At 48.0% G+C, this 71,810-nt stretch overlaps 1 long non-coding RNA gene across 1 annotated transcript; it reads right to left on the bottom strand.

Annotated features, from left to right (window-relative positions):
• Positions 1–16,155: 16,155 nt before the first annotated feature.
• LOC131384367 (uncharacterized) lies at positions 16,156–55,307 on the bottom strand. The gene is made up of 4 exons (XR_009215155.1): positions 55,230–55,307; positions 54,972–55,047; positions 45,575–45,659; positions 16,156–16,349 (listed from the first exon to the last, which is right to left on the bottom strand). It is a non-coding gene; the product is annotated as an uncharacterized LOC131384367 (long non-coding RNA).
• Positions 55,308–71,810: the final 16,503 nt, after the last annotated feature.

The raw sequence follows: 71,810 nt of genomic DNA, 5'->3' as shown, positions 1-71,810 counted from the left end.
AGCCTCCCATTCTCTTAGCAAGGCTCAGCTGCTTATTTAAAGATTACCCAAAGCTTTTGACCAGCTCAGACATCTCAGGACTCTGAATCTCATAACCACAGGGGTCCTGGGAGGCAAGTGCCAATCCAATGAGCCTTAGAGGCTACTATTTAGAGTCAGATATGAGACAGTGTCCAGGATGAATATGAGACCCTGGGAAATTACTTAACCTCCCTGAACCTCAGTTTCCCTATTTCCATCTGAGTTAGTAATAGTAACTGCCTCCTATGGTTGTTGGTGAGACAATGAATGAAAGGTGCTTAGCATATATGAGCAGCCTCTGGTCCTTATGAAAGAGAAACCCAGAGTCCCCTGTCTCCAAGTCAGCCCTCAGATGTCCCTAACCCCCCAGCCTCTGACCTTCTCCCTCCTCCCAATTTCAGCCGCGGCCAGGCCATTCCTGTCTAATCTTTTCCAAATGTCACTCTTTTTTTTTTCTTTTTTATGCTTTGTGTCTTTATCTAGGTGACATTTTTCTTTCCTTCCACAGGGATTGTTATAAGAACAGGAGTGAAAATAACAACAGAGTCTCTGGCCAGGCCCCTCCTAAACAGTGGGAGGATATTTTGGCCTAGAGACAGCCACAGAGAGTCCCAAGGGGGTGGGGATCAGGGGAGGGATTGAGCTAAGGGAATGCTGGGGCAATTCTACAGCTAGGTCAAAGGGCAGGCCTCCCTCTCCAGAAAGAACTCCACTGACATAATCTCAAGTATGATGAGTCAATAAAATCCAGCTCTGGAATTCTTGGCAAAGCTGAAGCCTTCCCTGTCCACATGAGACTGTGCTGGGTGGCTCACTTTGGTCAGTCCTGATCATCTCCCATCTGGGTGGAGAGACCAAGAGGCAGAGCTGGCAGTGACAGACCCCCCACAGCCAGGTTTTCCCAGGGCTCCAGGCCCCTCAGCCTTGCGTGGCTGTGCTTGGTGAACTCACTCGTCTTCACAGGGGTGTGAGGACTGTCTTCATCTCAGAATCCTCCACGGAGGCCGGTACCTGTGAGACATCAATTAGAGCCTCAGTGAGGGTTGAATCAAGTGACAGAAAACCCTGCTGTCTGGAAAAAAGGAAGAGGAGGACCTTCTGAGAGGAGATATGAGTCACTGGCAGAAGACTCCATTCACAAACATGACTCCCCATTGTCTGCCCCACACACAGTGCCCTCTCCCATTCTCCAGGAACTGGCCATCCTCAACCATGGGTCCCAGCTAAAACCCCGGGGCTTAGCTCACTGGACCAAAGAGCATCTGACTGAAGCTTGCCAGTCAGATTATTTTCTCCTAAGAATGTGAACTTTTAACCTGAGAGACATAGCAGGTGAGAGGCATAAATGGTGACCCTTGGAAGGAAGGTCCATGGGCACAGGGCAAAACCACCTTTACAAAAAGTGCATCAGCGAGAGAAATCTAACCTGTCTCCAACCTCACAAGCTAACTGCCTTTGTTAACTTTAAAACAGAGATGATAACAATCCCTTCCCAAAACTAACCCCCTCCTTGCTTGATGACCAAAACTGCCTTTGTAAGGCTGGGTATGGCGGCTCACGCCTGTAATCCCAGCACTTTGGGAGGCCGAGGCAGGTGGATTACTTGAGGTCAGGAGTTCCAGACTAGCCTGGCCGACATGGTGAAACCCTGTCTCTGCTAAAAATACAAAAATTAGCTGGACATGGTGGTGCATGCCTGTAATTCTAGCTACTCCAGAGGCTGAGGCAGAAGAATCACTTGAACCCAGGAGGCAGAAGTTGCAGTGAGCCAAGATAGTGCCACTGCACTCTAGCCTGGGCAACAGAGCAAAACGTCATCTCAAAAAACAAAACAAAACAAAACTGCCTTTCTAAGACTAATGAAAGTCCACAAGATTAGGATCATAGGATAGGCCTGAATTCTGCTAAGATGCAGGTGTAGTTAAATGATAACCAGCCATTGTTCCCTAGCTTGAATTTCTGTAATCATTTACTGCTCCAGAGATCACAATATTTGTAAATTCCCCAATTGCTCTGATAGATGACATCACTATTGTAAAAATGAAAGATTGGTCTTTGAGATATTTTTCAGACCTTTGCATTCTGGTAACAGACTGACTTCACCTGGACCCATAACTCATACCAAGGAACTAATTCAACTGCTTCTGTGACCTCCACCCAGGAACTGACTCAACACAAGAAGACAGCTTCAACCCTCTGTAATTTCATCTCTGGCCCAACCAATCAGCATCCCCCATTCCCTAGCCCCTTGACTGCCAAACTATCTTTGAAAAACCCTAACTTTTGAGCTTTTGAGTAATAAAAGATTTGAGTAATCTTATTTGAGTAATAAACTCCCATCCTTCCACTTAACTAGCCCTGTGATTATTAAACTCTTTCTGTACTGCGGTACTGCTGTCTCAGTGGATTGGTTTAATCTGTACAGTGGGCAAAGAAGGACCCATCAGGCGATTACAAGAGCACCATGGTTTCCAGAGCTGCTTCTGTTGCTCTTCCTCCCAAGGCCTATGTTGTTAGCTAAAAGCCATAGTCTCTCCCTGATACAGTTTGAATATATGTCCCTGCCAAATCTCATGTTGAACTGTAATTCCCAGTGTTGAAGGTGGGGTCTGGTGAGAGGTATTTGGGTCATGGGGGCAGATTGCTGATGGCCTGGTATTGTCCTTGTGATAGTGAGTGAGTTCTCATTATATCTGGTTGTTTAAATGTGTGGCACACCCTACAATCCACTCTCTCTCTTGCTCCTGCTTTTGCCCTATGACGTGCCTACTTCTGCTTTGCTTTCTGCCATGAAGGAAAGCTCCCTGAGGCCTCCCCAGAAGCTGAACAGATGCTGGGGCTATGCTTGTACAGCCAGAAGAACCACAAGTCAACCAAACCTCTCTTCTTTATAAATTACGCAGCCTCAGGTATTTATTTATAGCAACACAAAGAATGGCCTAATACACTCTCCAGTTCATCCCCTCTTGTGGCTTGAGCTGGCTAAAGTTTATCTGTGTTGCTTTCAAGCAAAACAGCCTTAACTTTCATTCCCATATACCCGTCAGGGGCCAGCCTGTAGCCCAGTGTGATACAGATGTGCCCCTGTCATCCAGATGTGAAAACAGGGTGGTAGCTAGAGGTAATTAGGGTCCCATGAACCACGGGCTGTGTGCTTCTTTCTACAATCTCAGGGAGCTTGAAAGAAGGGACATTCCAGCCATGGGCCTTCTGGAGGAAGTGAGCTCAGAGGAAAGAGCCCTGGATTGGAAGTTGGGAAGCCCAAGTCCTAGGCTTAATTCAACCCCTGACTTGCTGTGCGACCTGGATTCTTCTCACTGCATATCTGGGCCTCTTGTTCTTTTATCCTTTCTAACTATCCTCTCCAGTTGGTTCTTTGGCACCTCTTTTCCTGCCCCAGTCTTCCCTTCAAACTTGTCCCCCTCTTCCCTTCCATTCTGCCCCAGTGTGCACACACATATGCACACACACATGCCCACTCACAAATTCTGAGTTGGAAAAACCAGCCTTCACTGAGAATTTGGAATCATAGAATCATAGGCTCTTCTCTGAGGGTTGGGGTTTTAAAGTACACTGCATATGTGATTTGGAAAACTGCAAACTGAGAAACTTACTTAAAGTGGGATCAGGTTGGCAGCACTCAGGAGTGTTAACGTTAATCCTCTTTGGAGGTGACACTTTTTTTTTTTTTTTTTTTTTTTTTTTTTTTAGACAGAGTGGCTCTGTAGCCCAGGCTGGAGTGCACTGGCATGATCTCAGCTCACTGCAACCTCCTTCTCCCAGGCTCAAGCAATCCTTCTGCCTCAGCCTCCCAAGTAGCTGGGACTACAGGCATGTGCCACCACTCCTGGCTAATTTTTTTTGTATTTCTGGTAGAGATGGGGTTTCACCATATTACCCAGGCTGGTCTCAAAGTCCTGACCTCAAGTGATCCACCCACCTCGGCCTCCTAAAGTGCTGGGATTATAGGCATGAGCCACCATGCCCAGCCCTGAAGCTGACACTTTTAAGTCATACTTCACAGGATTCTCACAGAGAGGAAAGCCTAGGTGAATACGAGCTCACAACCTACAATTACAAGGTACATGATAAAATAAACCACCTTGAGTGAAAAATCAGCAGATAAAACAAACAGCAGAATTAGACCTTCAGAAGACCTCAGCTATTGAAATTATAAAATTCAGACTATAGAACAAATATGGTTAAATTAAAGAAAAATACTTGAAAATATAAAAAGCTCTTGCCAAACACTATCCTGCTTCAGCCTCATAAAAACTCTTTGGGGTTTGCAGGTGAAATTGCATTTGCTCCATTTTTTCAATGAGGAGATACTCAGAGCAGAAGTGAGGAGACCTACTCAGGACCACACAATTAGTAACTGGCAGGACATGAAATCTAGGTCTCCCACCTGCAAAACCAATGCAGGCTTCTTGTTTTATCTTCCACCTGTTTTTCAAATGCATGCTCAAGGGCCATTTGGGCCGAAGACGGCTTAGCACGGGTAAAGTGGTCATGGGCTAGTGCAGGCAAAGAAGGCAGGAATGTACACCGTTGTCTTTATCTATAACCCAGTCTGGTGTGTCCTGACCCATGGAACTTTGAAACTCCATCCTGTTTATCCTAGGGATTCTGTACTCAGTGAGAGAAGAGGTAAAACAGTGAGAGTGAGGGGTGTGTTGAGGGAAAGAAAGGAGGAGGGGAAAGAAGAGTGAGGGAGAGATGGTAAATAGTGGAGAAATGCTCCTAAAAAGGCATTATCACAAGAAGGGACTGGCAGGGGGAAAATAGAAACTTTTGCGTTGACATAGTTTTCAAAGCTACAGAGACTGCTGGTAATCCATCAAATTATATATTCTCTTTCTTCCTCAGTAATAAAGTTGGATTTGAGCACATGCGAACCTGGCTAAGAACCACATTAGCCAGCCTCCGTGGCAGTTAGATGTGATCACAGCCCTAAGTTCTCATCAATAGAATGTGAGCAAAGAGGGTGCTCACTTCCAGTCTGGAACCCTGGCCTGAATGTTCATGTTTCCCCAGAATTGTGTTGATACCTGATCCCCAATACAACAGTATTAAGAGTTGGGGACTTTGGAAGACGATTAGGTGATGAGGGCTCCACCTTTTATAAGGAATTAGTGCCCTTATAAAAGAGGCCCAAGGGAGCTTGTTCTCTTCTTCCACCATTCCACTATGCAAAGCCAGCGAGAAGGTGCCATCTATGAGGCGGAGAGTGAGACCTTACCAGGCACCGAATCTGCTGCCACCTTGATCTTGAACTTCCCAGCTTCCAGAACTGTGAGCAATAAATTTCTGTTGTTTATAAGCTACCCAGTCTAAGGTATTTTTGTACAGCAGCATGAATGGACTAAGATAAGCCCTAAGATAGTGGGTATGCCTCCATGGACACCTAAACTAGGGGTCAACAGAGCCACACCACAGAAGGAATCTGGCTCCCTGTACTTCTGTGTGAGCGAAGTCACCCACTGACTTGAAATATCCACCTGGTTAGAGGAAAGAGAATTCAACTTCTGTCTTCTGAGTTTTTGTTAGGGGGTTTGTGACAACAGCCTGGCTTACGCTAATACGCCAAGGAAAATCCCCAGCTGATTACTGACAGGGAGTCAGATGCGAAACTCTACAACACGCTGGCATGAACCAAAATCCATGCAGGATAAGGGATCTGTCAAAGGTGATGTAATAGAAGTGTCATTGTCACCTGTGTTACGCTGCTGCAGGGGTCACAGTTTTTCCTAATTTGGTTTTTTCCTTTTTATTTTTTCATGAGACAGTTTTCACTCTGTCACCCAGGCTGGAGTGCAGTGGCACAATCACGGCTTACTGCAGCCTGGAACTCCCAGGCTCAAGCAATTCTCCCACTTCAACCTCCTGAGCAGCTGGGACCACAGGTGCATGCCACCACATCTGGCTAATTTTTAAATTTTGTTGTAGAGATGGGGTCTCACTATACTGCCCAGGCTGGTCTTGAACTCCTGGGTTCAAGTGATCCTCTTGCCTCCGCCTCCTAAAGGGCTGGGATTACAGGTGTGAGCCACCATGTCTGGCTGGTTTTTTCTTTTTTAAATACTATTTCAACACATATAGAACGTGGACTTTTATTTCATGACTTACATCACGGCTTTCATGTACTTCTGGCCATTCTCGCATTTCTAACCGTCGTGACGTGTTGTATTTTTCCCTCTGAGGCACTTGGAAGGCAAGTGTTTTTACTGCGGGCTCCACCGCTACACGGACGACGGAGGGCAGCACTGGGGCAGGAAGAGCCCAGCTGGGCCAGCCTGGTGGTGAGGAGTGTTTTGCTTTCCCAGCTGCTTCCATCTCTGGGCTGTCTCCCCCTGCAGGACGGTGGCCTCAGTCTGGGTCCCAGAGAGACTCTCCAAAGCCACTTTCCTTCTAAAGATGAGCTGTGTGTGAAGTACCAGAAGAGTAGATTGTCAGCCCCACCCCATGATGACCTGCTGAGCAGAAGGCACAGGAGTGGCCCCCCTGGGGAGGCCTGAGTGCTTCATACAAATCATGCCAACTCCATCTGGGGGAAAAGACTTTGGAGGGTCTCACCCCGTCCCCACTGTGGTGCTGGGGACAGTGTCAAGGGCCTTATAGCCCTTTCACAAAAGCAAAGCAAGTCAGAGCCAGAGGGGCCTTCAGATACTCCTCAATCCAACCAACCTTCTCCATCTACAGAATGGAAATTGAGGCCAAGAGCGGGGAAGGAACTTCTAGATAGAGCTGAAGTCTCAGGTCCCCAGCAAGAACATTTTCTGCTAAAGCCGGCCAGCTCCCTACAGAGTTGTATAGGCAGCTTCATTTCCACAGCCCACTTTGTATTAAAAAAGCTAACCACAAACAACATTCCATTCGCTCTAACTGAAAATAAACACAGGCCCTCAAGATGCTGGCCCCTGAGCTCATTAAAAGCAAGGTTTCCTGACTCTCTGGAAGGAAGATGACCTCCACACCCTGGTGGGATGCTGAATATGCCCTGTGGTACACAGGAGGAGACCCAGACTAGGTGACAGACCTATGGCTAGAAGCCAATGACCTGGATTCTGGTGGTAAATAAAATGTATGGGAGGGCCTTGATATGGACTAAGCTCCTGCACTAGGCGCTAATAGATCAACCCAAAATGGAGTCACACATGCTAAGGTTACATGACTTATGAGATCTGACCTTCCAAGAAATCAGGAGATAGTAGCCAAATCCCCAAACGGGCCAGTTTTAGTTGGATGAAGAAGAGAGTCTCCTCTGCATTAACTCTTACGAGGAAAGTAACCTGAAGTAACCTAATGTTAACCAATCTTCTTTTTTGTACTATGCTGTTTTCTTGTTCCTGCTCAAGTTACCATACAAAAACCAACTGTCCTTAGCCAGGTGCAGTGGCTTATGCCTGTAATCCCGGCACGTTGAGAAGCCAAGGCAGGAAGATTGCTTGAAGCCAGGAGTTTGAGACTAGCTTGGGTAATGTAGTGAGACCCTGTCTCTACAAAAGAAAAAAATTTTTAAATTGGCTGGGCATGGTGATGTGTGCCTATAGTCTCAGCTACTCAGGAGGCTGAGGTGGGAGGATCACTTGAGCCCAGGAGTTCGAGGCTGCTGTAGTGAGCCATAATTGTGCCACTGCATTTCATCCTGGGTGACAGAGTGAGGCCCTGTCTCAAAACAAAGCAAAACAACAACAACAAAAAATCTCAACCAACTGTTCTGCAATGGGGTGGAGCACCTTTCTATACATTTCCTAGATGGAATACTGCCTGACTCATAAATCCCTAATAAAAGCCAATTAGATGACAGTGTCATGGCCCTTATTATTAAACTTATTAAACTCAACTTGTTGAAATTTTGTTCTTCGACACAGGTCACATCTATAACTTCGTGCGGCTGTGGGACCCTCGGGTGCCGTTTCTGAGCTTTGATATTTCAGGGAGAAATTTCAGAGGGAATTGGATGTGGTGATATTCCATGATTCTAATTGCAGAGGAAGGAAACCTTTTTAGGCCAGTAGGCAGGCAAGCAGGATCCCGTTTCCCGGTCAGCCCAGCCCAGAAGGGAGCAGAGAGAAGAGCCAGCTTGAGCAGGGGCACAGGGAAGAGGTCATCCCAACCACGCTGTACAGGGGCTCTGAAGCCGGGCACTGCAGCAGGGAAAAACTGTGGCACAGGGTCCGTTTGCGATGCACGTGGGCCTGCTGGTTCTGGGAGTGTCTTCCCACAGGTGTGTCTTCCTGGTGTGAGAAGTCATTTGCCAGGGGCTCTAGTTGGAAGCGAGTGAAGCTCTTGACAGAGAACCCGCAGGCCCATTTTTGCCCGTGCACTCATCATCCACCCTTTCTTGCAACCCTGACAAGGCTGAATGTGGCCCAAACTCGGGCTCCTGCAGGCCTAGCTTCCTTCCATGGTGCCAGCACCTCCCCCACCGTGGGCATCCCCTGATTGTGCCCACTGTTCCCAGGGCTGAGCTCCCTGCCACTTTCTTTGGTCTGGAGAATTACAGCTCCTAATGAAACACAGCTACAACACCCCTGTGCCAGGATATGCTTCTGTTGTAGCCCAGGATGTAAAACTACTTCATACACTCTCAAAATTAGCTTCCGACTCCTTTCCATGACTAAATGCACGGCAGTCTATTCAAAACCCCACACTGTGGTTTCCTGGGAGGTAGGGACCATTTGTAACCAGAAGGAACATGAGACTGCACCTCTGGTGGCCAGCCTGAGAAGACAGTTGGAGTTTCTGGCTTTCATTCCATTTCTGTCTGTCTTCCACTCAGCCAGGGCAGCTTGCTCACTGAAGTCCTATGCGCATGACTCAGAGGCGGACCGCCTCCCTCTAACCACATCTTCCATCAGTTCCAGGCCACTCCCAGCCTGCCTAGGCTCAAGCCTTCCAGCTGGCCTCCACCTCCTCTCCCACCCACTATTTTCCAATCTCCACAAGGAACCCTCCCTGCAGCCTTGATTTCTGATGCTTCATCTCACTCTGTCTCTTCTCCCCCAGAGAGTGTCTTCAGTCCTTTCTGCCAGGAAGCCTCTTCTTCCTTGCTTCAAAATTCTCTTCCACCTCTCCTTTTCCTCTTGCTTCTTCTTCCCCTCTCTGCCTTTTCCACCCCTTCTTCCTCCAGGAAGTCCTCCTTGATTAAGCAGGAGAGAAAGGAGAACATTCCTGAGCCACCTGTAACTGTGCAGCATCACATCATCCTTTCTGCTGGACTCTGCATACCAGGACCAGGGGAGGCAGGTGGCATCCCCTGCTCACCCACACCAGCTCTACCAGTTCTTCCTTTTTGGAATTAGTAAAGCCCATTCTAAAGTTTATAGAGAAAAATAACCAAGCAAGAATAGGCATATTCTAAAAAAGAATAGTGAGGGGGCCCAGACCTACCAGATATTTAAAACAGTATAAAGCAATGGCAATTAAAACAACATGAGTAGATAGATCAATGGAACAGAAAAAAAAAGTATAGAATGAAACCAGAAAGAAACACCAATCTGGTATGTGGTAAAGATTGTGTTTCAAATCACTGGGGATACGATGGATTATGTATTTTAAAAATTGAACAACTCAGTAGTTATCTGGAAAACAAAGTTGCACTAAAAAAAGCCTCTCTTTACCCAAAAACTAGAGCAAATGCAATCTCATTTGCATGCCCCAAAGAATTTTTATGGGGCTGAATTTCATAACTAATTGGCATTAAAGAAAAAATACTTGAAAACATACAAAGCACTTGCCCAAACATTGTACCTTATCTAAATCTCAGATGCTTTAAAGTCTTAAATATATAAATGAGTCATAAAAATACTACCAAGAGATTTTAAAAATTAAATGGAGATAGAAAGACCTTTAAAAAATAGGGTGCAAAACCTAGAAGGCATAAAGAAAAAGTTGACAAATTTGACTATATAAAAGTCATATTTCCTCCAGGGGAAAAATATCATAAGCAAACAACAAACTGGCATCTCTTAGAACAGGGAAAAGGTTTAGTTTTTTTTTTTATATATACAAAGATTCCTCCAGAGCCATAAGAACAGTTCACAGTGGGGTATGGTAGCTCATGCCTGTAATCTCAGCACTTTGGGAGGCCAAGGTGGGTGGATTGCTTGAGTCCAGGAGTCTGAGACCAGCCTGGGCAACATGGCAAAACCCTGTCTCTACAAAAAATACAAAAATTAGCCAGGCTTGATGGCACTGCCTGTAGTCCCAGCTACTCAGGAGGCTGAGGTGGGAGGATTGCTTGAGCCTGGGAGGAGGAGGTTGCAGTGAGCTGAGATCATGCCACTGCACTCCGGCCTGGGCAATAGAGTGAGACCCTGTCTTAAAAAAAAAAAAAAAAAAGGAAAAACCTCACAAGAAGCAAAGAAGAAGAAGAAAGAAGAAGAAAGAAGAAAGAAGAAAGAAGGAAGAAGAAGAAGAAGACGAAGAAGAAGAAGAGGAAGGCGGAGGAGGAGGAGGAGGAGAAGGAAGAGGAGAATGAGGAGGAGGAGGAGAAGGAGAAGAGTTCACAAAGAAGAACTAGTGGTTTTTAAACAGATGAAAAACGTTCAACCTCACTCATAAAAGAAATGCAAATTATGCTACAAGGGGATAGTGTTTTTTCACCTGTCAAATCAGCAAAGTAACATACTCTCGTACATGGCTGGTGAGAGTGTAAATTAGTACAATCTCTGAAGAAGGTAAGTTGGCTCTATCAGAATTAAAAATGTATATGCCCTCTGACCCAGAAATTCTCCTCCTAGTTATTTATCCCACAGATTAAATGTAAAAGGGTGTATATGCAGGGCTGTTGTATTGAAGCATCTCTTGAAAAACAAGATAAATGGCTAAGGGAGGAATTGACTAAATGAATTATCTGTAAAATGGAAAACAAGCAACTGTTTAAAAACTGTGGCTACTAGGCTAGGCGGAGTGGCTCACGCCTGTAATCCCAGCACTTTGGGAGGCCGAGGTGGACAGATCGCTTGAGCTCAGGAGTTTGAGATCAACCTGAGCAACATGGCAAAAACCCATCTCTACAAAAAAAAAAAATACAAAAATTAGCTGGGTGTGGTGGCTCATGCCTGTAGTCCCAGCTACTCAGGAAACTGAAGCAGGAGGATCGTGTGAGCCCAGGAGGTGGAGATTGCAGTGAGCCGAGATTGCGCCATTGCACTCCAGCCTGGGCAACAGGGTGAGACCCTGTCTCTAAATAAATAAATAAATAAATAAATAAATAAATAAATAAAAACTGTTGCAACTCTCTCTGTGTGCTGAAAGATCTTCAGGATAAGTAAAGTGAAAAAATCAAGGAGCCAAAAAAAAAAAAAAAACCCACAAAGCACATGCGTGGTGTATAACTGTGTTACCTGTTCCAGGAAAATAAAAGTAATTTTCACACATATGCATTTATCGACACAGGCTGTCTCTGAAAGGATCTGTGAGAAAGTGGAACGGTGGCTAATGTGGGGTGGGGCTGTGTGTCTGGAAAGAAAAGGACACTTTCCACAGGATACCCTTTTGTAGGTTTTAGATTTTGTTCTAACCAATGAAATCATCTAAAAGCAACAAAACCCAGTTCTTCCTGCAGTCTCCCTGAGCTTTCCCAGCATGGTGGATCCCCGTTTCTTGTTGATTCTTTGCTGCTGGCCTCATTTCAAAGCCCACTCTGATGATCCATCCCCACCACTCTCAAAAAAAAAAAAAAAACGGCTGGGCGCAGTAGCCTATAATTCCAGCACTTTGGGAGGCCGAGGCGGGCGGATCACTTGAGGTCAGGAGTTTGAGACCAGCCTGGCCAACATGGTAAAACCCCATCTCTACTAAAAATACAAAAATTAGCTGGGCGTGGTGGCTCATGCCTATAGTCTCAGCTACTTGGGAGGCTGAGGCAGGAGAATCGCTTGAACCTGGGAAGCTGAGGTTGCAGTGAGCCGAGATCAGGCCACTGCTCTCCAGCCTGGGCGACAGAGTGACACTCCTTCTAAAAAAAAACAAACAAAACAAACAAACAAACGAAAAAGCATGCATTTCCCATGGGGGGAGTTCCTGGAACCCCCTGGGCTTCACCACTGCCCTCTGGAAGAGACCCCCTCCAACATCCCCTGGCAGGTAGATGAAGCCACAGCCACTGAAACAAATGAGACAGCTAAGCTGCCCCCTCCTCCCACCCCACCCCCCAGCAACTTCCATACATCCGGCTGTTTCAAAGAGTGGACAAGACCAAGGCCAGGACAATCCCTCAGATCAGATTCCTTGGTGGGTGTGTGTGTGTGTGTGTGTGTGTGTGTGCATGGATGTGTGTGTGTGTATATGCTCACACCAGTGTGTGTGGAGGCAGGTCTGGGGGCAAAAGGAGAAGGAAATCCACCCACATCAGCATGCATTTTCCCAGCTGAGAAGTGCCACATCACTAGTAGAAAACGGGAACAGGTCCCATGAAGCTTATGATTGTCCCGAGGCAGCTGGCAAGATTCCTGTTTGGCTTGGAAAGTCATTCCACCTTCCCATGGGCATTCCCTAATCCCTTGCTGGGACCACCTAGCTCAGGCTGGGATGCAGGGTGGCACTCACGGGAGGGGAGCACACAAAGGCAAGCCACATGGTCCTCACTTGGAAGAGCAGCCTACAGGAACTGCGGCGGAGGCGCGGCTGAGAGACCAGGCTGATGGTTCCCAAACATTAAAAATACAGGTTCCCAGGCCCCATCCCATCCACTGAAGCAGAGCCTCCAGAAAGTGGGGTCAAGGATTCAGCATTTTAAATATTTTTCCAGATAATGCTGATGTAGCCTCTCCAAGAGGTGCTGTCTGGGGTCTTGAACCAGGGCAAGCCACTTATGGGCAGGTAGGGAAACTGAGTCCCATAGAGAAGAAGTGATTCACCAAGGTCACCCAGAGAACTAGAAAAGAGCTGGCAGAGTGTCACCCACAGTCAAGCGTGTGCTCCAGGACGGCCGAACACAGACCAAAGGCCCCACAGAAGTGCCCAGGATTGATGGGCTGGTGTTTCAGCAGAGTAGGAGGCAGCCTGGGTGGTGTTGGGGTGACTGAGGGACCCCCAACTCCAAAACCTTAAGGGGAGAAGAAAGAAGAGTTCACATTTCTTGAGCATCTACTATGTGTCACATATACATTGCTGCACAATAGTGCTGTGTTGCTTTGCACCCAGCGTTCACATAATCCTTACCACAGGTAGGCATCATTCATACCCATTGTACAGACAAGGGAACTGAGGGTGAGTAATGCCAAGCGGTTTTTGCAAAGGCCTAAAGTCAGTGAAGTGCAGAGCAGGTCATCAACCCTGAGGGGTTTGGCTCTGATCCCAGTCTTTTCACAGCTTCACTGCTTTCCCCAAGGCCTCACTCCACACTCTGCCACTCACTTGAGGCAGTAGGCACGAGACGGTGATATAGGTTGAATGTTTGTTCTCTCCAAATCTCATATTGAAATGCAATCCCCAGTGTTGGAGGTGGGGCCTGCTGAGAGGTGTTTGGGTCATGGGAGTGGATCCCTCATGAATGTCTTGGTGCTGTCCTTGTGATGGTGACTGAGTTCTCTCAAGATCTGGTTGTTTAAAAGTGTGTGGCATCTCCTCTGCCCCTTATCCCTGCTCTGGCTATGTAATATGCCAGCTGCCCCTTTGCCTTCTGTCATGATTGGAAGCTTCCTGAGGCCTCCCAGAAGCTGAGCAAATGCCGGCACCATCCTTCCTATACAGTCCGTGGAACCATGAGCTGATTAAGCCTCTTTTCTCTATAGATTAACCAGCCCCAGGTATTTCGTTTTTTACTTTTTTTCCCATTTCTTTTTCTTTTTTTAAACTTTGTTGTTTGGGGTTTTTTGTTTGTTTTTTCTTTTTCAGGTATTTCTTTATGGAAATGCAAGAATGTCCTAACACAGGGCTCCATGGGTGGACATCCAGGCAGGCATTTATCTCTTCATTTGTAGAGTGTCTTCCTATGGTCATGAGCACACAAAGCTGGGCTCAATGCCTCTTATTTGCCATGTGACATTGGGCAAGTTACTTAACTTCCCCAGTCTGTGTTTCCTCACTTGTAACAGGGGATAAGATCAGCTATTCCACAGGGTCACTGAGAGAAGTCATCTTATCAAAATACAATGATGTCTAATATTTATTGGGTTCTTCATATGCGCCAGTCACTGCACCAATCACTCTACAAGCACTTCTTCCTTTAGTCCCCATGACAGCCCCGCCAGCTGGTGCTGTGACAGCCCTGGTTTACTAATGAGTTTCCTAACTGAGACTTAGAGAGATTAGGTCATGTGTTTAGGGTCACACAGCCAGAGCCCAGACCCAAACTCAGAACTGGTATGCTTTTTTAAAAAATTTATATTTCTAATAGATAAATAAAGGGTGTATGCATTTACTTCATAAAACATGTTGTTCGAAATATGTATACAATGTGGAATGGCTAAATTGAGCTAATCAGCATATGCATTACTTTACATACTTATCCTTTTTTGTGGTAAGAACACTCAAAATCTACTTTCAGCAATTTTCAAGAATACAATACATGGTTATTAACTATAATCACCGAGCAGTACAATACATCTCTTGAATTTATTCCTCGTATCTACAGAAATTTTGTATTCTTTGACAAATATCTCCCCAACCTCTCTGCACCTGGCCCCTGCCCCTGGCCAGTCCCTGGTAACCACTATTCGACTCTCTACTTCTATGAGTTTAGCTTTTTTTGATTCCACATATAAGTGTGATCATGCAGTATTTTCTTTCCATGCCTGGTTTATTTCACTTAACATAACGTTTATCCATGTTGTTGCCAATGACAGGATTTCCTTCTTTTAAAAGGCTGTATAATGTTCCAGTGTGTTTATAAGGCACATTTTCTTTATCCATTCATTCACGGATAGGCCCTTGGGTTGATTCCATATCTTGGCTATTGTGAACAATGCTGCAATAAATATGGTAGTGTAAATATCTCTGCCATACTAATTTGATTTCCTTTGGATATACCCAGTAGTGGGGTTGCTGGGTAATATGAGAGTTCTATTTTTAACTTTTTGAGGAACCTCCATACCGTTTTACATAATGGCTGTACTAATTTACATTCCCACCAACAGGTTACCTGGCTTCCCTTTTCTCCACACCCTCTCCAGCACTTATCTTTCATCTTTTTGATCACAGCCATTCTAACAGGTGTGAGGTGATCGCTCACAGAGGTTTTCATTTGCATTTGCCTGATGATTAGTGATGCTGAGTGCATTTTTGCGTGTACCTTTTGGCCATTTGTACATCTTCTATTTTTTTTTTTAACTGGGTGTCCCTCTATCACCCAGGCTGGAGTGCAGTGTTGCTAACAGAGCTCACTGCAGCCTTGATCTCCTGGGTTCAAGCAATCTTCCCACCTCAGACTTCCAAGTAGCTGGGACCACAGTCGAATACCACCAGGTCTGGCTTTTTTTTTTTTTTTTTCCAGAGATGGGGTCTCATCATGTTGCCCAGACTGGTCTCAAACTCTGAGCTCAAGCAATCCTCCAGCCTTGGCCTCCCAAAATGCTGGGATTACAAGCACGAGCTGCCACGCCTTGCCCGTCTTCTTTTCAGAACTGGTGCTCTTCACCACCACACTTAGAACTGCCTTTAAGTGCCTCACTGAGTGCTCAGCCAGTCCTAACTGTTACTCATATTACTATCCTGCCACTGTCCTCAGAGCAGAGAGCAAAGTCTGAGGCAAGAGGATACAGTCATGGGCTCAGAAGTAAGGAGTACATGTCCTGGCCCCAGGAGACTGAAGCAGGAGGTCACTGTGGCCTAGTTATTGGCATGAAAAATACAAGATTGGTGCTTGGAAAAAAAATAAAAAAATAAAAGTGTGGTCCCTGCTTTCACCAAATACTCTTCCTGCCTTGTTTTGTCCTGATTTGGTGGGATTCTATTTCCAATTCCACTGTGAAGAGTAATCAAGTGGCTTAGGTGAAAGCCTGGCCACATTTTAACCACCAGGTGTGGACAGGCTGGCTCAGCCTGTCTCAGGTAATACAAGCAAGTGTGAAACTGGCAGAAGTCTGAGAAATCCAGGCTGTCCCTAACTGCTGCACACTCATTACTTCAATTAAGGTGCAGGGCTGTAGGTTGAAGGAGCACATGACACGGTGGAAGCAGGCGAGTAAACAGGATCTTTAATTAATTTGCGATTTGGTCCTCTGTTACTGATATCAGCTGTTGGGTGTTTAGCTTGTGATGAATGCACTTCCGGAGAGGAGCTTTGTCCTAAAGGAGACTCCTGAGTGGAGTGGAGGTCTTGGGAAGGCTGTTTGGAGAAGCTGTGCCTTGCATGTGGCCATGGAAGACAGGAGGGGCTGGCAGAGAAGAAAGGAAGGAGAAAATTATTTCAGCACTGACTGTGCTCCAGGTGCATTCTCGTTTAGGACTCTGGGTCTCCCCTGAGATAGGTATGATGCTCCTCATTTTGCAGAGGAAGGAACTAAGGCTGAGCGTCATCTCCAAATTTGGCCCAAGGTCACAGGGCAGAATAAACAGCAGAGACAAAATTAAAAAGATGTGATTGTTGAGTATATCCCATGTCTGCCATGTGCATTACTATTCCTGTGCTTGCCTTAATACTTCAGAAAACTGTGCAGCAGAGATGTGTTTATTTTACAGAAGAAGGAACTTCAACTGCCAGATCCAGGCAGTTGAAGTGGCTGGGAAGTAATCTATCTCACAACAAAATTCACTCTCTTTCCGCAGTCCCTATGAGTCTCAGATTGCAAGGAATCCATGAATCTGTGGGGTAAGCAGCAGTGAGGGAATAAACACTACCCCTTTTATGTTCATATACTGCTTTTCAAAAATTTGTAAACTGTTGTTCTGTTGGATAAAATATACATTAAAGCATAATCAATTTTAAAGGGTAACTGATTCATAGTTGCTTTTTCTCACTGTGCTCCTCCCCACACCTAGTCCCAATCAATGGCTACAAAAATATAACCACTGAACCTTAGGGGGCAGAGACAACATTTGATGCTATAAATGGGCTTTCACAATGGAAAAAGTTGGAGAGCTTGTTCTGCTCTCCTTGCGGGAAGCATGTCTGGCAAGGAAGCAGGTACCCTTCAAAGGGCATGAATTTGACAACAAAGTGCCTGGATAAGAGGCCAGGAGATGCTTTTCCAACAGGGCATGGAGGTGGCGGGGAGGGGAGGGTGTGCTGACTTTTCTGTGATGATGCCTTATGACAAACAACTCTACATCTCAGTGTCTTACACCAATGAGCTCATGAGCCTGCAGGTTGGCTGTGGTGACTGCTCCTGGCTCTGCCCCACGGGTGTCTCATCCCAGATCCAGGTGTGAGGAACAGTGACTTCCCTGGGGCACAGCCTCTCCTCAGAGTGCAGGACTGGAGCCCAAGAGCCCCAGCTTTCCACACGAACTCACTCAAGGCCTCTGCTTGGAGGAGCCCTTAGTCATGTGCCTGCCCTCCACATTCCATCAGCCCAAGCCGAGGTCTGTAGGATCAGGCAGTCCACTCAAGCTGCCCGGTGAGGAGGGGACAGTAAATATTTGCTAAACAATAACATAGTTGAGCACAGAGGGTGATCCTGCCTACAGCCCCCTGGGCAGAAAGGCCTGGAGGACCAGCTGCTCTAAAGGGGCAGGTCCCAAGAGGCAGAATTTAAAGACTACAATAGTCTTAGACTTCGACACCCCTGGCCATTGCCCAACAGGCATCTAGCATAAACGCCCTTTGGGATCCTTTGCGGAATGCGATTCTGCACCCACTCTGCCCAGGGCACATCCCTTTTGAGTTATGGTGGCTTCTGGCTTAAAGCCTCAGGACAGTTGACCCAGCCCCAGTTGTAAAACATTCCTTTCCCCTAATTCAAATATTTTCACCCTTTAGAAAACTTGTTAATATTGGATTTTAAGAAGCATTATAAAATATCACTCTCTGCTCTGGCTAAAGCAGTGTTTCATCAATTATTGATTTCTGCTGGTGGGAGATGAGGGTTCTCTTTCTTGAACAGTAGCCACTGCCCTGGCTGGGATCTTAGAAGGGATGGCAAGTTGTGCAGTGGTGCAGAAAGAGCATCGTCACCCACCCCGGGCAAAGGAAGGAAGAAACAGGGCCACCAACCAATGGGGTTCCAATTCCTGGCTTTCTTTACTGTGGTTTAGGCCCCTGATATGGTGAAGTGGGAAGAGCAATAGGCCTGGCAGAATCCCTGCTCTGCCTCTGGCCGGCTGTGTGACCCTGGGCCAACTGCTTGGCCTCCCCAAGTTGCAGTCTCTGTGCCTGTAAATAGAATAGTACTGCCTGCAGCACAGTGCCATTGGGAGGTGAGGAATGAATGAGATGATCCCTGAAGAGGTCACTGTCCTCCGCCAGGTACTATCAGTGGTCATTTTCTTCCTTCTTCCTCTGGCTTCAGGTTCCATCAGAATGGTGGACCCTGCACTGCAGCCACCACATTCAGACTGAAATCAGTGCTGGTTTGGGCCTAGGGCAAGAAGAATTCCCAGCCTGGGCTCAGCAGGGAGGCCCTCTGTGCTGCCTAGAGGCCCCCACAGGGCAATCCAGCAGTGCCCCTGAGCCTGGCTTGTCCACCCAGAGGTAGGAATGACCTTGATCGGGGTCTCAGTGGTGCCAGAGCTGCAGTGCTCAGTGCTCTGGTGGGAGCTGCCTGGCACAGTCTGTCTTCCCCATGCCAGGTTCCACTCCAGCCTGCCATTCCCAGGGGATCTACTAGCATCTCAAGACTCAAGTAAGGCTTGGTAAAGCAGACTCCGTCTGTGGCAGTATTCACTGGAGACGCAGAGAAAGGGAGGTGGAGATCTGGAGAAAGCCAGCTCAGAGATCCAGGGAAAATGGCTGGGGAGCGCTCGGAGCATGATCTGCCCAAGCCCACCGGAGGAAACAGGCATTTGACTTGCTTTCCCAGCTACCACCTGCTGGGAGAGGTGCAGCAGGTAGAGTGAGGGGCCACAGTGACCCCTGATCAGTGAGGGGCATGGAGGCTGGACACCCAGGCTTGCCCAGCTCTGCCTCCTGCCTCAGTGGATGAGACCAGACCTCAGGGTACACTCAGACGCCCAGCATCCTGGCATCTTAGCACCTCAGTGGGGAACCCAGGAAAGCTAAAGATTCTCAAGACAGTGAGGTGCCCCGTAGGTAATTCATTCCCAAACACTGAGTGCGAAAGCTTTGGAATTTGTTATGTAAATTAGAACAGAGGCAAGGGTATCTCTGCAATGCAATTCTCAGGGTTCTCTGTTCTGATGATCTTTCTGGAGAAGGAATAAGGGTTTGCATTACAGCCCCTATAGGGGTCCTGGAGGTGGCCCGGGCCCATGGGAAGGGCTAACATGCGCCCACTGTGGTTAGGAAAAATGATCTGGAAGTCACTGATCTGGTCTAAAGTTCACACTCGAGTGAAGAAACCCAGAAAAGATAAAAGGTTCGGATAAAATCACACAGCAGGTTAGGGTGGAGCCTGGACCAGAGGCCCAGACCCCAATCCAACTCCTTTTCTGCTTCCTCATTCTCTCTGTACTCAGTCACTGTGGGTCTCACTCTTCCCTTCAGTACAATGGGGACGATCACACATTCCTTCCCACCCTCGAGGTGGGAGCTCTTCACAGGAAGCAGATAAAGCAGGGTGAGATCAAGCAGGATCGCAGCTGTGCCCTCGCCTTGAGGCTGGGATGATCACCAGGCCCTGCAGCTCAATCCTGAGTCCTCCCTGGAGGCTGGGAAAAGCCCAGCCGCACTCGGCCTGCTATTTGTCCAGCTTAACCTGCATATCTTCCTTGTAGAGCAGCAGAACCCTGATAAAAAACATTTCATTGAGACTTGTGCTCCCCAGATCCCTGGGCTGGCTTTTATTTGGTCCACCTGCCAATCAGGAAATGCGCACCTTGGCAGTGGCCATGGTGAAGTTGTAAAGCTCCTCTGCCACCACTCCCCCTCTCCTTCCAAGGGGGACCCAGCCAGAGCTCCCTGCCAGCCTGTGCCCTTGAGCCCATCTCTTAGGGGTTTGCGTTTTAAAAGAGGAAACTGAGTGGGGAAATGGCTGTTTCCAAAGGAACAGATGGCTCCTGGCAGAATATGAGGCTCTGGGCCCCTGCAAGGAGGCAGGGGATGCGTCCACCCAGGTGGGCAGCCACTCATTCTCTGATGCATGAGACCTCCCCGACTGCCACTGGCCACCTTGGCTCTGGTGTACTTTGCAACACTATGGTACCAACTTCACAGCCAGAGCTGCTTCTCGTAGTTCTTGCCTGGGTAAACAGCCAAGAGACCTGAATTCCACGCTGACCTTGACTATGTGATTTGGGGCAAAATACTCCTCTTCTCTAGACTTCTGTTTCCTCATCTCTCAGATTTGACCTGATGGTGGTTAAGGCCTTCTTGCCCCAAAGGCAAATGGCTGCGCATGTCTACAAGGATCTTTATGTGCCCAGGAAAGACCTGAGGAGGTGTGTGATGTTTGTCCTGCTGACCAATTGGAAAGCAAGGCATGAAAAATTACCAGAAATAAGTGGCAATACAAGACCACCCGACAAAGGCCATCTATCACCAGACAGTTTACATGAAGGGTCAGGGAAGCTGAAAATAACCTGGAAGAGACGTAAGAATGAGAGGAAGAGGGCAGGGGAGATGGAGGGGCTGGAGTGATCAAGGCAGCATCCCGGCAGGAGATGGGGCAGAGCTGAGCTTGGAAGGATGGATAGGATTTGAATCAATGGAAAGGAGTTGGCCAGGGAGAGGACATGGGCAGAAGTAGGCACTGGTGAGTGGGTGAGTTGGGCTGCAGTGAAGAGACCACAAAGATAAAGCTTATAAGATGACAGCAAGAGGGAGGGGGGAAAAGAGAAAAAGAAATTAAAAAAAATAAGATACAGCTTAAAGTTCAGGCAGGGTCACTGTGGAAACAGCCCTTTTATTTTTCTCCCTGAATCCACACTGGGAGCCCTGGTCTACAGGATGGTCTTAGGACTTGTGCCTAAGTCCCAGCCATTTGGCCTTCCCTGCCCAATTGCCTTCCTAGATCAATACTCCTTTCTCCTGGCACTGAAGAGGGAAGCCCTCCCCTCATGTACCATGTGACTTTGTCCCCTCTAGGCTACAGGAGATGGATGAGAGGTGGGCAAGTGACTCTCCCATCCACAGGCTGATTCAAGGGCATTAGAAATGTTTTCTCTTTTGAGAACATTAAGACACATAGAAATCCATAGTCAGGAATGGAGACTGAAATCAAACAGGGGGAAAAGACAGCGGCTGCTAAGTTGGACCTTATGAAAAGTGAGTAGGCTGAGGGGACCGAAGAGAAGGGCTCCCTGTTCATTCAGCTCCAGCCTCCAAAAGCCCATTCCATGGCCTTGAGGCTGCCTGTTTGTCACCTTTGCCAATCAGCAACACCCCTTCACTCAAGGCAGCGCGGTGGGTCACAGTTCCCTGTAACAAGCACGGCTTGAGCAGACTATAGCTCACACCAGGGCAACTAGCCTGAGAATTGTGGCCACAAAAGGCAGAAGCTTCCCTAGTCCCTGGTGCCTCTGAATTAGCATCAGAACAATCTCCACAGAGGCCCTGCCTGTCTCCCACCCCAAACTCCTTGTTCCTCTGGACCTTTGACAGTGTGGTTCCCTGCATATCTAGAGCCCATCCCAAGATGCACTTCCCCCACAAAACCTTCTCTACTAACCCCAACCCCATCCCATCACACTGCAACTCAGGGTCAGCCCAGACACCACAGTGGAGTCAGGATGGGGGCCATGAAGGCAGCTCTTTATAATTTACAAAGCGATGATACTTCCATTACCCAGAGGAGGCAGGGTGGGCTGGCTTATCTCCACTCTGCTGCTGGAGAGGGCCAGGGCTGGGGCTTGCACTCAGCTCTCCTGAATCCCAGTCTAAGCCTTTCTTTGTCCACTCCATCCTCTGCAGTGGGTAACCCCTGCCTCGGCATATAACCTTTCCTACTAGCACTCAGAATATTCTTGGTAAATTCACTAAATCTTCAACTGAGATTAATGGGAACCTTCTTTGTGCCAGGCACTGTTCTGGGGATTGGAGATACTGCAATGAACAAAACAGACCGAATGCCTATCCTCACGAAGCCTGCATTCTTATAGGAGGAGGTATAAAATAAACATAGTAAATGAGTAACAGTACATTAGTTGGTGAGAAGGCATATGGGAAAAAAAAATAAGGCAGGAAAGGAAGACGGAAAATGCTGTGGGTAGGGCGGCATTTTAAATACTGTGGTCAGGGAAGCCTCACCAAAAATGTGACATCTGAACAAAGGCCTAAAGGAAGTGAGGGCACTGGCCATGCAGGTGTATGGGGAGGAGCCTTCCACGTGAAGGGAAGGGGGAGAGCATGTGCAAAGGCCCTGAGGCAGGTGGCTGCCAGTGCCATGAGGCTTGTGGCAGCGTTCCCCTGCTCTTCTTCCTTGTATAGCTTGGACCACTTTACTCTCCTGCTCCTAACAAGCTGCTGGCCAAAGAAGGAAGGCAGCAGCCCTTAGCATCTAGGACACTGCCCCTCTTCCCATATTCCAAAAAGAGAGACATATGCAGAGCATCACCATGTTCAGTGCCTAAGTCAGATGCTTAAGAGCCTTTCCCTCTGGCAGACTCTGTTCTGAAACTCAGATCAGGACACTGGTCCCAGCTCCATGCTCCTCTGGTGGATGCGGACCCAGCAGCTGGGACGCTGGCTGAGGATTCCTTGAGGCCTCTGTTCACCAACCTCCCTGGCAAAGAAGGACTAAAGGGATCAAGATACAAGGAGGCACCAAAGAATGCAGAAGAGACAAGCTCAGGAAGACCACCCCATACATATTGGTAACCCAGAGAGAACCTGAAGACAGCAACACCATTGGGCCAACATGGCATCAGTAAGCACCAGCTGGGCCTGCTCCAAGTCCCGAGTTTCCACATTCCCTTGGGCAGGTAAAAATTTGAAAACCCCTTGTGTTCACCCACATTGTATTCCCTTCACTGAGTCATACTCTCCCTGTCATCTGCTCCCACTCGGAGTGACTCACTCATGTCAACAGGCCCAACATACTTTCCCCACCCTTCCTGCAGGTCCCAAGACTGGCCCCTGATGCAGATGGGGCAGCAGTGGTAAATCCCAGGTTTGGCTCCTGTGTTGCTGCAGGTGGAGGGGGAGCCAGTGGGAGACTGGAAGGGGAGCTCTTGGAGGCCCTGAAGACAAATGCTTGTGGATTTCTACTAAAAGCAACTATCACATTTGGAAAGTAGGGCAGAAAATGGGACTGGAGGCAAGAGTGAGAGATGACTGGCCCTGAGTGGCTGGTGCAGTCTTGCTGCACATTCAAACGTGGCTAAACCTCCAAGAAGCATTCCAGACTCTTCTCCAGATACCCCTCCCAGCATTTCCGCTCCTGTCCCAAGTCGTGCCAGATGTGAGAGAATTTTCAGGGATGTGTGGAGCATGTGGGTCCACTGGGACAGCAATTGAGAATAACAAAATCGATGGACTGAAAAGCAAAAACATCCATTTCTCTTCCCCAACCCAATATTTGCCAGGCATGTAAGCTTCATTCTCCTTTGTCCTCACAGGGAAGCAATCACGCAGCCTGACAGTCACTGGAGCCTCGGCTTGAGTTACCACTGACTAGTAATGTGGACTTCATACTCTTGACCAAATTAATATAAATTTGGATCAAGCCAGAATGGCTCAAATGAAACTCCATCTCCATTACATTTCCCATGCATGTTCACATACTTACACAAACTTATGTCTGAGCCCTACATTCTCCCCAAGTCTGGGAGTCCTAGGACAAACACCCAACCCACAGAGATCCAGCATCAGGATCAACGTCCTTCTTGCTTCTATTGCAGAAAATAGACTCCAGCATGCAAGGCCCTCATCATTTGCCCGCCCCACAATCCTGCATCTCTCCAAATGCATCTCACTCTCTTCCTGCAGCCCGCTGGAGCCCACTGGAACTCTCCTACTCCCCAAATACAAGTGACTTGCCAATTACTGCTTCTGTCTTTACAACACATGCCTGTGTCTTCTCCCTATATCTCTACAGATCCTCAATCAATGCCTGTTCTGAAAGCTTCTCTGAGAAACCTTCTTGGGTAATCTTTATCACCCACTGAATTGAGGTTTATGTCTTTTTCCCACACCCTTCCCCACTGTGTGCCAGCCTCCTCCTGGGATCACCCAGTTCTTTCCTGAAGCCTTTGAAGTGAGGGATTTGTCTGGAAGAGTGAAAATTGACTCCTTCTGCTCTCTCCTTGTTTATCTTCCCAAGGTGGTGAGGCTGTGGGGCAGGACGTGCCCTCTGCCCTTCCTCTTGGTAGTTAGAATTAAAAGAGAGCTCAAAAGAGAGGCTGGCTCTAGTGAAGGTCTCAGGAGAGATAAGTGAAGGGTTCCTTTAGGATGCATGTTTTCTACCCCAGTTCCATCGGTAGGAAATCAAATGGAATAGAGAGCAACAGTCCCAGATGACAGAAAAAAAAGAAGTGTTCTCACGGACAGAGAATTCCCTGAGTATTGGCTCTCAGGGAGGTAAGACTTCAGGGAGTAGGGTGGATGGATAGGGTACATATTTATCTAAGGTAAAGAAGGACTCATCCCACTCCTTCTGATTCAGAGACTGTTAGGATGAATCAGCAGAAACCCTGTTTGATCATCCAGTCAGCTCCTCTTGTTTTAAAGGAGAAACTGAGATCAATAGATGTGTGACCTGCCCCTCAGACATCAAGTTGGTCAGGGATCAGGGTATTTGTCTTATGAATATTAATTTTTCCAATTCCGAAGATAGACCTAAAGCAGTTCCTTTTGTCTGTGAATGAGAAGACCTCCACAAAGATACAGAGGCTGGATGAAGATGCACGCAAGCTCCTTCCTCCTGAGACCCAGCGGGGGAGGCAAGGGAGGTTCCCTAGCTAAAGAGGGAGCTCAAAGTTGCAGCCTTTCCTCATGCAAGGCAAGGGAGGGCACCTTCTGGGAGCAGAGCAGGGAGGCCATGCGTTGTCCCTACATACTAAGATCCTCACAATGCTGAGGGCAGAGCAGCGCCTGGGGAGGGAGTGCACTCCCATCAGCAGTGGGTGTGGCAGACACGCTGCTGTGTACATGTCCCAGGGCCTCAGGCTGCCCTGGAAAGTGAGGCTTTGGAGCCTCTTGCTTATAGGGTCAGCTCTGTGTGACTACGACAAGCAAGGGTTGAGAGACCGTGGCCATATGGCCTGGAGCTGGGGCACCCAGACAAAAATGACTCACCAATCCTTTTTTAAAGACATAACTAAAAGCCAATGGTATGCTTACATTTCAAACATAGCATTAGCACCTAAATTTAAACTGCTGCACTGCTGCATTTAGATAAACTAGTTTTATATCCAAGACCTTTAGGTTTTAAATACTGCAGGGAATGGTATGGTGACTAAAGAAAGAGCATTTCATTACAAGGTGGTTTTTTCTTCAAAGGGCCTAGAGCCTAAAATGGGGTTTGCCTCAAGGTCCCCTTTATCAAGGCAGCCAGAACTCTCTTGAGTGCAGTTTTCTGAGACCCATCATTATTTGGACTGTTCAGAATTATTCCTGTGTGTTCTCACGTAGGTGTTTTATTGTGTCCAACTTGCCTAAAGGACCTTTTATGGCAGGAACTGGGGTCCCATGTCCTTTGGGTTCCTCACAATGTACAGCTGAGCGCTGAGCCGCAGGTGGAAGGCCAGCAAATAATCACAGTATTCCTGGGATTGTTTTTTCAGAACCATGGACAGAACCCCTTCCTCCCAGGCTGTTTTCCATTTTGCGTCTCTCCTTCCTGATTTCCTTTCAGACAAAGTCTCCAGTGCCTCACTGCGGATTCAGCTCTGCTCAAGTCTGCCTCTTTCCTGGGGATACTGGACTGGAAGCCAGAAGCCAAACTATGCCAGGTGGGAGTAAAGATGCAGAACCCTGGAAAGGAGGTGACCTAACAGCATTTCCTGCTGTTATTAGAATAAGAGGACCATCTCAGTCATGTGCCCCAGTCATAGTCACAATCCCCAACTCCTTTTAGAGCTCCAGATCCCCCTCTAAACACTACACAGTTAGTCTGAGGTCACAGGGCTTATAGGCCAGCAGAGCACCTGACCATCTGGGGCAGTGCTGAGGTAAAGCCTGGGACAGGCTGGGCTGGGGAGACCCCTGGCATGGCAGAAGACAGATGTGATGAAGAATGTGTCTGGATTATAAATGAGTGGGGAGTCAAAGGCTGAGGGTTGGGAGGGAAACATCAGTCATCAGGGTCAAGGAGAGCCTGCAAGGCCCTGGTCAGGGGGTAGGGCAAGAGGCTGACAGCTGAGGCCTCAGGGACAATTCAGAGAAGATTCAAAGAGGGTGAAGCGATTGATAGGTTCAGAACAAAGGCTGCAAATAACACTACGGAGGTAGGAGCTTTCCCTTGTTGATGGTGGCTGTGAGATGGAGACAGATTACCTCTTTAAAGGTAGGATGTGAGGACAGGTTGCCATTGGGACATAACACATGGCAGGAGCAAGACAGAATTTCCCACAGGCAATAATCCTGCACCCACTAAAGATCAGATAGGGTCACTCCAGAGCTGGAATTAGTAATTCGGCACTCCAGGATAATTTCAGACATCTAGTTGGTCACTCCATGTGTGCACTCCAAAACACACAATGATTCCACTAAATTCATTGCCTCTCCTCCTCCTTCCACACTCTGCCCACTCTGAGGCCCACTTGGAATCCTTCCTCACCCAGCACGTCTTCTAGGGCTAGAGTTAACATAGGTGCCAAACACTCGTTTGCTGAATGGATGAACGGCTCCTGCCGATCATTGGATCTGGTGAGTCTCAATTTTTTGTGTGTGCTGCCTTGGGTTGGGTTTCCTGGGAAACAGACTCTGAAATGGATATTTTCATGCAGGAAATTTATTGAGGGTGCTTTTGGCATCAACAACTTGGGGTGGGGAGTGGGGAGGAGAGGGAAGGGGGTGTGGAGGAGAGGGAAGGAAATGGGATTAGGCAGAGAGAGAAGCTGAGCTGGGATGAAGGGTCTCAGCCAAGCCTACGGGGAGTTCTGGAGCTAGGATGGCCTTCCAGGTTGTCCTGTCCTGAAGCAAAATGAATGGGTATTTACACCCCCACACCCATATTTTGATGCAGGCTGCCCCAAGGAAGTGACCTTGGCTCTCCTTGGCTGAGGCAATTCCTAGAGAGGGACCTAGCTGAGAGACATCATCTACCAATACTCCTAGCTGCAACTGGAGAAGCGAGGACCTCAATCCTGAAGGAGGGACCAGGTTGACATTCTACAGCATCCACTACATGTACCAAGAGACTTGGATGAAATTGGGAGAAGGGCAAATATCAGAATTCCTGTAGGGACTATATTTTTAAAAGTTGTCCAAAATGGTTCTATTGCATCCCCTTTTCCCCAATCCGCAGACTATTATGATTAGGAATTGCAGATCTACTCCAAGATAGAGAGTTATTTGCCCAAGGGACACATAGTAGGCAAGTAGCTAGTTTGACTGGAGCCCCCACATTTGTGGGCTGATCTCCATTGCAGAGGGAGCCATATATCCCAAGCAAGCACCCATACCTCACCGGCCATCATATCCCCTGTAACAAACAAAGAGGCTAGCACACACCTAACTGCGAGAGGCTGTAAGTGTGTTGGGGGCGGTTGGGGGGGAGGTGAGCGTGTCAACAAATGCTGAATTGAACCGGTTTCTTTAAAGCAGTTATCATGTATAGACATGCCCTTTGTGCTGTGTATACATGACTTAACCTGATGAGCAAATCCTCTGATTCTTAATTAACCTTTTCATTTGAACCTCTTGACCAAAAAGCAAATGGAGGCTGGTGAATTGGAAATGACAGCTTCGCCTCCCCCCATGTCCCGACCTGGCCCAGCCACCTAGGCTGGTAATTACCTTTGCCAAAGCTGGGAACTTTTTACAGGGTGATGAACAAATAATCTCCCACTAATAGCTGTGATAACCATAGAGCCCAGTTCTCTCCTTGTCTCTTTCCTGATTACCTTCTGTGAAGCCAGGGAGCATGTTGTGACAATATTTCTAATATTTCCCTCCCTCTCTCTCAGCCTCTCTCCCCCTCTCCTTTAATAAAAAGGAGACCATGTAGACTGGGAATCAGGATAAGGGGCAGTAAGGAGGGAGAGGCGATTGCCTGCAGAAGCCTCTCCCCTCAGGAAAAGCCAGGTGCTCTCACCATGCCCTTTAGCAGATCTGCTGAACAGCTGATATTCCTGGAACATGCTCCTCGGTGGATGTCAAAGCAATTTGGAAGGCTGGTTCTTGGCCCATAGTCACATGGGGGGTGGTGGGGAGTGTTAGCACAGTCTTCAGCCTCCAGGGCTCAATAGAACTGAGCAAGGAGCAGTAGGGAAGAAAGGGAAAATGGATGGAACAAAGAAAGGGAGAGGAAGAGGACGATGGGGAAGGATACAGGAGAGGAAGCAAAAGACTAGGTCCAGGGCATCTAGGGGGTCTGGGCCCAGAAAGGAGGTCCTGACAGTGGCCTGGGTCCCTGCACTTCCCCTTGAGATGGCTCATTGCTTCTGCCTAGACCACCTCCCTGTACCCACCCACCTCAAAATGTAATGGTAATGGCAGAATCCCTTTCAGAGTGCTTACTTTGGGCCAGGCCTGAACTATAGTTCATGTGAACCTCATGCGACCCTAGGAGGTGGGCACCATTCTTCACAAGTTACAGGTGAAGGGGCTAAAGCATCGAGAGTTAAGAAACTCACCTACGGTTCACACACAGCGAGATGGAGAAAGGCTTTGGAGCCAGACAGTCGGACTCCAGAATCCAGCCCTTAACCATTCTGCCAAATTCTACCTTCCCCTTGAGCTCTGGGTACCTTTCCTGTGTGTACTTGATGTAGCAGAAACAGCACTGGATTTGAATCCCAGCTCTGCCTTGTCCCAGCTGTAGAATCCTGAGTAAGTTAACCTGTGCTGAGTTCTCTCATTTATGAAATGAGCATAAGCATGCCTGTCCTGCTTATTTTACAGAACAGGTGTGGGGATGGAGGGAGATAGTATTTGTCAAGGCCATTTGTCAGCTCCAGAGGACTCTGTACACATCAGCTGGCATCCTCTTCCCTCTTCCCTTCCACGTTATGAGCTCTCACAAGGACCATGATGGTCCACCTTGTTTGTCCAAGCCCCTCTCACATGTGGTGGGTGCTCAGAAATTGTATGTTTCTGTTGAGCAAATGAAATAGAGGGACCAGGCTGGGCGCAGTGGCTTATGCCTGTAATCTCAGCACTTTGGGAGGCCAAGGTGGGCGGATCACCTCAGGTCAGGAATTCAAGACCAGCCTGGCCAAAATGGTGAAACCCCGTCTCTACGAAAAAAAAAAAAAAAGAAAAAGAAAAGAAAAAAAGAGGAGAGGAGAGGAGAGGAAAGAAAAGAGAGGAACCAAATCTCCTCGCTTTCTTCCTTCCCCTTCTTCTTCCCCTGTCCTTCTCTTGTCCCCTCTCCTTCCTCTCTTCCCCTGTATCTTCCTTCCTTCCTCTTCCTCCTCATTCTCTTCCCCATATCCAGTCTCCCTCCACTGCTTCCCAGGACTCACGCTCTAATGGAAAGACACCTGGCCCTCTCTTTCCAATCCTTCCCACACTGTACTTGGAGATAAAGTTTCCAAAACCACAACTGAGACCACATCACATATGCTTAGAATCCTTTGATGGTTCCCTGCACTTAGAGGAGAAGGTCAGAGCTTCTCAATCCCGCACTAAAGCCTCTGCCATCTGCCTCTACCTCTCCTTCCTGGCCTCATTTCTCATGGCTTCTTTCTGGAATCGTCCGGTCCTCACCTGCCTTCCCACCATCATCAGTCTCTTTACCTGTAAAGACTTCATTGGTAGTGGGTTAGTGGTGCCTGACACATAGTTAGAAGTCAATAAATGGAATATATTTAAGAGGACATTCATCAGGGCCTTGCCTTGTTGTTCTAGAATCTCATCTGAGGTCCCAAGGCGGAGAACTTCAGGTGTGAATTGCCCACACACTGTGCAGGGAGATGCCAAACCATCCAGGTGGGACTTGCTTAGAATGGTCCCTCACTGGTTCTGCATCCCCTGCCCCATTACACCTTAGCCCATGCCAAAGAGAAGTCTAGAGGTTCATTGAGGCGATTAGAGGGAGGTGGGGATTTTTAGACTTCTCAGCTAGTAGTGAGGCCTGGGATGACCCAGGGCCTCCCCATCTACATCTCCCCAAGCTGAGTGTGGGTGTTCCACTGGCCAGATGCCGTCAAGGAGCTGGAATGAGAGATATAGGGAAGAACCTGACCTGCAACCCGCAGAGCGGGGAGAACACAGAAACTAGGGCCCAACCAGTCACCTCCCAAAGAGTCTCAAGTCAAGAGAACTGGAGCAGCCTGTATCTGCAGCTGAGAGAAAGAGAGTACTGAGCAGGAAACAATCCTCACTTGTAGAGTTTAGTGCAGCAAAGATACAAGTCTCTCCAAGGACTGGGAGATGCAGGGGAAGGTGGATGCGCTTGAGCTGCATTGAGGGACCTACCCAGGAAGACCTGAGGACCACCTCCTGGGAAGTGGCAGCCCTGGCAGAAGAAGGCTGTGTGGGTGACATATTGAAGGAAGGGGAAGAGGAGGGGGAGGAAGAGAGGAGCTTCTGAGGAGTCACAAAGTCATCAAGGGGTGGTACATCACCCAAGGTGGTAGGGTCCCCAACTTGTTATAGTATTATTTTAATTAGTATCTTTTCCAGCATTAATTCTGAAACCTCCTTTACAAGAGTAGTCTAGACTAGACTAGTTTGCCCGCTATCTCCCTCCAGACCTCCAACGCATTTCCCCGAGCCATGCTGTCTCACTCTCTTAATAAAGCCTTCCCTGACTTTTTCCTTTCTATGAACTTGTTACCTATGATAGCCATAGCGAATTGCTTATCCCAGGGTTCATTATCCTCCTCTTTAAAAACAGAACCTTGTAGTTTTACCTGGGCACATGGCCACCCACAATAAAGACTGGTTTTTACAGTCTCTTTTGTTGCTAAGTATAGCAAATTAGATATAAGGAGCAGTATTTGGAGCCAGCTTCCAGTACATTTTTGTGAAAGGCTCCTGGCATATGTCCTTTAGCCCTTTCTTCTTTGTTCCTTCCTCCTTTCACATGCCTGGAATGCAGATGTAATGGCTGGAGGTCAAGCAGCCATTTTGGCCTATGAGATGTCTTTGTTGAATGGGAGCTACATGCAAGGATAATGGAGCAAAGGAGAAGGAACCTGGGTTCTTGACACTGTGGGGATGCTCTCCACGTTCTCGATTGCATACCTCCACTTCAAATGAGAGCATCCCCTCCCCTTCCCCCTCCCCTCCCTCCCTCTCTCTCTTTCTTTTTCTCTTTCTTTCTTTTTTGAGACAGAGTCTCACTCTGTCACCCAGGCTGGAGTGCAGTGGCACAATTATAAGCTCACTGTGGTCTTGAACTCCTGGATTCAGGCGATCTTCCTGCCTCAGCCTACTGAGTAGCTGGGACCACAGGTGTGCACTACCATGCCTGGCTATTTAAAAAATTTTTAAAAATAGTGACAAGGTCTCACTTTATTGCCCAGGCTAAGAGTTATAGTTTTGTCTTGGTTAGACCATTTTTACTTTGGGCTTCCTGTAGGAAGCAGCCAAACCCAATTCTAATGGGTACACTGCCTAAATCACTCACAGGCTAACACAGGTGAGAGTACCTGGCATAGGGAGTCCTATATGACAGTGTGTCAATCTCTTTTCTCTCTTAACACCTCTGACATCACAGCTTTATACAGTCTTCTTATTGTCAGTCAACTATTCATAGGCATGTGTAACCTCAACTCTCTAAATACAGCTCCTATTATGTAGTGCTTTTCAAAATAACTTTACTCCTGAGCTTATTTAATCAGGTAAAGGATGCATTATTTTCCCCATTTACAGATGTGGCTCTGCAGGTTCTTCAGGGACTGAGGTAGGCTTGGTATCCAAGTCTTCTGGCTCTAGGTCTGCTGCTGTTTCCCCTACATTACACCCACAGCAGCTACAGCAAAGCTTCTTCATTCATTTATCTTTGTGTTCTTTCTATTGCAACTGGTATGAAGCTATGCGTACAGTAGGTGTTCAATAGATACATTATATAATATTCCAGAAAGTTAAGCAATTCATCCAAGTTAGTTTCCAAAAGATATCTAGACCAGGAGTTGGTCAATTATGGCCATCAGGCAAATCTGACCCACAGTCTGTTTTCTGTAGAGCCCTCCAGCTAAGAATTTTTTTTAAATTTTTTTGCATTTTTAAATGGTTCTGGAAGAAAAGGAAAGAGAAGGAAATGAGGAAGGGGAAGGAGGAAGACACGAATGTGTGATGGGGACCATAGGTGTCCTGCAAAGCCTACAATTATCTGACTCTTTATAGAAAAATGTGTTGCCCTGGTCTACACCACCATCATGCAGCTGAATGTTTGATCTACCAGCAGAGTCACCAATTGCTATCCCCTGAGAGACGCAATGCCCTAGAGAGCTTGGTGATCCTGCTGCAGACAGCCTGTGGGATTAATTTCCACTCCTTTTGTCCCAGAACCCCCGGCAGGGGCCTCCCTCACTCTACCTTCTTGAAGAGAGATGGGTATACATTTTCCATCTTCACCTCCACCTCCTTCCTAAGACTTGGAAGACTTTCTGATTCACTGGTCAAATACTCAAGCTCAATTTGATTAAAAATTCATTGGGTTTTTTTTTTTTTTCCTGTAAAAAGGAATAAATGAGTACACATCATGGCTCAGACTGTAAACTGAAGTGTGAAAACCCCAAACAGGCTGAAACCATTACAGGAAAAATCATTAGCTCCAAAGCATTTCTATTTCCAAAAATACCAGCCTTCCAGAGGGAAAGCTGAGCCTGGTTCCTATTTCCAGCACCCCTGACGGCACGTTCCATCATAAGCATCCCTTGGTTACTCACTCAGTAGACGTTCGAGTGGTTAAGAGAATAGGGTTTAAAGTCTGATTGAATGTTACCAACTGTATTCCTTGGCCAAAGCACTTAATATCTCTGAGCCTCAGTTTCCGGTCTATAAAATAAGAATATTAACAATGTACCTTGCAGGGTATGCAAAGCGCTCAGCACAGATCCTGCCCCTCAGAGAGGCCTGCTAAATGGAAGCTGTATATTTGCATAATTACACAGATTAGCCCTTGTTCTTTCTCCCCTCCTCCTTCTGACTCCTTCATTTTTCCCTCTTAATTGCTCCTCAGTTTCTTGCTAAACCCCATCCCTGAAAGCAGTTCCAACCTACCTCTCTAACGTGGTCCTCCTCTTCCTGGCTGTGGCCCTCAGCATTGGTACCCAATCTTTCTGGAACTGGCTCAGGCCATCGCCCTTCAACTCTCCTGCTGGGGGTCCCTCGCCATTCTTCTTTCTCACTTCTCCTCCCAGGTCAGCTTTCTGCTCTTTTCTGGCACAGTGTAAATCTAGAGACTAAAAATTCATCTTTCATTTGATGAGACACATTAAAAGCAATGAGTCCATTTTTGAGAGTGGGCTCTGTGCCTTCCTTAATCTAATTACAGCTCCTGAGCTCGGCACACAGTAGGCGTTCAATGAACATTGGCCAGCAGACTGGCTGGGAGAGTGAACGGTGACCAGGCGGTCAGCTTCAGGTGGGCAGACCATGGCCCGGTCCTGTAACCGATGTGAATCCTAAGAACCACTTTGGACTCAGGGACTGGGCCAGGCACAGACAAAAATCGTTCAGCTGGAGGGCTGCCTGATGTAAGGGGAAAAAAAAAAATGGATGTGGAAGTGAGATGTGTCTGGTTTGAATTCTGGCTTTGCCCCTGGCTATCTGAGTGTACTTGGCCAAGTTGCTTTGCCTCTTGAGCCTTAATTTCCTCATCTATAAGGAGTGAACCTACAATGACATACCAGTTCACACCCAATAAATAGGATGGCTGTAATCAAAAGGACAGATACAGGTTAACTACCCCTTACATGAAATGTTGGGACCAAAAATTTTCAGATTTTGGAAAATTAGCATACATATAAAGAGATATCTTGGGTATGGGACCCAAGTTTAAACATGAAATTTATTTGTTTCATACACACCTAATACAAATAGTCTGAAGGTGATTTTCCACAATATTTTAAATAATCTTGTGCATAAAACAAGGTTTTGACTGCAGGCGGTCACATGGGAGTTTCCCACTGATGGCATCATGTCAACACTCAAAAAGTTTCAGATTTTAGAGCATTTGGGATTTGGGATTTTTGGATTGGGGTGCTCAACCTGTAATAAGTATTCGCAAGAACATGGAAAAACAGGAATTCTTATGCCCTTTTGTTGAGATTATAAATGGTGCAGCCACCATGGAAATCAATCTGGTGGTTCCTCAAAGGTTTAAACATAAGAGTTACCTTATGACTCAACAATTCCACTCCTAGGTTTATACCCAAGACAAATGAAAACGTGCATCCATATAAAAACTTGTATGCGAATGTTCATAGCAGCATTATCCATAATAGCCAAAAAGTTGAAACAACCCAAATGTCCATCAACAGATGCATGGATAAACAAAATGTCATATGTCCATATAACAGAATATTACTTAACCATAAAAAGGAATAAAGTACTAAAAAGAAAAGGAACAAAAATACTGACACATGGTACGACATGTATGAACCTCGAAAACATTGTGCTGAGTGAAGGAATCCAGACACAAATGTCCACATATTGCATGAATCCATTTGTATATGAAATGTCCAGAGTGGGCAAATCCATAGAGACAGAGAAGACATTCGTGGTTGTCAAGGGCTGGAAGGAGGGGGAAATGGGAGTGATTAAAATGTTCTTTTTAGGGGGTGATGAAATGTTCTAAAATTGACTAGAGGAGACGGCTGCACAACTCCGTGAATATACTACAAGCCATTGAATTGTATACTTCAAAAGGATGAATTTCATGGTATGTAAATTTTATCTCCAAAAAGCTGTTATTTTTGTAAATGGGTGGGCAAGGCCTCCCCACCCACTTCCTGGGGTCATTGTAAGACTCTAAGGAAGGCATGTGTGCCAGGTTTTGAACACCACATTATACTCTTAGAAGGCTGGGATATGGGCCGGGTGCAGTGGCTCATGCCTATAATCCCAGCACTTTGGGAGGCCGAGGCGGGTGGGTCACTTGAGGTCAGGAGTTTGAGACCAGCCTGGACGACATGGTGAAACCCCATCTGTACTAAAAACACAAAAATTAGTCAGGCATGGTGGTGCACGCCTGTAGTCCCAGCTACTCAAGAGGCTGAGGTGAGAGAATCACTTGAACCTGGGAGGCAGAAGTTGCAGTGAGCTGAGTTCGTGCCACCGCACTCCAGCCTGGGAGACAGAGTGAGTCCCTGTCTCAAAAAAAAAAAATAAATATATAAAAACAAAACAAAAAACCAGAAGACTGGGGTATGGCAACTGCCACAGACGGAGCTGTTTTCTGCTCTTCCCTCTTTCCTGCCCTGGCTCAGGCCTCCCTCTGGGAGAGACTTGCTGAGGAGTGGCACGGCCATCTGGCAGTAGCAAAAGGATGTTCTGGGCCTCCAATATGTCCATCCCAGGGCTGGGGAGGCAAGAAGTGTTTCCTCTCCGAGCCAAAGACTGGGAGGGGTCTGACGCTGCCAGGGACACTCCCTTGTTCATCCCAACACTGCCCCTCCACTCAGAGCACCTCAGGGTCCATCTTCCTCCTGGAGAAGGGCTCAGGCAATTAAACTTCAGGTTTTGGAGGAACAGGAGGCAAGCTGAGGGGAACAGAGGAGGGCCATGGATGACAGACCACACTTTTAAGAATGGAGACTTCAGCTTTGTCAAACCCTTAGCAAGCCTCAAATGCTAAAATAATGATGATAGTGATGACTTATATTTATGAGTGTTTACTATCTGCCAGACTCCATGCTAAGCATTTATATGTTTGACTTAATTTAATTTTCCCAAATATCTTGTGAGGTAGGGACCTTGTTAACCCCATATTATGGATGAAAAGTTTGAGGCACAGAGATTTCAAGTGACTGGCCCAAGGTTGCACAGCTAGAAATGACAGGACCAAGATTTGCACCCTGGCAGCCTGGCACTACCACCTGTGTACTTAACTGCTCTGCTGGACCAAGTAAACCCTACAGGCTACACACAATGGAAGGCCAAGTTTATTACCAGGACTGTTCAATCACTCCCACCAACCGCAAGGAAATGAGTCTCAAACTTCACAGAGCATCAGAATCAGCTGGGTGGGGGGCATGTGAAAAATACAGAATAGGGTCCTGGGCCCACCCCAGGGATAGCAAGTCACTAAGCCTGGGGGGTTCAGGAATCTGCATTCTTGACCAGCAACCCCAGGCGACCCTGCTGCAGGCTGTTCAGGACATATTTGAAGAGACTTGGCCTCCCAGCATCAAGACCCAACTTATGGGCCTGGCTGGATCTGCCCCTTGGAGTAAACACTTTCTGCTGTAAGCCACACCACATTCACCCCCCAACCTCAAGTCCATCCCACCTTTAAAGGCCCTGGTCAAGTTCCATGGAGCCCCCTAGGCCCTCCACAGGAATAGTAGCCCAGCCTGGCTTCCCCTTTTCTGAATACCTAAACCCATGTAGAAGAATCTGCACTGACTGCTTCAGAACTCATTACAAACTGCCCGTTATTCTTACATCAGCGTCCCGTGGCTGCAGGCCTTTTCTGATGAACTAGATCACAAAAGCCTTAAACAGAGATGCTTTCTTTCTTATTCCTTATGTCTCCCACACATCACTCAATAGACTGGTGGGTTTGCTTTCAGACCTAATGCACCAACACTCCTGTTTCAATGATCAACATGGTTCGTGTGCAATTGGCCAGTTCATTATCTACCCGCCCACGGGCAGAGTCCAAGCATCCGGATTCTTCTTCTACAGAATCCAGGTGCTTCCTCTATGCCATCCACTGTTCTAACACTGAGACTCCAGAGGCCACACTGCCTCTGAGGCTGACACCCCCAACTGCTCTCGCTCGGTGTCTTTGGGCGTGATTTGAGGGATATCTGGCCACGGCTGGAGATTGTTTTGGTAGTTACAACCGCGACAGTGGGGCTGCTGGCATCTAGTGGGTAGAGGAAAAGGGGGCTGCTAAAGCTACAATGCATAGGACAGCCCCTCCCTGCCCTCTAACAAAGCAGTATCTGGCCCAAAATAGTAGTGCAAGGTTGAGAAATCTTGCTCTAATGAAATATGCCAAGACGTACGGCAGAGGTAGCAAGACAGGAAGCCAAAGGAAGGAATGATTACCCCCCACGGAGGAGGAGGGTTGGAAAAGAATTCCCAGAGGAGATGCTTAATACAATGAACTGATTGATGAATGATGGGCGGGAAGGATTTCCCACAGCAGAGGCAGGGGAGGAAAGAGGAGCTTCTGGCAGCGAGGTGCGAGAGTGCTTGGCAGGTTTGGGAAGCTTTTACTGGGTATGATGCGGCTGGAGGGCCCGGCACTCCTTCTTTCCATTCATTCTACACATCCACCGTCATCTTATTTTCAGTACTTATTTGCTCAGCAAACCTTGTCACCAAGCAGCATGGAATGGTCAGCTCTGGCCCTGGCTGGATCATCCTCGATTCTGAATCTGTGGTCTCTGCAAAGGCAGGATGGGGTTGAGCAAAAGGCGCCCATGGAGCTGCACAGAGGGGTGTGGCCACGTGAAAACACTACAGCACTGTGCAAACACAACAGTACTTTAAGGTTTTCAGCGGCATCATCTGAAAAGGTTACAGCACGAGGTGTGAGATCTCCCTGCCGGAAACTGTTAACGAGGAGTTCTCTGGGTGGCAAATGAGGAGAATGGATTTTTAAGAATGCCTGCACCTCTCAAAGTTGGACAGGAATGCAAACACATTAAAAAGTAATGCGGGGAAAAAGAACGTAACTCTGATAATGTTTCCTTCTTTAAAAACAAAAACAAGCCTCGGTTGTGGTGTTGGTTATTTTTAAATAGCTGTATTGCTTGCCGAGCCCGTCTTCGCCTGTCTCCCTCTCGTCCCTCTTTGTGTCTGTTTCTCTTACTCTAGCCTTCCATCTCCGTCTCTCTTCCTATCAAGTGGCTGGGTTGTGATGTGTGCATGCTTCTCCTTTTTTGTCTGTATTTTTGTGTTGCTTTGCACGCGACTGTCATTCATGCCCTCTCTTTTACGGAGTTTTGATTTTTTTTTCCTTCTTTCTAGTCACCTGTTTCTGGCTGCTTCTCTCCCCCTGCCCTACTTCTTGAGCCCCTTCCTCCTCCTTCCCCTTCAGCCTCTCTCCAGGAACTGGCCACAGCATACAACTAAAGAGCATTTTTATTACTGGTTGTATTTATTGGAGAGAGTTACACGCTCCCCATTCTTGATTTTTAAAAGCAAAGAGGCATTTTCTATTTTTCTCTCCCAAAAGCTCCCGGAATGAAGCTGCATTTTACTTTCATCTTCCTCCATTGAATTATTTTTTCATTCTGTAGGTCATTCTCTTGATAGGAAAAAAGATAAGTTCTCTACTCGAACTTTACAGTAATTTACAGAATAGGTGGCCCAGGTGATGTGGGAGGTGCCACGGAGCGGGGATGAGGGGGAGGTTGCAGCGTGGCTCTGGGCTGGGGATGCCCCAGGGCTCCACATTGAGGGCTTTTCATGTTGAATTTGATTTCAGTGGAGCCAAGACCTGCTTTGGGTTTAACAGATGCAGCTCTGGAGAAATATCTATAGATGCCTAATTCATCATCGTGGATTCCCTCGCCTTCAATGCAGGCTGTAGTGGCTGAACAGAGACAGAAAATGATTGAAGATGAGTGTCAGGGAGCAAATCTTTTATATCTTAAAAGGAGAGAGATTTTCAGCCTGGCAGGAACATTAAAGTGGCTCCAGGAAACCTGGTACTTTACCGTGTCTTCTATGCAGGATACATTTTAGCTTGGTTAACAGCTCCAGCTTTCTGACTTCTGGCTGGAGTTGACTCTCCGTCTTTTTGCCCTGGTACCTATCAGAGGTCCTGAACTGGGAACTCACAGAGGAAAGGTCCAACGAAACATTAGTCCAGTTATTTCTAAGATCTCCTCTTCCAGAAAGCTTTCCTGGACTACCCCCCAAAACTGATTTGGGAGGGAGGATTGGTTCTCTGCCACTCCTGGCCCCTGCCTGGGGACATTATAAAGTCATAGGACCTGGATCATCAGGGCTGGAAGGGTCCAATCAAATTGCCTTCATCTGATAGAGGAGCAAATGAGTCTTAGAGGGTGGGCATGATTTACTAAAAGCACAGTGTGGCAGATGTCCCCAGTCCCCTGCCAGGCCTGGCCACACATCTATTAAAGGTGATGCTACCTGGCCGGGGTCTGTGAGCTAGATCTCCCGCCCTTCTGACAGCTCCAGGATCTGGGGCACGTGGCCAGCCTGTCACATAGATGGGTCCATATGGCATCCCTTGGGGACCATCCCAAAGCACATGTGACATCCACCCCCAGAGATCTCAGATGACCTCCTAAAGGAAAAGTGAGGCGCTGAAGCAATTACACCGGCGTCCACATTTGATCTCATTCAATTCAATACCACTTACTGATCGACTAGTACAAGCCAGACCCTTTGCTAGAACCTGGAGTATAGCATGAAGTATAGCGCCCTAGGGTATAATGCTGTGGTGTGTGTTTGTTGATAAAGGGTCAGAGATCCAGTCCCCCCTCCCAACTCAGCCTGGGGCGATAGCCCAGGAAGGGTTCCTGGAGGAGGTGATGTCACTAGAAATAACTGGACTAATGTTCCTTCAGGCCTTTCCGCTGTGAGTTCCCAGTCCAGGGCCTCTGACGAATATTGTGAGAATAAAAGCCATTCAGCTACATTGGGAATTCAGACCAAAGCACTTCTCGTTTCCATCGCAGCCTCAACACTCGCCAGCTGTGTGACTATATGCATGTCACGTGACCCCGTAGTCTCTGGAGCCTGGGTTGAGTATTCAGTGAGATGTGATCTGTGAACGCGTTTTGTACATTTCAAAGTGCTCCAACATCGTGGGCTGTTACAGCCCCCAGGACTCCGTTTAAATCCCCTGACCTTGGAGTGCAGTGAAATCAAAGCTGTCCCCGCTCCTTTGAGGCTGCAAAGAAGCAAACTCTGTGCTCAGGCTTGACCTGGAGCCTGTCTGGGCCTCAGTTTCCTCACCTGTGGAATGAGAGTGTTGGCTTCTTTCTCTGAGCTCTGCCCCTCTCTGCAGCCCTGTAAGTTTAGGACAGCAGCCAAGAGGCTGACGCTAGGTCCTTGAAGGTCCACGCTGTAGTGCATGGGTGCCACCTTTGCCTGGCCGAGCTCACCCCAGGCAGGGGCTTGGCCTTAGAGGCCAAGCCCAGGCCCTTGTACAACCTCTCACCCAGCCTCCCACCTCAAGCTAACCCCTGACTCTGACACTCTGGAGTGGCACCAGCAGGGGAGAGGACCCAGCTCTATACATAAAGAACCAGGATGCTGGAAATGAGCTCCATCCCCAAAAAGAGGGAGCTAAGGAAAAAAAAAATCTGCCATTTTCCTCAAAATAAAAACAGAGGCAGATGGCTGGGAGGGTTTCCATGGTTAATGAAATATGCTTTAGTCTCTAAGTTAATTATGAAATGAGTCCTGCAGGGGGCGCTCTGCTTTGTATGGAGCAGGTTCAGGTGAGTAGTGGGGATCTGCCTGGGGAGGCTCAGCAGCCCCCTTTCCATCTCTCCCCAGCAGGAATAAAGATTGTGTGGTCCAGGCCTTTAGGAGGCCTTAGTGGCAGGAAACGCTACCCACACAGGGTAACAGGAGCCACTCTGCCTTTCTGAGCATCCATAGGAGAGAGGTAACACCCAGAAGAATTGAGACTCCATAATTTCCCTTCTTGGAATCTCTTCTAAGGAAATTATCAGAAACCCAGATAAAGATTTCCTGGACAAGAATATTTGCTGCAGCATCATTTATAATCATGAAAAATAAGAAACCGCCTAGACGCCTGCAAATAGAGAACTGGCTAAATAAATCCTGGTACAACCAGACAATGAAATATTATGTAGTCATTAAAACGGTGTTTTTGAAGAGTAGACGATGACATGGAAGAATGTTCTGGTCGTTTAAGGTGAAAAAAGCAAGATGAAAAATTATAGATAAAGTACCATGTAATTTTATAAATTGCTGTGCACAGAAAAAGGAGTGGCACATTAAATGCTAATAATGGTTATTTCTGAGAGGTAACATCTTGGGAGATTTTATTTCTATGTACCTTTTTGTATTTTCTTAATTATTTGCAATGAGCATGTATTACTCTCACAATCAGCAAAATGATTTTTCAAAATGCCAGCACCTCTTACAATGGATTTCCAAGTGGGCTTGAACAATTTTATTGCACCTTCTTTGAAATAAATAAATTTTACTAAGGTCTGAGCTTCCAGGATTGATGAAAGTGGGCAACAGTTTTCTTTTTCTTTTTTTTTGAGATGGAGTCTTGCTCTGTCACCCAGGCTGGAGTGCAGTGGTGTGATCTCGGCTCACTGCAACCTTCGCCTCCCAGGTTCTAGCAATTCTCCGGCCTTGGCCTCCTGAGTAGCTAGGATTTCAGGCATGTGCCACCATGCCCAGCTAATTTTTGTATTCTTAGTAGAGACGGGGTTTCACCATGTTGGTCAGGCTGGTCTCAAACTCCTGACCTCGTGAGCCTCCCACCTCGGCCTCCCAAAGTGCTGGGATTATAGGCATAAGCCATCACGCCCAGCCTGGTTTATTTTCTAGAATTCTCCACTTAAGGTGCTTTCAAAGGGAAGCATTGCATATGTTAACTGGCCATTCTCACTGTGGAACATGATCTGCTGTCACCTCTGACAATGGCACAGGAGAAAGGAGATAGGTGTGAGTTCGTGGAACCACCTCATCTGAAAACTGCATGAGAACTTGAGGCTCATGAGAGCTGCAAGGATAGAGCTGAGGCCCCCGGAAGCAGGAGGAACCCTTGTGGTTTGGAGAAGCACACAGCACTGTGACAAAGTCAATGGTGAAATTTCAGTTCTGGCCAGGACCACAAGACTGGACTCTCCTTGGTCTCTGGGACTTCCTTAGAGTCCCCAAAATCATGTAGGGACAGTGGCAGCCAGGCTGACTGTAGAAGCTTAGAAGGCCGTGTTGGCCTCACACGCCTAGTGGCATGAGAAGATTAGGGGATAGAAATAGAAGAAACATTCAGAAATGTTTCTATGGTTCAATGCCACTTGGACATTACCACCGGCACCATTCCCTATCAATTCAGCAAACCCCCATCACCAAAAGAACTCACATCCCAGGATTAAATAGGGAGGACCATTACTAAGAGAGGGGAAGGAAGGAACTTGATGTTTTGTCTTATGAAGTTCTATCTGGTGATGGCATCCCCCGCTCCGCCCGCCGCAGGGACCCTTGTGTGTATGTAGCCATCTCGTCAACGTGTGAAGGCCTCGGGTGGCATCAGGGCTCTCACGATGTTTCGGTGCCAGACATACTGCTCAGACTTACACACGTCTTCCCCAGCTTCCAGAATGTAGCCATCAAAGAAGGGAGCATACCAAGACTGCATAAACCCTAACTGTCAGGAAAGTAAAGAACTCCACCTCTAGCTATCTAAACCCCAATCGCAAAAGGACACAACGAAATGTGGCGAAAAAGAACTGAAGGCCAGGTGCGGGGGCTCACACCTGTAATCCCAGCACTTTGGGAGGCCAAGGCAGGAGGACTGCTTGATCCCAGGAGATGGAGACCAACCTGGACAACATAAAGGGACCCTGTCTCCACAAAAATGAAAATAAAAATAAATTAGCTGGGCCTGGTGGCTCATGCCTGCAGTCTCAAGTACTTGGGAGACTGAGGCTAGAGCATCATTTGAGCCTATGAGATTACAGCTGCAATAAGCCATGACTGCACCATTGCACTCCAGCCTGGGCAACAAAACAAACCTGTCTTCAGAAAAAGAAAAGAAAAGAAAAAAAGAAATGGAGACATTAGTAAGTGTTATCAACTATAATGTAAGACACTCTCCAGGAGAATAAAAGGGGGAGGGATCAGGCCACACTGAGGAGGTAGCCTGGAGTATCAGCTGCTCCTTGTAAACTTAGGCAGAGTCTGCCATAAATTTCACCATAATTCCATTTAAGAAGCTCCCGTTGAAGCTTCTGCTACAGGAAGGAACAGCAATTACTAAAAGTACTTTCAAATCTCTCTCACCATAATCCCAGCATGACAAAGACCTGGCCCTATCCACAAAAACTTTTCAAAGCTCTCCATTTTCCTTTAGAAGACCGTCTTAGTTTTATAATGGAATTAAAAAAAATGTGACTCACAGTATGAATAGTTTCTCTATAGCCAGCTCTCTCAGAATGGGTCTGTTATCAAAGTGAAGACTATCTGTCTCCTGCTTCATGGTAACAAATTGCCCTTCCAACAAGATCACCGACATGAACCCAGACATACGTCCCAGCCTCAAGGATTTTTGGCTTTTGAACCATCACCACTGTTAGAGGTTTGGACTTTGACATTCCTAAATTGATTTTTCTTCACCAACTCTGGACTTTTTCACATCCACCGGCAAACATGTTGGGATGTCATGAGGTGACACCAACTACCAGCCAGCAGCCCCATTTTTGAAGTATCTCCATTCCACTTGGCTCATATTGTATAGCCTGTTGATGCAATTGTTTGAATATGTTGTTGTGTTTATTGATAGTAAAAATAAGCAAATGTGGGAAATTAAAAGTGTAGGTACTAGGTAATAAACAAGAAAGGGTCTCACAAAGTTAATATAATTAAAACTAAAGTGAGGCCAGGCGCAGTGGCTCATGCCTGTAATCCCAGCACTTTGGGATGCTGAGGCGGGAGGATCACCTCAGGTCAGGAGTTTGAGACCAGCCGGGCCAACATGGCAAAATCTGGCTTTTACTAAAAAATGCAGAAATTAACTGGGCATGGTGGCACATACCTGTGGTCTCAGTTACTTGGGAGGCTGAGGCAGGAGACTCTCTTGAACCTGAGAGGCAGAGGCTGCAGTGAGCTGAGATCGTGCCACTGCACTCCAGCCTGGCCAATACAGCAAGACTGTCTCAAAAAATTAATTAATTAATTAAAAATAAAAATAAAATGAAAGTTGTTTTCATTTTAGCCCAGTGTTCATTTAACTCAAGTTGGTGGACTGGATTCATTTGTGAGGGGGAAAAAAGTTGTTCTTTTTTAGGGTCTCACTGTCACCCAGGCTGGAGTGATGTGACATGATCATGGCCTATGCAGCCTTGACCTCCTGGGTTCCAGTGATCTTCTACCTCAGCCTCCCAAGTAGCTGGGACTTACAGGCTTGTGCCACCACACCTGGCTAATTTTTTAATTTTTTTTTTTTTTTTGTAGAGATGGGGGTCTCACTATTTTGCCCAGGCTGGTCTCAAACTTCTGGGCTCAAGCAATCCTCCCACCTCAGCCTCCCAAAGTGCTGAGATTACAGGCTTGAGCTACTGCACTCAGCCAGAAAATAAGGCCTTAGAAATAAATTATCAGTGATCATGTTCTTAGAAGCAAAATATAATTAGGGAGTTGTCATTATTTTTAGCTGAGTATAGAATCCACCTTAAAACACAGAATAATAATTATTAACATATTCAGTGCATACGACCCTGTTCTGAGTGCTTTATATATATTACTTAATTTGCACAAGAACCCTATAAGGTGGTTTCTATAATCATTCCGTCTTTCAGAAAACTGAGGCACAGAGGGGTCTCAGCCACACACCTACGAAGTGGCAGGTTTATGCCCGTGTAGGTAGGTCACTGTCCACATTCTTAACCACCAGGCTCTACTCCTTCTTGCCCAGTGTAAGATTATTATCTAACTTTGATACATTTTATATTCTTAGACATTTTCAGGAACTTATTACACGTGAAAAAAAATGACTGGGTACAGTGGCTCATGCCTGTAATCCCAGCACTTTGGGAGGCCGAGGTGGGCAGATCACAAGGTCAGGAGTTCGAGACCAGCGTGGCCAACATGGTGAAACCCCATCTCTACTAAAAATACAAAAAAATAGCAGGGCGTGGTGGTGGGCACCTGTAATCCCAGCTACTCGGGAGGCTGAGACAGGAGAATCACTTGACCCCGGGAGGCAGAGGTTGCAGTGAGCTGAGACTGCGCCACCGCACTCCTGCCTGGGTGACAGAGCGAGACTCCATCTAAAATAATAATAATAATAATAAGACAAAGTTATACTGGGATAGGACAGTCCTTGGGGAAGCCATTTCTCTTTGCTACTTAGCTTTTGTGAACATGCTGCGGTCAGCTTTCAGACCTCAGGTTAAAGACGGATTGAGGAGGAATTTAGGTGAGATCAAGATAGAAGTCATCTTGCCATGATCAGAGTCATCAGCTTGTGAATAATCCTATTTATACTTAGGAGGCTGAGTTCTGTTCCAGGAAACACACTAAAACTCCTGCACAAGGCAGAAGCCCACGTGTTTGAAACAAAAGAAAACATCTTTGGAAAGGGGCTGCTCAGATGCAGGATGTTTGCATGGGGTGGAGATTTACCTGTCACTGGGAACATTGCCAGTAGCCTGGAGTGTAGCTGCAACCGGACACTGATCCACTTGGATGCAGGGAAACTGAGGTCAGCCTGGGAGGAGGGGAAGGATAGAGGATGTACCCACTGTGCCGATCTGATCTCAGATCTCCCCGAAGCAGGTTAGGTGTTAGAATTTCAAAGTGAAGAGGCGAGTGCTTCATCAGGATGGATGCTGACAGCCCTTAAGCTTGGAAACCAGATTTGCTGGGAGTAAACATCCAGGTGGGCCTAGACTGGAAAGCTGGTACCCAGTTAGTTAGACCATTTTATGGGTCACAAAACCTTTGAAAAGCTGCAAACACTCCAGAAAAAAATAAAAAAGTACTTGTGCATATAGTGCAGATTTAACACAGGCACTGTATCTCCTACCCTCAAACAAATCCATGCCCCTCCCCAGGTTAAGAGCGCCTGCAGAGCGTGAGGGTATTTGGGATGTGAGCCATGAGCCAGGAAGGCTAAAAGGGCCGAGCAACATGGGTCACATGATCCATCCTCTGGTTCAATGCCAGGTCCGGAAGGTTACAAAAGGTCTCCGCACCAGGCTATGCCTGTCAGAACCCCTCACAAGCTGTTCTCATTCACACTCACAGCATCTCTGCGAGAGGCATGGGGTGGCAACCTCATTCCTCCCATGGCCATTCAGGAAAAGGGAGAGCCGGATGCCCTGTCCATCTGTCCATCCTGGGGCCTGCCCTCCCTGCCTGTCCCCACACCTTGCCCCTCAGGCTGGGCAGACACCCCAGCCATCTGCCTTTCCTCTACTTCTAGTGTGGGAGGTGGGTGGAGGGGAGTCAGGGTGTCTACAGACAGGGTTTCAGCTCGAGGAGGCCTGGGGACCCAAAATTCAAACCACTTAGGAAGAGGCTGTTGTGAAAAGGGATGGTGCGGTGTAGGGCCCAGCAAAGAGCTCGGAGGGCCTTGAATAGCAGGATGCAGGATGAGGGGGCCAGGTTCCTCACAAATGGGACCAAGGAGGCTGTGGAGGTTCTTCAGGGAGAGGGTGGAGCAGGATGAGGGTGGAGCTGCAGGAGGCTCCGGGCAGCCCCTCGACTGTCCTGCAAGCACAGGCTGATGGAGGCTGTTGGCCGTGGCTATGGTAGAAGCTGTGGTTGGGAGAGAGGTGGCAGGGGAGTGTCCCATCAAAGCATGGAGCTGTGGAGGAGGCATCCCAGAGTGGGCTCTGCCCCCGCCTGCAGAAGGGGGTGTGGAGGAAAGGCTTCAGATGCAAAATGCAATGCCCCAGGCCCCAGGAGAGGGGCAGGAACTTCTGATGCCGCTGAGCAGTAGCTTCCTGAAGCTGCCCCAGGTGCTTGTGTCCAGCCCTGTGCGCTCCTAGAGTCAACATGCATCACCCCAAGCACGTTTCTTTTTTTTTTTTTTGAGACAGGGTCTCGCTCTGTTACCCAGGCTGAAGTGTAGCGGCATGATTACGGTTCATAGCAGCCTCAATCTCATCAAGTCAAGCAATCCTCCTGCCTCAGCCTCCCAGGTAGCTGGGACCATAGGCATGGCACTATGTGCAGCTTCTTTTTTTTTTTTTTTTTTTTAGTAGAGACAAGGACCCCCATGTTGCCCAGGCTGGTCTTGAACTCCTGGCTTCAAGCAATCCTCCCTCCTCAGCTTCCCAAAAAGCTAGGATTACAGGCATGAGCCACTGCACCTGACCTTGAGCACATGTTTCTTGGACAAGTGCCAGCTGTTGGCATCTGTGTGGCTAGAGAGTGGGAATCAGGACGGAGGTGAAGAGAGGGGCAAGGTCAAGGGCAGGGGGTGATATTGGTGTCATTGCAAACAGACCTGGGCACACATGTCTGTGAGGGAGAATCAGGAGATGATATTGCTGAAGGAAGCTACATGTTTGCACAGGGGCTCTCAAAGCCAAGCTGTCACATCCTCATCCTTGGCTCACTAGATCTTTAGCAGACAGAGCTGGCCTACCCTGGGGCACCCTACAGGGCAAAGGCTATGAGATCAGGGTTCACACACCTTACTTAGAGAATCCAGGGCCAGAGAGCACCAGGTTCAACCTTCTCATCAATATGCATGCAGTTGGCTCAAGTTCTATGCAAGCCCCAAAAGCGGTGGGTCTTGCCCAGAAATCACTGAGATCATCAAGAGTGGGAAAGTATGGACCACAGCAGACAGACTGGGCTCAAATCCTGGCTGCGCCACCGATGAGCTCGGCAATCTTGGTCACACAACCTGACCTATCTGAGCCCCAGTTTCCTGACATGGACAATAGGGGTAATAGCACTAACAGTAAATGGAAGGACACACATCCAAGCACTGCACTCCATCCTGACAAATGCTGGTTCTCTGTCCAGGTCTTTGGGTACCACACCTGCCTCAGTCCTCTCACCTACCCACTCAGCTTGTCGACGAAGGCTGTGGCTCCTGACTTGTGTATTAGCTTCCCATCACTGCATTTAAAAAATGACCCACAACTTAGTAGCTTAAAACAACAAATGTTTAGTATCTCACAGCTTCTGTGAATCAGAGATTCAGAAGCAGCTTGGCTGGGTGGTTCTGGCTCAGGGTCTCCAATGAGGTTGCAGACAAAACATTGGCCTGGGCTGCAGTTCTCCGAAGGCTTGACTGGGGATGGTGGGTCGGCTTCCAAGATGGCTTATTCCCACAGCTCTTGGCAAAAGGCCTCGTTTCTTTGCCAGCTATTGGCAGGAGGCTTCAGTTTCTCACCATCTCTCCACTGGGTTGCTTGAGTGTCCTCACAGCATGGCAGCTGGCTTTCCCTTGCAGTGAGTAATCCAGGAGAGAGAAGGAAGCCATGGTGCCTTTCATGACCTAGTCTCAGAAGTCACATACTCTTGTTTCTACTTTCTGCATTAGAAGGAAGTCACTGAGTCCACCCACACTCAAGGAGAGGAAAATTAGGCTCTGCCACTTCAGGAAGGAGGCTCAACGAATTTTTAGACATATTATGAAACCACCACGACTTAAAACAAATGTCCTCTCCTCTCCAGTGACTTTTGGCTTTTCTTACATAGAACAGAAACAAATGGGCTAGGGACCCTTGGCAAATGGGGAGCCCTGAGTGTTGGCGTGTCTGGCTGAAGTGAGGCTAAGATAGCCATAGATCTCAGGACCCTGCCAAGGTCTCCATGATCCTCGGCGAACAGCCCCTGGAGGATAAAGCAGGACTGGCCAGGGGTAGGGGTGGGCGGGGTGGGGGGGGTGATGCAGGCACACCACACCATCCTGCAGCCCCATTCTAATGGCCTGAGTTGGGCTCGGAGGGGAATGAGCCGCCAAACCCACACGACTCATCCAAGAGCCAGGGGGCAATTGTAACAATTTGGGGCACAGCTAAGACAGTCAGTCGGGGTTTGTACCTTAAGTCGGGGAGAGTCCTGGCACCCTTTGGGAGGTCTCTGTGTGCCAGTATTTCCCATTATCCCAGATTATGAGAGTCACCTGCAGTGCTTGTTAAAGGGCCCCAGCTCTTTTTTGTTTGTTTTTTTTGAGATGGAGTGTCACTCTGTCACCCAGGTTGGAGTGCAGTGATGCAATCTTGGCTCACTGCAACCTCTGCCTCCCAGGTTCAAGTGATTCTCCTGCTTCAGCCTCCCGAGTACCTGGGATTACAGGTGCCCACCACCACGCCCAGCTAATTTTTGTATTTTTAGTAGAGATGGGGTTTCACCATGTTGGCCATGCTGGTCTTCAACTCCTGATCTCAGGTGATTCACCTGCCTCAGCCTTCCAAAGTGCTGAGATTACAGGCGTGAGCCACTGCATCTGGTAAAGGGCCCCAGCTCTAACCGACTGCTTCCTAATTTTTTACAGCAGAGGACAGGTGATCCAGAAAGTTAGCAAGTGCCCTGGGATTCTTATGCTCATTTGATAGGAGAAATGATTTGATAGGAGAAAGGACATTTGGGAAGTATCGTAGGGCTAACGGGAAGGAGGACAAGCCAGTGAGAACCACAGCTGGCTTCTATGATCTGTAAAATGGGAACAACCAGGATTACCTTGATTGCCTAAAAGCAAAAGCCTCAAACAAATGGCTTCTTGGGGTTCCTTTCAGCTTTGGACCAGGGCAGAGAAATGAAGATTTCAGCAACTGGAATTTTAGCCCCAGGAAACTCCCTTAGGGAAAGAGATGGCAGTTAAGGCAGAGGAAGCAAGCATCCCCATCTTTCCCCTGGGTGCTGAGACACATCTGAGGAGTTGGTGTCTTGGGGCCCTCTAGAGCCCCCCGGGGCTGCTCACCCACTCAGTAGCCTTGGCAGAAGAAAATGTGTCAGCTGGGCTTGGCAGCTCTCCCAGCACCAGCCCAAGATGCTCTGAACAGAAATAAAATCTGCCTTCTCACTCCAGAGGATGGGCTCTCCTGCTCCCTATGAGTCAGCCCCACACGTGCAAACCCAGAATAAGTTGGGTGGACAGATGGAGGGAAGAAGGGAGGGGAACCTGATGCAGGCTGTGGGGCAAGCTGGCAAATCCAAGGGCTTTGTTGGCAGGGAGATCTGGGTTCGAGTCCTGCCTCCACCACCTCCTGGCTCTGTGATCTTGAGCAAGTTGCATGGCCCCAGTTTCTTCATCTGTAAAATGGGAATAAAAATACCACCATGGGCCCAGGCGCAGTGGCTCACGTCTGTAATCCCTGCACTTTGGGAGGCCAAGGTGGGTGGATCACCTGAGGTCCGGAGTTCGAGACCAGCCTGACCAACACAGAGAAACCTCTTCTTTACTGAAAAAAAAAAAAAATTAGCGAGGCATGGTGGCACGTGCCTGTAATCTCAGCTACTTGGGAGGCTGAGGCAAGAGAATCGCTTGCACCCGGGAGGCAGAGGTTGTGGTGAGCCAAGATTACACCACTGCACTGCAGGCTGGGCAACAAGAGCAAAACTCCGTCTCAAAAAAAAAAAAAAAAAAAAAAAAAGCCACCATTGCAGTTATGAAGAGAAGACAGCAGAGCTTAGCTCTGGAGCCAGACTTCCTGAGTTGACTCCTGGCTCAACTACTTACCACCTGTGTAACCATGTGCGGGTCACCTACCTTCTTAAAGCCTGTCTCCCCATCTGTAAAATGGAGGTCATTATAGCGCCTACCCTACGGGTTGCTGTGAGGATTTAATGCATTAATTCATATAAAGCATTTAGGATACTAAAGGACCTGAGCACCTGAGAATCCTGGTATTCATGGGGGGTCCTGGAACAAATTTCCCACAGATACTGGGGGACAACTGTACTGCCAGGCACACTGTCAACGCTAAGTGCTCACTGTATAAAGGAAGGCTTGGCAGTAGCCAGGGACTGCTCTTTGTCACCCTATAGCATTCCCTTCCCTCCAGAAGGCTGTGCACCTGCCAGGTGCTGGATGGAGCTGGGGTGGAAAAGGTGGGGAAGGCAACTGGCCTTCACTGAATCTTGGTGACAGGCCACTGTGCCAGATGCTTCCACATCCAAGTCCTCCTCCTGCTCTGTCCCCTCCCTCCTTCCTCTCCTAGTTTGTTTCCATTCCATACTCCTTCACCCACACAGGTCATCCCCCAACCCCGTACTGCAACACTCCTAACCAGAGATCAGTTAGTTGACAAACTTGAACTGAGGTCCTCCCTAATCACAAAGCTCCATACAGAGTTCCCAGGAAGAAGCCAGGGTGCCAGGGGGTTGGGGGATAAGACAAAGGAAAAAACCAAAACCCAGATCTCAGGGAGCACTGGGTGCCCCACCTTGGAGAAGCAGGTGTGGCTGGAGGCCAGGTGGCAAGCCAGCTCTCACCACACCAGTGATAACGCCGCTCTAGGCCAGTGCTTTGCAATACTCTGGAATCAGCAGGCAGCTTTAAAAGTTCTGGTTCCAGCCCCAGAGAGTCCAAGGTAATGGAGATATGGTCCAGGCAGTAGGAGTTTTTAAAACTCTCCAGGTGATGTTCAGATGCAGCCAGGGCCGAAAGGTAGGACTCAGAACAGTGATGATGCTTAAACTGCGGCATGCATATGAATCATGTGGCGGACTTGTTAAAACACACATCACTGGGTCCCAACCCCAGAGTTTCTAATTCAGTAGGGCCTTGGGACTCACCCCAAAAGCTGCACTTCTAATATGTTTCCAAATGATGCTGATAATGCTAGTTCCCTGGGACTATACTTTGAGAACCACCCTCCTAGGATGGTGATCAACAAACTACAGCCCTTGAACCAGAAATCCAGCCTGTTTTGTAAATAAAGTTTTATTAAAACACAGCCATGCCCACTGATTTACATATTGTCTATGTCTACTGTCACAATACAAGAGTTGAGTAGTCAGGACAGAGACCACGTGCCTTGCATAGTCTAAAATACAATCGAGCTCTTTACAGAAAACGATTGCTGACCCCAGTTCCAGAAACCTGTGAAGCCACAGATAGCAGGATCCTGGGTCCCTGAGTGACTGCCTGGAGCAGAGCTTTCCTACTGACCTGGAGGTGTTTTATGAGGAAGAAATAACTGTCAACATTCTTTAAAGCACTGTATTTTGAGGCCTCTTTATTACAGTGGCTCAGCCTCTGCTACATTCCCAATCCTGGCTCCAGCATATCCTGGCTATCCTTATAACCTCTTGAGCCTCAGTTTGCCCATGTGAAAAATGTGAATAATAATGACCCTATGGGTTATTGGAAGGATTAAATAAAATATAAAACCCTGGCAATAGATCTTAGTTTTCTTACTGCTGCTCCCTTTGAGGGTGGGAGAAGGAAATCATTTCTGTTCCCCAAGAAGTCCCAGTTGGCTGGGGGAAAGCAGGTGACCATCTTTGTCACCCTACAGCATTCACTTCTGACCCTATGACATGTCGCAGTCTGACATGCCAGAGAAAGTTGCTAAACCTCTAGATGCTTGTTTTGCTCCTAAGCCAAAACACACTCCACTTCCCCACTCCCATCCCCTGTTCCAAATTAATCCAGTTTTCTTTTATTTGGAGGCTGCCATAGCTGTTCACTTACACAAGTGTCCTTTTCGACTCCATGAGCCAATCTTGGAGCTACTTTAAAATAACAGTTTCTCTAGGTGGGGAAGCCTCTGGCTGGGCTAGAGGGTGAGGCAACTGGCTTAAGTGGCCGCCCACGGCTGGGGAGGGAAGGAGCTACAGGAGAGCACTCTAAACCAAGGTCAGTAATTATATGGTTTCTAGTTGGCTCGCTTAGTGCCAGCTGTGGAGTGAGGTTGCCACTCCCCCCTACTGGTAGAGAGTGGGTCGCTTGCTTTAAAAGTATATCTTTGTCATCTGCTGAATGTCAAATACTGTGTTAAGGAGCTGGGGAGGAAGGCAGGGGAAGGGACACATAAGAAACAGACCTAGAAATGTCACCATCACCAGCACTTTACAGGACGCAGCTAGAAAGAGGCCAAGAAGGCCAGGTGCGGTGGCTCATGCCTGTAATCCCAGCACTTTGGGAGGCCGAGGCGTGTTGATCACCTGAGGTCAGGAGTTCGAGACCAGCCTGGCCAACATGGTGAAACCCTGTCTCTACTAAAAATACAAAAATTAGCCAGGCATGGTGGTGTGCACCTGTAATCCCAGCTACTTGGGAGGCTGAGGCAGGAGAATCGTTTGAACCCAGGAGGTGGAGGTTGTAGTGAGCTGAGATTGTGCCACTGCACTCCAGCCTGGGTGACAGAGCAAGACTGCATCAAAAAAAAAAAAAAAAAAAAAGAGAGAGAGAGAAAAAGGAGAGGAGAGGAGAGGCCAAGAAGCCACCAGGTCTAAAGACTCAGGGGTGCCAGGGTCCCTGCATTAGAGCCCCTTCCACACCTGGCTGATCACCCAGTCACCTGGAGAGTTTATAAAATATGCAGGTTCCCAGGTCTACCCAGGCCCATAGAAGCAGATTCTCCACAGTTGTAAGCAAGCTCTTTGGGTGATTCTCATGGTGCCCGGCACTGACCTTAGAATAGACTCTGAGGCAACACTACATGAAATGTAATAAGAAGAAGGACTTTGACATTCACAGATCTGGGTTTAGATTCCAGGTCCAGGGCACAAAAAGGACCAATCATAAAAGTAAAAATGGATAAGTTGTACTATATCAAGATAAAAAAAAACTCTGCTCTTCAAGACATACCATTAAGAAAATGAAGACAGGCTATAGACTGATACAAACTATCTGCAAAAACTAGAGATCCCATTTGACCCAGCAATCCCATTACTGGGTATATGCACAAAGGATTATAAATCATGCTACTATAAAGACACATGCACATATACGTTTATTGCAGCACTATTCACAATAGCAAATACTTGGAACCAACCCAAATGTCCATCAATGATAGACTGGATTAAGAAAAATGTGGCACATATACACCATGGAATACTATGCAGCCATAAAAAAGGATGAGTTCCTGTCCTTTGTAGGGACACGGATGTAGTTGGAAACCATCATTCTCAGCAAACTATTGCAAGGACAGAAAACCAAACATGGCATGTTCTCACTCATAGGTGGGAATTGAACAATGAGAACACTTGGACACAGGGTGGGGAACATCACACACCGGGGCCTGTCATGGGGTAGGGGGAGGGGGGATAGCATTAGGAGATATACCTAATGTAAATGACAAGTTAATGGGTGCAGCACACCAACATGGCACATGTATACATATGTAACAAACCTGCACGTTGTGCACATGTTCCCTAGAACTTAAAGTATAATAAAAAAAGAATATTAAAAAAAAGAAACTATCTGCAAAACATATATCTGATAAAGGACCAGTATCCAGAAAATAAAAAAAAAAACTCTCAAAACTCAATAGCAAGCCAATAAAAAAGAACCAACCCAATAAACAACCAATTTTTTTAATGGACAAAAAATCTGAACAAGTATGAACTAAACAAGAGCTACAGATGGCAAATAAGGACGCAGAAGATGCCCAACAATATTAGACATTAGGAAAATATAAATTAAAGCTACAAGATACCACCTAACACCTATGAGAACGGCTTAAATCAAACCCCGGGTCTACTGATTACTATCTGTAAAACCTCAGGCAAAGTACTCGACCACGCTGTGCCTCAGTTTACACAGTTGTAAGACAGGGATAATGCCTACTCCGTGGGGTTATTCTCAAAAATTTTTAAAGTAATGTATCAAGAGTGTACATCACTAGGTGCCTTCGGTTTCCACTTTTCCTTTGCCCCACCTTTTCTCCTATACAAGGGACCTGAATCATTTACTCAAGTTTTTTTACTCTGTAATACTTTACAATCTAAAGCCTAATTATCTTGTTTCTATTTCATAGGAAAAGAGACTGTTGAAGGTAGGCACGGTGATGGCAGGGAGAAAGAACAGCAAAAGATACCCGCAACGTACCCACTCTCTCGTTCGCTCCTTTGTTCATTCACTCATTCATTCATCATGACGTACCTGATGCCTTCAGACACTGCACTAGGATCATAGAGATGAAGGAGCCCCAATCCCTTCAGTCAGGGAGCCCTCGTTCCTGCAGGGGAGACAGAAACATCCTCTCAGCCTGGCCTCTCTCAGTTGAGTAACAGACCCAGTTCACCCCAGCTCCGGGAAAGTTAGGCCTCATGTGGCTGGAAAAGCTGGGGCTCACAGACCCAAGGAAGCAACCAGAGCCTCAGGCGCTCAAAACCCCAAGACGCTCCCCCAGTCTCTCACGTCTGCTTGTCTCTTCTTTCGCGGGGGTCTCGCCCTCTCTCTCACATCCCAGATCCCGCCGCCTCCACGTGCTGGGCCCCACCTGCAGCCTACGCTGTGCCTACACGTGAGCAGCTCGTGTTTGCCCAGGGGAGGATTCTGATTGGCCCTGCTTGGGGGACACACTCTATCTTTTGGCCAATCACCTTCACGGGGACGGCAGTCACGTGCGAGCTGAGCGTGCAGCTCCCAGGAAGCAGGGCCAGAGACAACTTGGATGCAGGTGGTTAACCGGGAGGCAACCATGTGAAGCAATGAGGGGGTGAGGAGGGTGAATGAGGCGGTTCTTAAGTGGGCCTGAAGCGGTGTAGAGTACACATCAGAATTGACTCCCTGAAGACCGGGAGGCTGAAGCACCTATCCCCCTCCTCTTACCTCCCACTTCCTTCTCCCACCATTACCATTCCAGGTTGCACCTGTGCAAGGACTCCGCAGAAAAGGCACAATGAGGAGCAGCCACTGGAGCTGGGGTTGGAAGAGGGCCAAGGGGTGAGATGCCAGGCACAAAAGCCTCTGCTCCTGTGGCCAGGAAAGCAAAATGATGAAGAAGAGGGTGGGAAAGCTGGGCGTGGTGGCACGTGCTTGTGGTCCCAGCCACTCGAGAGGCTGAGGCAGGAGGATTGCTTGAACCCATGAGTTCGAGACCAGCCTGGGCAACATAAGAAAACCCAGTCTCAAAAAAAAAAAAAGGGCAGGGACGGGAACACTTTCTGGGTACAACCCGGTTGTGGGGATGCTCCCACAATCTAGCAGCACCTCCACCAACAGTTATAATACAATGTCCTTAGGGAGCTGCCTGGCCCAGGCCAGGGTCAGCAGGGCCAAGATCAGTTTTCTTCAAACCACCCTATTCATTCCCTCCCCTACCCTCCAAGGGCTGCCTATGGTATTCTCACCTTCAGAAGTCCGGCAGGGCAAGGGGGCCACTCCACCCTGGCTCTTAGGCCCTGAGCAGTGATGGCAGAAAACCCATCCCAGTGCCACTCTTCCCATTCTCGCACAGAGAAATGTTAAAGAAACACATTCCTGCCAGATACTGAACTTTTCTCCTTTCCACTTTGCCACTGCCCCACAGCAGGGGAGATAAACTTCTCTGCCATTGCCAAGAGAAGCAGACACTCAGAATGGTGAAGCAGGGTCCCCATGGCCGAGTCTAGTTAGAGGTGAGGCCAGCTGGACTTTTGGGTAGAGGGGGACGTGGGGAACTTTCCTGTCTGAAAAGAGGATTGTAAAACCCACCAATTGGCCGGGCACGGCGGCTCACGCCTGTAATCTCAGCGCTTTGGGAGGCCGAGGCGGGCGGATCACGAGGTCAGGAGATCGAGACCATCCTGGCTAACACAGTGAAACCCCGTCTCTACTAAAAATACAAAAAATTAGCCGGGCATGGTGGCGGGTGCCGGTAGTCCCAGCTACTTGGGAGGCTGAGGCAGGAGAATGGCTTGAACCCAGTGGGCGGAGCTTGCAGTGAGCCAAGATTGCACCACTGCACTCCAGCCTGGGCGACAGAGCAAGATTCCATCTTAAAAAAAGAAAAACGCACCAATCAGCGCTCTGTAAAACGTGCCAATCAACGCTCTGTAAAATGCACCAATCAGCAGGATTCTAAAAGTAGCCAACTGCAGGGAGGATTGAAAAAAGGGCACTCTGATAGGACAGAAACAGAACATGGGAGGAGACAATCAGGGAATAAAGCTAGCCACCCCCTAAGCTCCCCCAACCTCAGCCAGCAGGCAACCCCCTGGGTTCCCGTTCTGTGCTGTGGAAGCTTTGTTGAAGGTTTGTTCTTTCGCTTTTCACAATAAATCTTGCTGTTGCTGGCTCTTTGGGTCCGTGCCATCTTTAAGAGCTATAACACTCACAGGAAGGTCCGCGGCTCCATTCTTGAAGTTGGTGAGACCATGAACCCACCAGAAGGAACCAACTCCATACACACTAGGGCTGCCTTCAGCCTGGTCCAAAAAGCCAAGGTGGGCTGTGTCTGTGTGACTTGAAGCCAACCTGGCAGGGGTGGACCTTAAAAGCATAGGATCCAGGAAGGAGGGGATGCTGCTTACCTACTTCTGCCCTCCTGGGCATCAGAATCTTGGCTCTCGAAGTCAGGTTCGGCCCCCTGGCTCAGGTAGCCGTAATATCTACACATGTTCTTGAACTTGGACTTTATGAAAAGTACAAATGATTGATATTTTAAATGACTTAGCCCTCCCAGACTCAAAATGAGAGCTCAATGTAATTAAACTATATGGAAAATATTTTGATTATCCTTTATCAGGCAATACTTAATAGTATCCACGATGTGCCAGACTTTCTAAGGACTTATTGAATCATTAGACCTTTTGAGGGTAGATAGAATTATCTCCGTTTTACAGATGGAGAAACTAAGGTCCAGCAAGGCTAGATAACTTGCCCGAGGAAACAGAGCTAGTAAATGGCAGAGCTCGTTACCAATGCCTTAAACTTCCTCGCAACTCAGGCATCATTAACAAGCACACAGCTAGTAAAAAAAAAAAAAAAAAACCTATAATCAGGAATGGCTAAGAGGATGCCCGGCTCTTTCCCTGATTGAATTAGAGTTTGTTCCTTATTTGGGGGAGCTTGGACCTCCTCAGGGGGCCCCAAGGTCTTTGTGCTGCACAGGAGGTTTGGGGTTTGGCACTGTCTCTAAGCCCTTTGTTGCTCATTCTCTGTCTGCAGTTGCTTCAAGTCCACCTGAGCACTGGTTCTTTAGCAACAGCATTCCCAAGGAGGTTTTTGCCCTCTGAGATGTAGTATGCAGGATGCCAGCTTCTGATGGATGCCAGGGCATGGCCTCCTTCCTGATGTACAGGCTCAGCGCCCTGACCCGGGCACTCTGTAATTATGCTACCCTCCTGATGCCCTGTGCCTGTCCTCCCTGTTCTCACGAGGTGAGCATGGGAGGGGACTGACCCACTTTTCTGGACAATAAGAGTAGCTTCCTAATTCAAACAGATTCTCTACTGGACAAAAAATGTGAATGTCTTGACCCCTTCTGGGGAACATCATTGATTATCCCCGGAGTTTCCAGCCCAGGAGTGATCGTGTTTAACCTTGATTTTTAGCCAAGACCCCGTGGGTTTCGTACCTGATGAGGAGTGCCATCCGGAGGATGGGGGGTGTGGGCAAATCGGAAGCCTCTGGAGCCTTCCAGACTGCATGAGCATCAGCCGGCTGGGAGCCATCCAAAGCGGGGAATCAGGAACTCGAACTGAGCAAATGCATTGTACCTATGGAGGGGCAGTTTGGAGCTACCACCTCCAGGAGACTTCTCTGAGCCTAGCCCCATGAAGAAGAGGGAAGGAAGTGGAGGGAGGGAAACCCAAACTCACAGCAGCAGCAGCAGCAGCAGTGGCTGATATTTCCCACCCAAGGGCCTGGGATACGTTCGATGATGCCCAGATGTTACAGGGCACCTGCTGTGTCTATGTCCTTTTCCAGACAGAAGAACACCACCCAGCTGGGAAATAGGACATGTACACAACGTAAGAGCTGAGGACTCAGGACAGCATCACCTGGAGGGGCTGCAGGGAAGAGGTAAGCTGCAAAAAAAAAAAATGACACACCTTGACTGGCCAAGAGGAAGGTAAACATGTTCCAGACAGAGAGAACAACATTTGTTCATTCATTTGTTCATTAATTCTATAAGCATTTTTTGCTCTCCTACTCTGGTCGGGCACTGTTTCAGGCCCAAGCTCAAAGATGAATAGAAAGTGACCTCCCTCCTAAGCAGGGCTGTGTGTAGGGTGACCTAGGAAGGGGACCTGGGATGCAAAATAAGGAGGCAGTCATTATCAGGTGCCGGCGTGCACTGGTGCGGCTGAGAGTGAGGGTCTCCGTAAATTTTGCGCCTTGCTTGTCCTGCTCCTGAGGGGGCACAGTCTATGATGAGCAAAGGCCTGGAGGTGAAAAGCCATGACCTCTCAGTGTGACATTCAAGACCTTCAGGGTTTGGCTCCACCTCTCAGTGTGACATTCAAGGCCTTCAGGGTTTGGCTCCACCCAGCATTTGAGGACATCTCCTGCCCTTTTACCCTCAAGCCCTTGCCAGGTCAAACCATGTATATTCTACCGAATATGGTGCCCACCTCCATCTCCTACCTGGAACTCCCTGCACTCCACCCCCTCATCTGCCTGGCAAACCCCTGCCCACCCATCAAGACTCAGGCAAAGCATCACCTGCTCCCTGGTGCACCCTGAGCCACCAGAACTATAATTGGCAACTTCGATGCCCAGGACAAGGACGACAAAGGTGTCCTCACATCAGCTCGGGAGTGCCTGGTTGTGGCTGCAGAGACAGTGAGGAGCAGGATAGTATTAAGTGCACTGCCTGGGAGCTTCCTATTGTAAATAGCCATTCCTGCTAGGCACTTGCTGCATGGGAGAGCATGTCCCATCCTGTAAGTGTAACATTCCCCATCACACCATCTAATCATTTCCCGCAAATGTCATAGCCTCTGTATTTGGCTGGCCTGGGGCAAAACTCCAATTGTCTGACTTCCAGCTCTGCCAATCACTGTGCTTCTAAGAGATGAGGGTTTCCCTCTTTGAGCTCCCAAACTCTACTGTGCATTGTGCCATGAGCACAGGCATCTCATGTTAATGTCTTGCCTTCCCTCCCACCCACACAGTCAGCTACCTGAGGGTGAGTGGGTGGAGCGGTGAGAACACCTCCAGGTGTTCATCCCTGGAGCTCCAGGACATGGTATGAGTGAGAGTATCAGCTGAGCTGGTGGATGTGCTGGAGCTCAGAGGTCACCATTGAGGGGACCATCAGGCTCGGACAGTGCAAGAAACAAGAGGTGACCGAGGCACAGGCAGGTGCCATCCATGGCAGAGACAGCTGGAGGCCACGTGTGAGTCAGCCAGAGAGGGAGGCAGAGAAGGTTGTAGAGGAGGAGGACAGAGGTAGAGAAGGAGGACAGGCCCCAGATCGGCTCCTCTGATTCAGAGCAAAGCCCAGGACCTCTGGGAGGCAGATGCAGTGATGAGGCCTTGTCACACCCATGCAAGTGGCTCCATAGACGTGCCCTGTCTGCTCCGATGAGAATCCCCTCACAGCATGCCAACAGATGCCTCATCAAGGAGAGAAATTGCAGAGAAATTACAACCCCTTGTTGTGAGTTCTCCCACGGAACTAAAAACAGCACATCAATCCCACGCTCTCTGTCTCCAGATGGATTCTGCAGCCTCCCCACCCTGAGTGGGACTAAGGAGGAAGGGACACTGGCCTGGGGAGAGGGTCCTTGGAGGAGAAGGACAATCCTTGAAGCTAAGATAATGGGGTGCCTCCCCAGGCTGGGTTTGCAACCCTGGAGAAAAAACACCTAGTGTGCTCTCTGTGCCATTCCCCATGACAGCCAATCTCCAGGCAAGTCTTGGGGAGCCAGGAGACAGGGGCTCTTCTGTCCCCTTTATCTCAGTGGGGTCGGTCGGGCATGGTAGGCTAAGGCACATCGGCACCAGCTGAAAAATCAACCGTTTCCCCCACGTGACCCACCCGAAAAAGAGCTCTGAACCCTGAGAAAGGAAACGGAGGTTAAGAGCATGGCTTGAGAAGCTGGAGTGAGGCAAGTCACAGTAAAGCACCTGTGAACATGAAGCTGCCATGTTAGTACAGCTGGGTGGGGTGGCATCAGGATTCTGAATGCAGTTGCAGTCACCTGGAGCCTAATTGGGTGGACCCCAAATCAACTATCCAGTCCCCTTCCAGGCCCACTGGTCTGTTCCCTTCTCCCCGGCTCCCTGGTCTATGGGAAGGCTGCCCAGGCGTCAGGTAGGGTGGCTGCAGTGGGCTCAGACACCTTGGGCCCGGCCTTAGCAGTGAGGAGGGGGTGGATTGCAAGTTCTGGAGGAGGGGCTGCCGCAGCCAGAGCACATGGGAGGATGTGACAGTGATGGGCAGGGAAGACTTTCTGTCCCAGCCCAGGGCCAAGGCACTGTCCTCCCAGAGCAAATGGCCCTGGGTCAGAGCAGCACTGGGTCCCTTAGGGGTACATGGGGAGCTCCAGCCAAGTACAGCTTCTCGCTTCCCATGGCGTCAAACGGAAGCTCCTTGGCCATCCTGCCACAGCTTTTCCCTGCTGTGCCTCTCTTATTTTAATGTTTATTAGAAGCTGCTTCCTTTTCAGCTTGACTGGCTATGCCTATTGTGTGCCACACAAGGTACAAGGCCCCTTGGAGGCCACCAACACACAGGGCACGCCTGCCCTCACCAGGGGCAGTTTCCCCAATCCAGCAGGGTGCAGTAAAGACCCTGACCGCAGCGGAACAGAAGCTCAGGAGTTGGGGGAGAGGACGAGCAGGTTCCAGGTGGCAGTCTGGACACAGGCAGGTTTGGTGACATTTGAATGGGTCCCCAGAGCTGGTTCTCATCACAGCTTGCTCACCCCCACCTCATGGCCTTTCTTTGGCCATTGCCCATGCCTGGACTGCCCTCTACCTTTCAGCTGGATTCCTGCTTCTGACTTTGCTAAGTGCACCCACAGCAATGGATCTAATACCAAGATAAAATAAAAATACTTGTAAATGCTGCTGTTTATTAGCACTGGTTGTGTGCCAGGAACAATGCTAAACATTTTAGATGGATAATCCCTTCTAATCCTTACAACACCCTCACAAGGCAGGCATTATGATCAGCCCTACTCTATAAATGGAGAAACAAAGTCTTGGATTAGGTAACCTGCCCATGTCACACAAAGCTAGTAAATTGAGTTGTTTCTCTCTAACACCTACCTTTACAGAAAACTGCCCTCCATGTTCCCTCCCAAACTCTGTTCCCCGGTGGGCCCTCAGGGTGCCCCATTTTCATTTTAGTTCCCAGATCAGCCGATCTAAACTTTACATGGGAAAATCCACTAGTCAGGAGGAGAGAAAGATGACAGCCCCAGGAGGCAGCTCAAGTCACAGATCTGACCCAAATGACACTTTGCCGCTTTGGAGGAGTCCCTTAAATCAGACTGACTGTGAGAACGTAGACCTGCTTGCTCTCCCTGGGCTTCGGTTTCTGATGTATAAAATGATGCAGCTGGATTGGGGCAGTGGCTCTTAACCCCAGACTGCATGTCAGAACCACCTCGGGAACTTGAATAAATGCCCATGCTCGGGTCTGGCCCCCAGAAAGTTGACGAAATTGACATTCTGCATGGGGCCCAGACATGAGTAGTGTTTGAAAGTTTCTCAGGTGACTTTACTATGCAGGCAGGGCTAGAAATCACTGGTCTCTGAGGCCCTCCCAGTTCTGTCCTTCTCCAGGAGTCTACACTCACTGGGCCTGTTTTGTAAATAAGGTGTTATTAGAACACAGCCATGCCCATTCATTTACATGTTGTCTGTGGCTGCTTTTCAGTGGGGGTGGGAATGTTCCAGAGGAAGGGGGAACCTCATGTCAACACGGACCAGGGACCTATGCACTTGCTCAGATGCTGCAGGCAGTTGCCAGTTTCCTGTGAAAGCACCTTTGCTTCCTACGGACTCAAGTTCAAAGAGTCAGGAGAACAGCCTGTCACGGCCCCCTTGCCGTTAATAACCCAACTGTTTCCTGAAGATAGTTGTGAAGCTGCCCCTCATCCTGCTCTTCTCTAGCTCCTAACCCCGGTTCATTTCATCCTTCACTGTAGGTCCCGTGCTCCAGCCCCTTCGTCGCTGTTACATGCTAACATTTTCTCCCTTTCCCACACGCCTTTGCCTCTCCAAATACACAGCAGGACAGAAGCCCTTAATGCCACTTCTGACCAAGGAGGCAGCCCTGGGCTGATGTTCCCACCTGTCATCGGGTGCCTCTACTTCCTTCTATGCACTGAGATCCCAGCTCCTGTCTGGGCCTATGGGATAGGGGGCTTGTGCTCCAGCAAAGTCAGCCACAGAGTGAATTGCTGTCAACAGAATCTTTCCCCACAACGTCCGTTATGCAACCAGTGATTATTTTCAAGGATGGCAGAGAAAACCTTAACAAGCAGAGTTGTGAATGGTCCTGCATGGTGGGGCCCCAGCAGCCTTATAGGAAATGGATGGTATCACCACCACCTAGTAATTCTTCCCTCCTGTCCTTACTCTGCAATCGTCCTCTTTTTTTCTTTTTAGCTGCTTTGTTGAGATGTAATTCACATACCATAAAATTCACCCATTTAATTCAGTGGCTTTTAGTAGATTCACAGGCCTGTGCATCTGCTCCTTTGTTACCCAAGTTAACAGTGTCTCCCATTTGTGGGCTAAAGAAATGTTTATTGTGGTATGCCACTCAGGTTTTGTGGCTATTTGTTATACAGCATTATTGTGGCAATAAATAACAATGATCTCATTTGTTTTTTAGCACAATCTTGTGAGGTTGGTAGAGTAGAAAAAAAATCTGAAGTTAAGAGATTAAAATAGAGGAGAGGGAAGAAATTAGCATGTATTGAACACCTACACTAAACCAAGTTCTAGGCTTGGAATTTTTGCATATTTGTTATCTTATTTAATGCTCACAACAACCCTGTGAGATTGCTGTATTACAGGGAGGAATGCTTCAGGTGCAGGTAGTGGAATACCCAATTGCCAATGTCATATGGAATGAAGATTCTTCACTCTCAGATAAGAAGTCTGGGGACACACACAATCCCAGAGTCCATGCAGCAACTGACACTGCCCCCAGAGGGTTGACAAGGGTTGCATGCCAGGTTCTGGACAGAAATGTAGTTAGAATTCAGCACTAATCAGGCTGCACTTTGGCCCATTTCCTTGTTGCTAAAGGTCGGATAGTGCTAGATCCTGACTGTTTGCATCCCCATTGCTCCTATAGACAGGGTTTCTGACATCAGAATCCTAAAGCTTTTTTTTTTTTTTTCGAGACAGAGTTTCACTCTTGTCACCAGGCTGGAGTGCAGTGGCGCAAGGCACGATCTCAGTTCACTGCAATCTCCACCTCCCGAGTTCAAGCAATTCTCCTGACTCAGCGTCTCAAGTAGCTGTGATTACAGGCGCCCCCCACCACCACACCTGGCTAATTTTTGTATTTTTAGTAGAGACGGGGTTTCACCATGTTGGCCAGGCTGGTCTCGCACTCCTGACATCAAATGAGCCACCCCCCTCAGCTTCCCAAAGTGCTGTGATTACAGGTGTGAGCCACCGCGCCTGGCCGAATCCTGAACTTTTATGTAGTGTATCCATACAATGAAATAATATTCAGCCATAAAAATGAATAAAGTAGTGATACATGCTATAACATGGATAAACCTTGAAAACATTATGCTAAGTAAAAGAAGCCAGTCATAAATACTATATATTAGATTCCTTATGTGAAATGCCCAAAATAGGTATATCCATAGAGAGAAAAAGTGGATTAATGGTTGCTTAAAGCTGGGGGATGTAGGGGGTTGGGGAGTGATAGCAAAAGTGTAGGGAGTTTCTTTTTGAGGTGAAGAAAATATTCTAAAATTGGTTGTAGTGAAGTTTGCACAACTCTGTGAAGATACTAGGAATACTTTAAGTGGGTGAATTGTATGGTATGTGTAGTATATGTCTCAATAAAGCTGTTAACAGCCCCTCCAAAAAAAAATCATAAGGCTTTTGTTTAAGGATAACTTCGGATGTTTTTCACAGAGGAATGGGATCAGCAAGAGAATTCAGCTTCTTCATCTCCCTGTCCCATGACTTCACCCTGTACTCTTCAGCCAATCAACGATCTCCACACTTTGGCCCACTCCAAAATCCTTAAAAACACTAGCCCTAAACTCCTCAGGGAGATGAATTTGAAGTTCCTTCCCTTCTCTTCATCCAGTGACCCTATGATTAAACTTCTTTCTCTGCTGCAACCTAGTGTCTCAGCATATTGTCTTGCCTCACACATTGAGCAATGAACCTATTACAGTTCCACAGCTCGGCAAAATGCTCAAGGACCCAGCTTCTTTCTATTTTTCTGCATCACCATCCTTGCTGTGTTTTCTTTTCTTTCTTAGGCTTATCACCTCATGGTTGCAGAATGGCTGCCACAGCTCCAAGCATCACATCCTCACCCAACCACATTATGGTAGGAAGATGACAGTAGGACTCTTTGACATAATCAGAAAGAAAAATTTCATTGGTTAAAATTAGGTCACATGCCCTCTCCTAAACCAATCAATAGCTGAAAGAAAATGACATGATTACGCTTAGATTCTACCAATTGCAGTTTATCTTGCTGAAGCTGCAGGAGAGGCCCTTCTTCCCTAATGTTTCATCTAAACAAAATCAAAGGAGAAAGGGAGATTGGCTTGTGGATGAAAAACAAACAGTGACATCCTTGGGTATTATTCCTACTTTACAGCTAAGGAAAGAGATTTAGGAGTTTTCAGATAAGTTGCTCAAGGTCATCGAGCTGCCAATCGGTAGAGCTAGGATTCAAGCCCAAATTCTTCTGGCTGCAAAGCCCTTTCTACTCCATTGTCAGGGTCTTTGGGCAGATTTACAGAGCTAAGTGCCAGAGCATAGCTAGAACTATGGGAACTCCAGTGGGAGCTTCACCCTCACCCCAGGCGCCTGGGTACTCCCTTTACACATACAATGCTGTTGCACAGTTCCCATCTTCCTTCCTCCCTTTGAATATTTCCAATGCCTCTGGAGTAGCCACGGTGCCACAATTTATGGTGCATCACTGGAGGAGCTCCCGCCACGTAACATATTCCAGCCTGAGAAGCCTCCAGTCAGGGCTTCAGGGTCTGCAAAATGATTTAGAGTCCTGCCTCTCCCTCACCATAAATCCAGAAGCCTTTACATCACATTTCCCGCAATAAGGATACGTGTACCTGAGCCTGATAAATAGATAGTCCCCCATCTACCCACCTCAGCCCTCTGCCTGCTCTTCTCCAGAAGAAACAGCCTCAGCTCTTTCAACTCAGCATATTTTACCCTCTTCCTACCACCCTTCTGGCTCCCAGAGAAGCATCCCAGGGATGCTTGCGTCTGTCCTGATGATCGGGTATTGCAGGCTCATTCATCAGGCTGACGTGTGTCAGCTTCAGGCCCATGAGGTCAATTTGATAGCCAGAAAACATCCTTGTGGGTGGCTCCCACTTGACCTCCCTTCTCACCTTCCATTGGGCCTGGGAGTTCACTGGTGTTTCACACAGGACTGTCACAGGAACCGTGAAATGGGTTCCTACTCCTTCACGGGTGGCGTCTTCCAAGTGGAAAACACACACACACAAACACACCCAGGAAGGCTCATAGTGACCACTCCAATCTCCTTCCCCTACTCAGCCCCACTCTACCTGGCTTGAGGTGCCCTCCTAGACTTGCCAGAGGGCAGCAGCAGTCACCACCCGGCCAGCTGGCCACTGCCCTATCCCTGTAGTGGAAGAAACACGTGTTCCTGAGCATTGAGTTCTAGAAGCTCAAAGAAAATTCAAGACTGATGTTGCATGCAGGCTGGGACTTGGAAAAGATGTAATGGTCAAAGAACTATAGAACATAGAAGATGAAACCAGAGGGGAAAATGTTCAAGATCATCTAGGCTGTTGATTTTCAAACGACTTTTTAGCAGCAGAACTTTGTCTTCCAAATGAAATGTTTACATAGAACTTTAAGATACCAAATACAAATGAGGCCACTCTAATAAAGCAGAGGTGGTGAACTCGGGGTATACCTTGGCCTTCAGCGAATCCTCCGGTTCTGTGGAACATGGTTACAAAATCATTGCTCTCGTCGTTTCTTTAATTTGAACAATGGGGAAATTGAGGCCCACAGAAGGGAAGTGATTTGTATGCAAAATGGGGAAATCTGAGATGTTGGAAACTGCCAAAAACCAGAGGCCAAGAGTAGGCAAAGGTCTCCAAAGCTAGAGTTTGGGGGAAAGAGAAAGGGGCGGGTCAGAGGGAGCAGGAGTTGGGAGCTCTGAAGCAGAGGACTCTGTGGCTGGCTACCTTGGACAGAGCTTCAGTGGAAGGCTCTGGCGCCTGGATGAAAGGCCCTCCGCTCCAGAGGAGAGGCCAGGCTTTCATTGTTTTTCTCCCACACCAGGCTTTGGGGAGGTATTTCAGGGCAATCTTTCACCATATTCAACGCCTGTCAGCCATTTAACACACTGAATAAAATGCCAATCCCTCACCTAGAACAGCTCCAGAGTGAAAAGTCGATTGAAGCGGATCCAAAGCTAACTTGGAACTTTAATTCTTGTGCCGCTGTTGGCCCCAGCAAAGGCCCTGACTTGTTTGCAGAGACAGAACAGGGGACACTCATATTCCAGACGGAGCAGGACAGAGAGTCTGGGAATTGAGGAAGGGAAGGAATCCCTTCCCTGTCTTCCTCCCCGGAGCCTAACAAGACCTTGAGTTGCGGGGCTTCTGTTTTATGCAAATGTGGAAGGGAAAGAACTAAGCAGAAACCTCCTAGGGCAAAATATAAAATGTGATGCCTTCAAGCCTTGGTTCTCCAGTGATCCCCAGACCAGCAGCATCAGCACCTGCTGGAAAGTTGTTAGAAATGCCGATTCCAGGGCCCCACCCCAGGCCTGCTGATGTGGACCTTCATCTCAGCACCCCACTTCCTGGGCTACTGCAGCAGCAGTTGGGCTAAGGAGACTTGGGATGTGATGGGACCATTTGAGGTCGAGTTCTAAAGAGAACAGAAACCTCCTGAAGATGACCCAGTGGAGGCTGTTGCTAGAAAGAATAAGAAACCTGTTTTGGCTGGGTGCCGTGGCTCACGCCTGTAATCCCAGCACTGTGGGAGGCTGAGACAAGCAAATTACCTGAGGTTGGGAGTTCAAGACCAGCCTGACCAACATGGAGAAACCCCATCTCTAATAAAAATACAAAATTAGCCAGGCATGGTGGCGCATGCCTGTAATCCCAGCTACTCGGGAGGCTGAGGCATGAGAATCGCTTGAACTGGGGAGGCAGAGGTTGTGAGGAGCCGAGATCGTGCCATTGCACTCCAGCCTGGGCAACAAGAGCAAAACTCCTTCTCAACAAAAAAAAAAAAAGAAAAGAAAGAAAGAAAAGGAAAGAAATGTGTTCCAAAAATAACAAGAATTGGTCAGGATGGAGAAATCAGAACCCATACACGTTGCTGGTGAGAATGTAAAATGGTGCTCTCACTGGGGAAAGCAGTTTGGTGGTTCCTTAAAAAGCTAAACATAGAATTATCATTTGACCCAGCCATTCCACTCCTAGGTATGTACCTAAAGGAATCGAAAGCAGGAACCCAAGACTGGGCGCGGTGGCTCACGCCTGTAATCCCAGCACTTTGGGAGACCGAAGCAGGTGGATCACCTGAGGTCAGGAGTTCGAGACCAGCCTGACCAACATGGTGAAACCCCATCTCTACTAAAAATACCAAAATTAGCCAGGCGTAAGCCAGGCATAGTGGCAAATGCCCGTAATCCCAGCTACTTGGGAGGCTGAGGCAGGAGAATTGCTTGAAGCTGGGAGGCAGAGGTTGCTGTCAGCTGAGATCGTGCCACTGCACTCCAGCCTTGGTGACAAGAGCAAGACTGTGTCTCAAAAAAAAAAAAAAAGAAAAGAAAGAAAGAAAGAAAGCGGGAACTCAAACAAGATACTTGTACACAAATATTCACAGCAGCATTATTCACGATAGTCAAAAGATGGAAACTACCCAGTGTTATCAGTAGATGAATGGATACACAAAGTGTATATAGACAATGGAATATTATTCAGCCATAAAAAGGAATGACGTTCTGACACATGCTACAACATGGATGAACCTTGACATTGTGCTAAGTGAAAGAAGCCAGATATAGAGGGACAAATATTTCACTTATATGAGGTACCTAGAATAGGCAAATTAGTAGAGACAGAAACGTTGATTAGAGGTTACTAGGGGTTGGGTGGTGTGGGGGATGTGGAGATGTTGCTTAATGGGTTCAGAGTTTCTGTTTGGGGTAATGAAAAAGTTTTAGAAATAGATAGTGGTGATGATTGCACAACATCCTGAATGTGATTGATGCCCCTAAATTACCCCCTTAAAAATGATTAAAATGGGCCATGTGCGGTGGCTTATGCCTGTAATCTCAGCACTTTGGGAGGCCGAGGCAGGAGGATCGCTTGAGGTCAGGGTTCAAGACCGGCCTAGCCAACATGATGAAACCCCGTCTCTACTAAAAATACAAAAATTAGCTGGTATGGTGGCTCATGCCTGTATTCCCAGCTCCTCAGGAGGCTGAGGCAGGAGAATGGCTTGAACCCAGGAGGCAGAGGTTGCAGTGAGCCAAAATTGTGCCACTGCACTCCAGCCTGGGCAGCAGAGTGAGACTCAGTCTCAAAAACAAAACAAAAAACAAAAACAAACAAACAAAAAATGATTTAAAAGGTAAATGGTAAATTTTATGTTATGTCTATTTTCCCACACAAATTCTGCTGGTGGAAGATTAAGGCAGGGTCGACTTACAGGTGGCTGTGAAGTGAGAACAGGGGTCAGGGAGGAGACCCCTGTGAAGCCAGGCAAGAGCTGAGGCTCAACTGGGAAGGGCAAGGGACCATGATGGGGCCAGGCAGGCGTGAGGGACAGAGAAGGGGAGAAGGTATAAGTTCAGGGGCATCAGTAAGTCTATCTCAGGGTCGAAGACATGGGAATACAGTCAAGGGATTAGACAGAGGAAGACAGCTCAGGCTACTATGATTATGCTACTGCACTCCAACCTGGGATGGCTCTGGGTTTGAAGGATTTGGGGAAACCAGACTGCAATCCTAACTAAGCTAGTCTCAAAGATTTAGCTTCCCAGGCTGGCCACGGTACTGGCCTGGGCAGAGCCACAGCACTGCTCAGTGGCTATTTCTGGCCACCTGCACACATCTAAAGTTACTGTGCCTCTCTGAACCTCCCAGGTGTCTCCTGCACCTCCTGAGGCCTGAGCTACAGCCCTGGAGAGGTCTGAACCCCCACCTCGGCTGCTTGACCTGAGGGAAAAGGAGGTGGCCTGGGTCATCTAGGGACTTGACAGCCAGAAGAAGAGCGGAGTGCATGTGAGTACCAGGGAGATGTGGACACACACAGCTGAGCACTGACTTGACTGTTACTCTGAACCTCACCCGAGATCACATGGATAGTCAATGAAGGATAACCAGGCCTCCTGACTGGATTCACCAAGCACCTACACGGGTGCTCAGAGGCCCTTTCTCTGTACTCTAGAAAAGCAAGTCCCTTCCTTTTGTGGGCTTAATTTCCTCCTGTATAAAATGAGGAGCTGAGGCCAGGTGTGGTGGCTCATGCCTGTAATCCCAGCACTTTGGGAGGCCATGGCGGGAGGATTGCTTGAGCCCAGGAATTTGAGACCAGCCTGGGAAACATAGTGAGACCCTGTCTCTACAAAAATAAAAAAAAAAATAGCTGGGTGTGATGGCAGGCAACTGTAGTCCCAGCTACTTGGAAGGCTGAGGTGGGAGGATCACTTGGGCCGAGGAGGTCGAGGCTTCAGTGAGCTGTGATCACCCCATCACCACACTCCAGCCTGGACAAGAGAGTGAGACCCTGTCTCAAAAAAAAAAAAGGAACTGGACTAGGGATCTCCCAAGTCCCTTCTGGCTCTGAACTTCTAGGACTTTTAGGAGAGGATCATGACTTATGGGGAGGTAAGGGTGGGGAGGCCTGAGTAAGAATGGGAGGGGGAGGAATAAACTGAAATGAAAGGTGACAGGTGGCCCCTTGGCAAAGGGATTACCCAAGTCCCTTCCATTAGCGTGACCTAATGATTCCGTGAGTTAATCCGTAAATGCTATGTGCAGCCTGGCACATAGTAAGCCCTCAATCATTTTTAGCAGCGATTATTGTTGTGATTATCAGCAGCCTAGATTTATAAACACTCTGCTTACTTAATCGCTGGTACCCACAAATCTTCAAATGACCACATCATTGAATCAAGAATTGCTGAGTCATTGAACCTGAACGCTGCTGGACCATCAAAAATGAGTCTCTCCAAGTCACAGCATGGACCCATCGCTGAGTCAGCACAAAGTGCCCTGCCGAGCCATGCCTCTATCCATGTTGCCCCTGCTGCTTTTGGTGTCCTTGTAGATCTTTTCACAAGGCAAATTCCGCTTGAAAGTCCAATCCATGGATGCACTGTGTGGACACGACTTCATGTGACTCTCCCAACTCCATGAATAGTTGTTGCCATATGGTACTAATAAGGAAACTGAGGTCCTCAGAAGTCACACAGGCTGGTGTTTCACGCTAAGGCCCATGGGTGGCTGGTGTTTCACTCTAAGGTCCATGGGTGGCTTTCCAGCTTCCAGAATGAGCTGAGCTAACTTTTCCCTCGGTGCTGCCCGGTTATTTTACCTTCATGTGTAGCACACTCCACAGCACCCTGTAATTTCTCTGGGTGCCTGTTTCCCCAGCCTCCTAGACTAGGAGCGCCATACAGGCTGACAAGGGTCATGTCTGACCTTCCTCATGTTCCCCACAAGTGCCAGGTTCATCAGGGGTGCCAAACAGGTGCTTTGAATGGGATCATCCGTAGAAGGCTCTTGACTACTGGCCAGGTAGCATGGGGACAAACCTCGTGAGGGAAATGACATCCTGGGGCTTGAGTCTCCATCTTCCTTTGGGTACCCA

The sequence above is a fragment of the Hylobates moloch genome, unplaced genomic scaffold (assembly GCF_009828535.3).
Source record: "Hylobates moloch isolate HMO894 unplaced genomic scaffold, HMol_V3 SCAFFOLD_10, whole genome shotgun sequence".
NCBI lineage: Eukaryota > Metazoa > Chordata > Mammalia > Primates > Hylobatidae > Hylobates > Hylobates moloch.
The sequence above is the reverse complement of the archived record's forward strand: the minus strand, read 5'-3'. Positions and strand labels throughout refer to the sequence as shown.